This window comes from Zingiber officinale, chromosome 2B (genome assembly GCF_018446385.1).
Source record: "Zingiber officinale cultivar Zhangliang chromosome 2B, Zo_v1.1, whole genome shotgun sequence".
In the NCBI taxonomy this organism is placed as follows: domain Eukaryota; kingdom Viridiplantae; phylum Streptophyta; class Magnoliopsida; order Zingiberales; family Zingiberaceae; genus Zingiber; species Zingiber officinale.
This window is the reverse complement of record NC_055989.1, coordinates 150925477-150996044: the sequence shown is the minus strand read 5'-3', so window position 1 is coordinate 150996044 and position 70568 is coordinate 150925477. Positions and strand designations below refer to the sequence as shown.

General features: G+C 38.4%; 7 protein-coding genes across 8 annotated transcripts; 4 read left to right on the top strand and 3 right to left on the bottom strand.

The window, feature by feature from the left end:
• Positions 1-706: 706 nt before the first annotated feature.
• On the bottom strand, positions 707-2609 carry LOC122049671. The gene is made up of 5 exons (XM_042611031.1): positions 2410-2609; positions 2033-2190; positions 1441-1723; positions 1184-1344; positions 707-1095 (listed from the first exon to the last, which is right to left on the bottom strand). Exons 1-5 carry the CDS (start codon positions 2571-2573, stop codon positions 941-943), a joined length of 921 nt encoding a protein of 306 aa, XP_042466965.1. The 5' UTR covers positions 2574-2609; the 3' UTR covers positions 707-940.
• Positions 2610-14889: 12280 nt separating this feature from the next.
• Positions 14890-15267, top strand: LOC122048869 (elongation factor 2-like). Its single transcript, XM_042610385.1, has one exon. It carries the CDS (start codon positions 14890-14892, stop codon positions 15265-15267), a length of 378 nt encoding a protein of 125 aa, XP_042466319.1.
• Positions 15268-22297: 7030 nt separating this feature from the next.
• Positions 22298-26035, top strand: LOC122047855 (ras-related protein Rab2BV). Its single transcript, XM_042609364.1, has 3 exons — positions 22298-22415; positions 22599-22782; positions 25281-26035. The coding sequence occupies exons 2-3, from the start codon at positions 22618-22620 to the stop codon at positions 25770-25772; spliced, it is 657 nt and encodes a 218-aa protein (XP_042465298.1). The 5' UTR covers positions 22298-22415; positions 22599-22617; the 3' UTR covers positions 25773-26035.
• Positions 26036-26297: 262 nt separating this feature from the next.
• Positions 26298-26609, top strand: LOC122048868 (basic salivary proline-rich protein 4-like). Its single transcript, XM_042610384.1, has one exon. It carries the CDS (start codon positions 26298-26300, stop codon positions 26607-26609), a length of 312 nt encoding a protein of 103 aa, XP_042466318.1.
• Positions 26610-31986: 5377 nt separating this feature from the next.
• Positions 31987-32582, bottom strand: LOC122049670 (small polypeptide DEVIL 11-like). The gene has a single exon (XM_042611030.1). It carries the CDS (start codon positions 32447-32449, stop codon positions 32192-32194), a length of 258 nt encoding a protein of 85 aa, XP_042466964.1. The 5' UTR covers positions 32450-32582; the 3' UTR covers positions 31987-32191.
• Positions 32583-40444: 7862 nt separating this feature from the next.
• Positions 40445-47771, top strand: LOC122047854 (ATP-dependent zinc metalloprotease FTSH 8, mitochondrial-like). The gene is made up of 8 exons (XM_042609363.1): positions 40445-40622; positions 40694-40925; positions 41021-41095; positions 42231-42364; positions 43182-43670; positions 43878-44645; positions 46401-46628; positions 47076-47771. Exons 1-8 carry the CDS (start codon positions 40563-40565, stop codon positions 47550-47552), a joined length of 2463 nt encoding a protein of 820 aa, XP_042465297.1. The 5' UTR covers positions 40445-40562; the 3' UTR covers positions 47553-47771.
• A 3427-nt stretch (positions 47772-51198) lies between these two features.
• Positions 51199-55542, bottom strand: LOC122047853 (factor of DNA methylation 1-like). Of its 2 annotated transcripts, XM_042609362.1 has the most exons (7): positions 54455-55542; positions 53717-53898; positions 52684-52752; positions 52487-52591; positions 52325-52441; positions 51980-52192; positions 51199-51753 (listed from the first exon to the last, which is right to left on the bottom strand). In XM_042609362.1, exons 1-7 carry the CDS (start codon positions 55431-55433, stop codon positions 51526-51528), a joined length of 1893 nt encoding a protein of 630 aa, XP_042465296.1. In that variant the 5' UTR covers positions 55434-55542; the 3' UTR covers positions 51199-51525. The 2 variants fall into 2 exon arrangements, with proteins under 2 accessions (XP_042465296.1, XP_042465295.1); XM_042609361.1 differs by having other exon boundaries at positions 52325-52591.
• Positions 55543-70568: the final 15026 nt, after the last annotated feature.

The window sequence follows — 70568 nt, the reverse complement described above, 5'->3', positions numbered from 1 at the left end:
CATTCGTTGATGGATTGCGTTTCTCTTCCTTCTAAAAATTTTAATGAAGTAAATGACGAAAATTTTTCTATTGCGGAAACTTTTCCTTAGTTTTAGTTTCCGCTCTCCCAAGTAAACTGACCATGAACCCCGGACTCCTCTAGCGAGTCACTCTTATGTAAACCTAGATTTATTCCAAGATTCTCCCAAGTCTTCATTCTAAAACTAATCTCTCCGATGGATTCTTTTTTAATTTTTAAATATTGTTTAAGTTGATGATTACATAGTGCTTTATAATCCGGTAAACGATGATATCATTTATTCCAAGTGATCCAATATTATCGACTCCACGGTAATATACAGATAAGTAAATTATGGTACACAATAGTCTCCTAAATGGGAGGGCAATGAAATCCTCGAGAATCAATCTGTACCTAATCCTACAAGTCTACCGTTTGAGTATCAACTCTGCTACGCTCGTGGAGACTCACATAGTGCTTTATAAGCATTGAGGATGGATTGTGCAAAAGTGAGGATCACAACTTAAAAAATATTGTGGGTGCAAGATCCAAAGTGTCATTGTGAGATAATGTGGTGCATGTATTATATTATATGCTAATTAATACTATATTTGACACCAAGATGTTATCAAAAGTTTGAATAATTGGAAATGTTAACAGTAATCTAAAAAAAAAAGTGTTTGTGTTCATTCCAGACGTCTCTTATAGTATATCTCTAGATCATATAAAGAAAGGTAAAAAATGAGGTCAACTTATATATATATGATAATATATATATATATATTTTATGACACCTTTTGTATTTTGAATCATGTGACGTTCCCATCCATTTATCAACTTGTGGGTGTTTGTTTTTTCAGACATGCTTGATAGATGCACATGCAAAGAACGAACAGACAAATATCTTAGGATAAGTCGCACTGAACTCTTTTGGTTCCTGTTCAAGCAAGGGTGACTACTCCCAGAACCACAACGGATGCTTCAATGATTAATGTCTCGTTGAGAAGAAATCCTCTAGATGGATCTTGTATTTTTCTCCACCTAAACAACGCGCCCCATGCCCAATTGGAAGACTCCGATGAGAACAAATATTTCCCTACAAAATAAATAAGAAAACGCAATCAGATGATTGCTTGATCAAGTTGTAGTGTAGCCAGGGAGCGCAATCAAATTAATGTCAAAACCTGAACGCTTCCAGTGCTTGGCATTGTGTTGATCCAACAAGCAAAAGCTGCAGTTCACATAAACACTAGTCTTGGGAGCAAGATTAGCAGCATTGTCCATCCACAGGAAAACAGCAAGGAAGCCTTTGTATCTGGCTAAGTTTGGATAGAGCAAGATACTCCTAGACATATCAAAATCAAAATCAAAATAATTATATCTTAAATCTTATATACTCAAAGCTTACTTAAACAACCATCCAATTAATTAAGAAGAATACCAGTCGTAGCCGCCTGCAGCAAAAGTTTCAGAGTTTAGTAACACTTTCGATTTGGAAACATCCTTGATCACCCAAGTATATATTCGAGGAGTTATGTCTTTGTTTAGGGACAAGGTTTCACTGACACCTTCTTTGTCTAATTTGCATGCAAAAGCCTCCAAGACGTCAGCTCCAAAGATGCAACAATCGTTGACAAGTAGACCAGATTTGGGACTGTTGAACTTGTTCAATGCAACCTTACAACAAAATCCATCATGGGATGTGCTATGGAAATAGTCTTGGCCTGCATAAAAAAACTGAAGATGAACAAGTTCAGGTAAAAGCAACTTCCTGTAGTAGCATGATCACCTTCCTTTTGGCCCCCACGGGCGGGATCAACCGGTTATGACATGGTATTCTTGCAACATGGGTCGGGAGGTCGAAGGTCTGCGGCAGCAATTGCGATAACATCAATATCTGTCCGTGCTAAACACCTTCGACCGCCATGTCATCGCCGGGCCCGTATTCACCGTGATTTACTCCCTCTCATACTCGTGGGGCAGGGGTGAGGGGGCCGCTGGGCGGCGGGACCCGCCTTTTGCAACATGATCACCTTCCTTTTGTATGTGCTCTTCGTGTAGTTGATCATATATGAAGAGCTTGTAGATTGCTTTGATCACTGAGCTTTTTGAAGCTGCATCATCATGTGAGAGGTAAAGACCCACATATTTCTCACCATCTTCTTCTAAAACTGACTCCAGTCGCAACTTCCTGCAATTAATAGTTCTTCTCTTAACTATCTTTCACAAAGAATATTCTTATGCCAAGTATTTTAAAGATCTTAAATCTTAGAAATTTCAATTGTATTGAATAAAAGCTTGGAGTAGTGTTGTCAAAAACTTATGTAATACTACAAAAGCTTGATTTTCTCTTGTTGAAGAACATGTGATTTGTTTTCGAAGAAGAACATGTCCACACACACAGAATTACCAGTTAAAACTACAGGCTGTGAAACTCCCCGAGTAATACGTATCGGCACCTCGATTTGCAATGGTTGAGAAACCATCAATCATCCACCTAAATGGATCTGTTCTCTCGCCTGCCTTCTTCTCTCCACCTTCCTTTGGGTCGATAACATATTTGGGTGAGACCATAACTTTCAGTTCTTGTAAATCTTTCACTGTATTTTTGTTTATGAATTGGATACCAAAAGCCTTTCTTCTTATATATATTCAGCAAAATTCTATCCTTCTTAATTATACCATGAATTTGCTTGTTCAACAATCAATGTTAGGTATATTTACTTCAGCGGAAAAACTCATTCTTATGACTCAGGTTAACTAACTCCTTGTCCATGTCCCAAAGCATCAATAATCTTCATTCACCTCCCCAATTAATCAATTAATGATACCTTACCTCCATAATTCATGACTGGAAAGTTATGTCTTATTCAGTCAATCTCAAGCACTCGATATGCAGAAAGGTGCTTAAGATCACTGTTGATAGAAGTACTCCCTTTCTCTACTGGAAGTTACTTTGTGAAAAGCTCCATGAATGGAGGGCTCTAAAAGTCTCAAGAAAAGGTGTCCCTTAATGATCGGAAAAACCTCCCTTTTTATGGGAGTCAGCACCCTCTAATGTCCTTTTCCATGGGTTTTTGCTTGGTATCCTCACTCTAATACATTAGTTTGAATTAACACGGAAATTATTTGAGCCTTATGTTGGACAAATAATTTATTACCAAAGATATTGAGAAATTAGTTGAATTTAAATATATTAAATTAAATTCAACTTATTTATCGAGATGATCTGAATAGATAATTTCAAGCTATTAGCAAGAGTTGATTTTTCTACCAAGTGCTGAAGGTAGACTACACAGTGTCGAGCGGGCAGAGCAACCAAGCGAGCAAATTGGCCAAATGTCCGACTGGGCAGAGGGTCGAGTGGTCGATCGGACCGAGCGAGCGACTAAGCGAGTGAGCAGCTGAGCAGACTAAGCGCGTGGCTGGGCGAGTGACCAACCAAGCTAGCAACCGGGCGAGTGAGCGTTCAGCCGAGCGGACTAAGAGGCCGAGCGATCGAACGGCAGAGCGAATGGGTGTTTAGCCGAGCGAACTGAGCGAGCGGCCGGATGAATTGGGTGAGCGATAGAACAAGCGTGCAGCCGACAGGATGAAAAAGGATGATCGAGTTAGCAGCCGAGCGAACGCAGAGGCTGACCGAGTTAGCGGTCGAGCGAACGCAAAATTCAAACGGGCGAATGGACCGAAGCCTGCGAGGGTCGCAGTTTCCTTGAAACATATTCGCCCCACCTCCGGCTGTGCTTTGAGGTTTCCTCGGGTCGTCTATTTCCCAGGATACAACGGTGAACCGTGATTCCTACCAAACACTGATTGTCACGGTGAACTGAGAGGTACCCGACTGTTATCACGGGCACTCCGCCGAGCAAGAGATGCACGACAGAAGAGAAGGGGAATGTAGGTGGAGAACTTCAACTTTTTGAATATGTAATATTTTGCCTATGGTCGCAACCTCCTTATATAGGAGCTCAGACCAATGGGCAATGTTAATGATCGTTTAATGATCATTATTCGCTAGCTGTGAAACATCAATGTTTCACTTGGCTGCATTAACCTTTAATTTAATGCATCCGTTACACCATTAAATAAACAAGAAAAAATTTATATAGCAAAATGTTGGTTATTCCACTTGGGCAAATTTTGTCCCGATCAGTCCGACATTTGGCGCACGTAGGTCGTGCTCGCATACAAGTCAACTTGGTTCAGTGCAATCCGGGCTCTAGATTTGCACCCCCCTCTTGCGCACCCACGCTTGAGAGAGAGTCTCTCTCTATGCATTTGTTCACATCATCAATACATGTGAATTAATATAAACAACCAATATGCCTTGAAACTCCCAATATGGACTAAAGTTTCATTCACAATGGAGCTTCGTGCCTCTTCCACATCTTCTCCATTCACATATATCCAACAATCTCTCACATGAATAGAGATAAAGTATGTGATAGCATTCAGTAGTTGAGTCTAGTATAGGTTAGGTAGGTTTTACCCTTTGAACCTTCTCTTGTGAAGATCTATTTGCTTACTGGATGACAGTAGATGTGATGTTCTTGAACTATTTTGTCGTCTGTGTAAACATTGACATATCTCACCTAAAACTCTTCTTGATACAACTCAATTCTCATAAGTGTGTTCGTTCTTGGCAATGAACACGTCTGTTTCTATGAGAAGTTCTAAGAATTGTGTCTCCAATTCTCTTTGAAGCGGCCTCATTTCTTTCTCACATAGGTGATCTCTTAAGAGTATTCCACGTTACTCTTCTTAGATCATTAAAAGTCGTGTGTTTAACCTTCATCCTTCACTGATTCATTGGGTCGTTCCCCATAGTGAGTAACTTTGTCGATACAATTAGGTTATCCCTTTGAACCTAGTTCTTGGGATTTCTAGTCTTCATAGGTTGGGTTTCCTTTACACCAATATTTCTCATCGGCATCAAACTCATCCCTCGGGATGAGTTTGCAACTAATTCTCTGTTTAACCCCTGTTAACGGATCTGCTAGGTTATCCTTTGACTTCACATAGTTAACAGCGATAACTCCCGTTGAGAGTAGTTGTCTAATGGTATTATGTCTACGTCATATATGTCTAGACTTACTATTATACAGATAGCTCTGTGTTTGACCAATTGCTGAGGACTATCGCAATGTATGCAAATTGTCGGTACAAGTTTTGGTCATCTCGGAATATCTTCTAAGAATTGTCATAGTCATTCAGCCTCTTCACTATATTTGTCAAGAGCTACAAACTCAGATTCCATCGTGGATCTGGTTATTACCGTTTGCTTAGAAGATTTCCAAGATATGACTATACCTCCAAGAGTAAATACATATCCACTCGTAGACTTAAAGTCTTTTATGTCAGATTTCCAACTCGCATCGTTGTATCTGTTGGAATCCCAAGGTGTTTTGATGTGATCAAACAAGCTAAGTTAGGCCCTGCGTTTGTTTAACCCTTGTGTCTAAGTGTGCAGGAGCTTAGGAACACAGGAAGTCGAGCGGAAGACGCGGCTAGCGAGAAGGACGGCACGAGGAGAGAGCCGACGGGCTCGGTGCGTCCGAGGGACGGGGTGACCGCGGAAGAGTACACCGGTGGACGAGAAGAACGTGCACGGCGTTCGAGGGACGAGAAACCGGGAATGAAGGCTGCTCGAGGAGAAGGCCGGAACTTGGGTTCGAGTGAGCCCTATTCCGGATGGCCGAGATCACCCAAGCTAGCGGAGCCGGAGCGAACAAGACCCGGACCGAGACGAGCTGAACCGGAGGTGAAAAAGTCAACGTTGTTGACTTTGGGCTCCGGGGCGCCCGAGCCCTCCGGGGCGCCCAGAACCCTTCCGGGCGCCCGGACCTGGATTTTGACCAGGATCGCGTCAAACGCGATCTGATCGTTGGGGGATAAAATTTTATCCCCCCTAGGCGCCCGGAACCCATTCGGGGCGCCCCGACCAGTGCTATAAATATAGCACTGATCTGCACAGTCAGAACAACTCACTTGTAATCAGTTTTCTCTATGCTTTCAATTCTGTTTCTTTTATTTGTGCTGTCAACGCTGTAAAGAGGCTACTCCGCCCGAAGGAGATAAACAAATAGTGCGCTTACTTTCCTTGGATTAGCAATCCCCTGATTGCAAATCAAGTAAATCTCTTGTGTCTACTCTTTTCTTTTAGTCTCTTAGTTTTATTATTACAAGTGTCTTTTAAATTAGTTGAATATCCGAGAAAGGTATTTCGTTTATTCTTGTAGGGCAATTCACCCCTCCCCTTTTACCGACCTCCAAAGGGACCTACAAGTGGTATCAGAGCGAGGTTCTTCAGGAGGACTAATCGCCGATCGAAGCAACAAGATGGTCGGACCAAGCATCGTTCCACCAAAATTCGAAGGGGACTTCGCAGACTGGAAGCGACGTATGGAGGTATTCCTAAGAACTGATTTCGAAATTCGGTTTATTATGAAATATGGTTTTGTAGCTCCAATGAATCAAGATGGAGAAGAAAAAGAAGAGAGCCACTGGACAAAGAAGGAGCAGAATGAGTCTGTAGCAAACAGCCGTGCGGAATATCACCTGCTGAGCGTGTTGCCGCCTCAAGAGGTCAACCGCATTGGAAGCTATTCATCTGCCAAAGAACTCTGGGAGAAGTTCCTGGAACTCCACGAAGGCACGTCCGAAGCGAAGCTCGCTAAAAGAGACATCCTCCGGAACAAGCTAATGAACATCCGACTGGAGAAAGGTGAGAAGGTAGCTAGTCTACACGCAAAGGTAAAAGAACTGATTACTGGTCTCGAGAACCTCGGAGAAACGGTAACAAATCGGGAAACAATACGCTACGCACTCAATGCGTTTCCCAGAACATCAGATTGGACATCAATCGTCGACGTCTACTACATTTCGAAAGACCTGGAGGTAAGTACTTTAGAAGAACTGTTCTCCACTCTTGAATTGCATGAAACCAGGTGTGCAGGAACAAAGGAATCAAGCCAGATGATTGCGCTAAACGCAACCAAAAGGGATGAACCTGAGTCAGACTCAGAGGATGATCAGGAAGCATACATGGTAAGAAACTTTAAAAAGTTTTTTAAAGCTAATAAATTTAAAGAAATGCAGAATAAAAAGAATCCAAGAAATAGAAGAAAAGTGCGCTGCTACCAGTGTCAAAAGAAAAGACACTTAAGAGAGGATTGCCCAGAACTAAAGAAGGACAAAATGAAGACACTCAAGAAACACAAGAACCTAAAAGCCACTTGGGACGACACTTCCTCATGTGAGTCCGAGATTCAAGAATATGCGGGGATTGCACTGATGGCAAGTTACGAAGGACAAAGTACATCAGAACCCAGCATCGATGAAAGGGGAGCGACCTCAGATGCGAAGCAGGGAGAGATTCAGGCTTTAAGTCTGATATGGTAAGTGAGGTATGCCTCTTACCCCCTGATGAACTTTACTTTGGTATTAAGGTAATAGCTAAATCCATGTATAAATTAGAAAATAAAAATACCAAATTAGAAAATGAAATTCTAGAAACAAAAAGAATTTTGGCAAGATGATGTCTTATAGAGGATTTTGAAAAATTGAAAATTGAAAATTGAAAATGAAAAACTAAAAGAAGAAATAAAAATATTGAAAAAATCTAATGGTTCAAATATTTCTACTTTTAGAAATTATAGAGGTTTAAATTGGTATTATAGATTTCATCAAAGTCAAATTAGAAATATATCAAAAATCTATGTACCTAGGAAATACTTGGTTAATCCTGTAGGTAGGAACCTCTACTGGGTTCCAAAAACCTGTTTAATTTAAAATTAAAATCAAACTTAGCATTTTCAGCAAGGAAATTAAACAACTAATTTCATTATGAGGCTTTGTCTAAGGAAGTAGTTGTTGCTCCAATAACCAAGAAGGCCTAGTGTCTCGCCACGACCTGGAAGCCAAGTATCAAAATGAAAAGTTTAATTAACTAACTGAAAAAGCATTAATTTAAATTACTTAATGCTTTAAAAGAGTTATTCAATTTATGCTAGAAAATATTTAATTTTTTTAACTTCACTTAGAATTTTTTTAAATTCTTTATGAAAGTTAACTTGGAATATTTTTTTTTCCTTAAGATTTTTTTAAAAATATATATATATATATATTTTGACTAAAATTTTTTTTATGATAATATTGCCTTATAATTTTTCTTAAAATTGACTTAAAATTATTTCTTATGAATATTAACTTAGAATTTTTTTAATTAGAAATTTTTTTTTTTGGGAATGTTGAAATAATTTCAAACTTAAAATTTTGTTTTTTGAACACTTATGACTGTTTTTATCTGAAAAATGTTTTACTTAAATTTTTCTCGAAAGAAAATTTCTGAAGAGTGTCTTCACTTAGACATTTTTAATATTTTACACTTAAAGTTTTTTTTAATTTACCTTAGACTTGTTTATAACCCCAATTTTTATGTGATCAAAGGGGGAGAATTATGTTAAGTCTAGGGGGAGGTAATATAATTTTTCAATTGAAAAATATTTGGACTTATTTGAATATAAATTATTTTTATTGCATATGTTTACCCTAACTTAACTTGGGTTGCTCACATCAAAAAGGGGGAGATTGTTGGAACCCCAAGGTGTTTTGATGTGATCAAACAAGCTAAGTTAGGTCCTGCACTTGTTTAACCCTTGTGTCTAAGTGTGCAGGAGCTTAGGAACACAGGAAGTCGAGCGGAAGACGCGGCTAGCGAGAAGGACGGCACGGGGAGAGAGCCGACGGACTCGGTGCATCCGAGGGACGAGGTGACCGCGGAAGAGTACCCCGGTGGACGAGAAGAACGTGCGCGGCGTTCGAGGGATGAGAAATCGGGAAGGAAGGCTGCTCGAGGAGAAGGCCGGAACTTGGGTTCGGGTGAGCCATATTCCGGATGGCCAAGATCACCCAAGCTAGCGGAGCCGGAGCGAACAAGACCTGGACCGAGACGAGCTAAACTGGAGGCGAAAAAGTCATCGTTGTTGACTTTGGGCTCCGGGGCGCCCGGAGCCCTCCGCGGCGCCCGGAACCCTTCCGGGCGCCCGGACCTGGATTTTGACCAGGATCGCGTCAAACGCGATCTGATCGTTGGGGGATAAAATTTTATCCCCCCCTGGGCACCCGGAACCCATTCGGAGCGCCCCGACCAGTGCTATAAATATAGCACTGATCTGCACAGTCAGAACAACTCACTTGTAATCAGTTTTCTCTGTGCTTTCAATTCTGTTTCTTTTATTTGTGCTGTCAACGCTGTAAAGAGGCTACTCCGCCCGAAGGAGATAAACAAATAGTGCGCTTACTTTCCTTGGATTAGCAATCCCCTGATTGCAAACCAAGTAAATCTCTTGTGTCTACTCTTTTCTTTTAGTCTCCTAGTTTTATTATTACAAGTGTCTTTTAAATTAGTTGAATATCCGAGAAAGGTATTTTCGTTTATTCTTGTAGGGCAATTCACCCCTCCCCTCTTGTCGGCCTCCAAAGGGACCTACAGTATCCTTCGATCACAGCAAGATATCTCGTATAATGCTATCCATATTCACGAGTATACCTCAAGTACCTCAGTATTCTTATTATCCTTTTCCAGTGCTCATACTACAACAAATATCACTTTTCGCAACGCACAATTATGCTATTCGCAGCGCGCATCGCATGTTGCACAACTGCAAGCTATTGAAAGTCATAAGGCATCGACAGCACACGTCACGCGCTGCGATTAAGGGCATTCACAGCGCGCGTGCGTTACTCTATGTGGTTAAGAGCGATCCCAGCGTGCCACGCGCTGCAGTTAAGAGCAATTGCAGCGTGCACCGCGCACTACAATTAAGAGCGTTTGCAGTGCACAGTACGTGCTGTGGTTAGGAGTATTCACAGCAGCACCGCACGCTGCAATTAGGATGTGATGTTAACCACTTTATTATCAGCATCAAATATAAAATCTAAATTCAAATAATTTCAACATCATATAATTATAATACCACACACAAATATCGCACACAATTATAATACCACATATAAATACCACACAAAAAATTTGATTTCACATAGTAATAATTCAAACTAATAACAAAAAAATACATTTATTAACGTGTTTTCTTTCCTACAAAAATATACATTTAGTAGAATATATATCAGTCACACAAAATTATAAACTTAGATAAAGAGAATGCGAATGTTATTCCTATTACATCCCCAAAAAGAAATATTTTTTCATTTGGTCGAATTAGGTCCATCTTCTCTACAAACTCTATCAATCCAAACTTTTAACAAGATCCACCAATAGAAATATGATGCCTCTTAGCCATAATTTCCTGCAAAATAGCATCAAAAAAATAAAATGTATAAATATATTTTATTAAAATAAACTAAGATTTAAAAAAATACAATATCATTTGAATTTCATTTGTAGATACGTTGCTATATTTTTTTTAAAATTTTTCTCATCTTTCGAACACATACTAATTTGTTCATTATAAGTTCAAGAAAATAGAACAATCAATTATTTTTCATTTCTTTTGTGTGGTCGGTTGAATAAACAGAAAAACATAAATGATGTATTGAAAAGACAAATGATTAAAAAATAATAAAAGTAGTTGTTTATTGTGTATCTACTCTATCAGAACAATGTGATACCTAAAATTGCAATAAATGTGATATATAAAAATAAATAAATTATACAACCATATGCAAATAAGCACAAAAAGTGCTCAACATCTTAAATAAATGTGGGAAAAATCAATGCATATGATCTAAGGGGGCGTTTCATTCTTTCCTAGGAATAGAAATTAGAATGGGAATCATTGTAGTGTGGAATGGGAATAAGTATGAGCATAGATATCACTCTTAAAAGTAATGTTTGATTAGTTGCATATTTTCTATCGGAATAAATCAAAATTTTCTTTTTTACCCTTAAAGGAAAATAAGAGAAAAAATTAGATGAGAGAGAAAGATGAATGAGAGAGAAAAATATGATGAGAGAGAATGATGAGAGAGAAAGTATGATGAGAGAGAAAGTGTAATGAGAAAGAATAAAGAGAGAAAGTGTGATAAGAGAGAATGAGAAAAGAGAGTGTGATAGAAGAGAGCATGATGAGAGAAGATGAGAGAGAAAATATAATGTGAGAGAAAGTATGATGAGAGAGGATGAAGAGAGAGAAAATGTAATAAGAAAAAATGATGAGAGAGAGCGTGATGAGAGAGATTGAGGAGAGAGAAAGTGTGATGAGAAAAAAAAAGAACAATGAGTGTGATGGGAGAAATTGAGGAGAGAGAAAGTATGATGAGAGAGAAAGTGTGTTGAGGAAAAAAAATGAGGGAGTGTGACAAGAGAGATTGAGGAGAGAGAAAGTGTGATGAGAGCGAAAGTGTGATGAGAAAAAAAGAGAAAAGAGAGTGTGATGGTAGAGATTGAGGAGAGAGAAAGTATGATGAGAAAGAAAGTATAATGTGAAAAAAAAGAGGAAAGAAAGTGTGATAGGAAAGATTAAGGAGAGAGAAAGTGTGTGATAAAATGATGAGAGAGAAAATATGATGAGAGAGAACAAGGAGAGAGAAGTGATATGAAAGAAAAAATAAATAAATATATTTTGATATTTGATATTTGATATTAAGGGAGAAAATTTAAGTTTTAGGTCAAGGGTATTTTTGGAATAAGGGAATATTTTGATTGATGAAAATAGGATAATGACTCATTGAAGGGGAGGTACATGGAAATGAGTTATTACCTAATTTCAAGGATTCATTCCCTTATTTATATTCCTATTCATATAATCCAAACATTAACAATGACAATCAATAATTCTCATTTCCATTCCCTATTCTTATTCATCTAAATCAAACGTCTCATAACAAATATACAATACCAGATAATCAACTAACCTGTCAGAAAATAAAATTAGAATGAAATAGTTTCTGCATGCGACAGCTTCGTTTGCCCATGTATATCACTATCATGGTTGAGATTTAACATGAAATATTTAAAAACTTATCATTTTATAAAGGCAAAATCAAAGAATAATAGTTCAAGTCCATATTTATCGTTGCACCAAGACTCCTCTTCAAATTCAAGTCCATCTACACGAGCTAAATTCTTCATGAGATTGTAGATTGACTAGCAACCACTTGCCACGACACGAAGAGATGCCTCAACCTTTGCCTACACAAATGAATGAGCACAATAACACATGAGCAAAATCACCAAATTTCCAAAAATCAATATTTTCAACGTAAGATAGTAAAATTCTTTTAGTTCTATGTCACTTAGAAAAAACACTTGAGCAAGAAAAAAAAATATATAGCATGTCCCAGAATGTAACGAGACTTTTACAAAGGTGCACAAAATAACACATCAGAACCTTCCTGATATTTTTCAAAATTTCTAATCAGATCTTATGACCAGTGATTATTTTGGTATTTATAAAACGAAACTGAAGTTTAGATATCAAACCTTAGAGAGGCATCAGGACCTTTCATATGAGGTTATTAAGTAAAGGAAAAAATAAGACGCTTTGTTAACATAAATTGATACGAGAACAAAATATATATATATACCCTTCCACGTTAATGCAAAACATAAAGGCTGCGGCTGCTCAGTAGCCTCCAAATCCAAACAACATGGTCACCTCCGGCTGATAAATGCCAACAGCCTTCACCAGATCTTACATTTACTCCCATACCATAAACATTTATAACCTCATCAAGCTATAACCTATAGCCTGTAAAATACATCCACAATTAAGTACTTACTGTTGCAGTATCGCATAAGAACCCTAAAACTCGGAATCAGCCCTGCTCAAACAGCAATCCATGGTGATCCTGTCCGAAAGTCAATGAGATGAAAAGCTGGGATGTAACACTCCTGTTGATCGCTTGTGGACTCCACTTGGACCTGCAACACAGATTACATTAGTGCTGAGCCAGGGAAGGCGGGTCTCCGGCGTTAGTTCTCTGACGCTCAAGTCAGTCACGGACAATGAAATAGAAGGTGGAGCAAAATGAACAGTAGCAAGAAGTGTCTATCGCCTATTGCGTACCTCCGCCGAATTTATACCTCCTTTATATAGAGTTCCTGTAGCACGCATGCACGCTTTCTAAAGTTGTTCCTGAAAAGATTTGTTAGTAAAGTGTCACTGATATAGTACCTTAACGGACCGAGCATATCTCTGAAGTGACAGTGGAAGCTTCCGCCGAACGATCTTCTGGCTGTCCATACCCGGTGTCGGCGGCACCAACTCCCAAAAGGATGTCGATGGATATCAGAGTGTACTACTAGGCCGAGCGGCCAACCTGCTCGGCCGGAATTTTGCAACTCCGGTGTTCCGTCCGGTCGGCCAGAACCTCATTACTCCTGTGCGTGTGTCAGCTCAACCGAAGTTCCACTCTGCCACTGTCGAGACCTGTTGCCAGGTCGAGCGGAGTAGCCGCTCGGTCGAAATTGAAATTCTGCCAATGTTGAAACTTGTTACCTGGCCGAGCGGGGTAGCCGCTCGGTCGAAGTTCCGGTCTATCAATCTCGAACTCTGCTGCCTGGCCAAACGGAGCGGCCGAAGTTCCGCTCTGCCAATGTCGAGCTCTGCTGTCTGGCCGAGCGAGGTAGCCGCTCGACCCGACTTTTGCACATCGTCTCTTCCTTCGTCCGGCGTCTAATACTCCATTAAGCGTCGGTCATTTGACCTCCCCGTGTCGAAGGCTGGATCAAACCGGGACCTTTTGCCCCCCGGTAGGGCTGTAAACAAGTCAAGCCAAGTCGAATTTTGGGGTGTTCAAGCTTGTTTGATAAGATAACCGAGTCAAGCCAAGCCGAGTTTAAAATGAACCAAGCTTTTGAAATGAATGTTCAAGCTTCGCTTGGTTTATCTTTTATGAGCTTGAGGTTATTTGAAGCTTGTCTTGAGCTTGGTTCGTTTAAATGTTATCAAGCTCTCAATTTAAGTTTGGCTTGAGCTTGGTTCGAGTTTGATTTGAGCTTGGTTAGTTTATATGTTATCAAGCTCTCAATTGTAGCTTTTTGATTGTTTGAAATGTTTAATTGTTTGATTGGTTATTAAGATTAATAATTAAAATTTATTTTATTTTATTATTTATTTAGCATATTGCAAAGAGTTTTATTAATAAATATGGCTCGTGAACATTGTTCACGAACATTAACGAACTGAACACATATGTGTTCAAGATTGTTTGTTTAACTTAACAAGCTGTTCAAGATTATTTGTTTAATTGATCTTATATATATTGAACGAAGATAAACAAGCTCTTACCAAGCCGAACACCAAATTTGTTCACGAACGCTTGGTTTATTTACAGCCCTAGCCCCCGGTCGGGGCATTCTTGCCCGACCAGCCGATGTTATCTGCGTGTTGACCACCTTGATTTTGACCTCCACTGTGGTCGCTATCCTCCGCGGGATGAGGCCCCTCATCATCACTGCATCACGTGGCAATTGTAGTTAAATGTAATTAAATTCAACTTATTTGTCGAGATGATCTGAACAGATAATCTCAGGCTGCCAGCAAGGACTGATTTTCTGCTCAGTGCTGAAGGCAGACTGTACAGTGCCAAGCAGGCTGAGCAACCAAGCGAGCAAATCCACCAAATGTCCGACCGGGCAGAGGGCTGAGTGGTCGAGCGGACCGAGCGAGCGATTGAGCGAGTAATCGGTCGAGCAGACTGAGCGCGTGGCTTGGCGAGTGACCGACCGAGCAGACCGAGCTAGCAGCCTGGCGAGTGAGCGTTCAGCCGAGCGGACTAAGAGGCCAAGCGATCGAACAGCCGAGCGAATGGGTGTTCAGTCGAGCAAACTAGGCGAGCGGCCGGGCGAACTGGGTGAGCGACCGAGCGAACTGATTTTCCAAAACTCATAGAAAGCTTAAAACATTTAGCGAAATCAAATCCCATGGTGGGTGCTAGTGAGCTACATATTGAGATATGCTTGAAAGATTTGCAAGAAGATTTCATGGGAGGAGAGATCATTGTTTCAGATCCTGTGGTTTCTTTCCATGAAACTGTGTTGGAGAAATCAAGCAGGAGTGTTATGAGCAAATATCCAAACAATCCCAACAGGCTTTATATGGAAGCCCAACCAATGGAAGAAGCCCTCGTTGAGGCCATTGATGGAGGGCGTATTGACCCAAAAAATGATCCTAAAGTGAGATCAAAGATCCTATCTGAGGAGTTTGGCTGGGATAAGGATCTCGCTAAGAAGATTTGGTGCTTTGGGCCTAAGGCTACTGGTTTGAACATAGTGGTTGATATATGCAAGGGAGTTCATTAACTTAATGAGAACAAGGATTCTATTGTGTCTGGTTTTTAGTGGGCTTCAAAGGAAGGAGCGTTAGCAGAGGAAAAATATTGTAATTACAGAAGTTGAGGAATTTGTACTTAGGCTTCAACTTACACAAGGAGCCTAGAAACCCGAATCAGAAGATGTTTTTATGGATGATGACAGATTTTTCGAAGATGAAATTAATAAAAAAAAATGGTAGTCCGGTGCACGAAGCTCCTGTCATGCGGGGTCCCGGGGAAGAATTCATTGCACGCAATCTTACCCTGCTTTTTACAAGAGATTGTTTCCAGGATTCGAACCCGTGACCTTTTGGTCACATGATAATAACTTTACCATTGCGTCAAAGCTCCAATATATGCAAAATTAATTTTTAGCTTCTCAAGTTTGAAAATAAAGTTACATTTAGATCGTTGAGGATTTTTAAAATTCAGCAACGGCTAATAGATTCTGACAATTTGATATTATAGGATCTTTCTCTTGGACAACCACCTAATATTATTCTAAATTTAAGGTTGAATTTTCTCCATTATGAGGAGAATGTTTAATGATGCAGATAGAAGAGTAAATCGAGAAAATAATTTTAATATTTTTATTATTTTTATGAGTTTGATATTTAGGATATTTTTATTAATTTCTAAGTTTGGTATTTAGGATATTTTTATTAATTTTTGTTTTTATATTTTTAATATGTTTAGAAATTTTTACTATCCGCATTTCTTTCCTTTGCATATTTAGGGCTAAATATATATAAGCATCTTGTTTAATTGTAAAAGACAATTTTGATTCATACTAATTGGTCACGCCATTCTTTTCCCTAAAATTTTGAGTAATTTTTGGATGTCTATTTCCTAATATTTGTGTGTGACTCATAATGTTTAGAAGATCACTTTCGGTATTGTAAAATGTAAATCAACAAATTCAATAGTTATCGGCTCCATCAAGTATCAACACAACCTTGGAGCCAATAGAATATATGCAGTGAGTAATCAATTCAAAGTCCTCAACCTAGGGTAGAAGAGACCTTATCGTGTGAAGAACTATGATTGAATCTTTCCAACTACGAAATATGCTAGTCCAGAGGAAGACTTCAATTTTGTATGCAAGGTTCCTTTCACAATGTTTCATGCATCCCCAAGTACTCAGCTGCACATCGAGTGACAACTGCATTGTGAGCATGAGTGTCACAGTCATTCAATAGCAAAATTTTGCACAAGTTTTAAAAGTTGTAACTTCACCAGAGATATCAGTAATGCAAATCTCATCGACCTTGTTATCATTGGAAGCCATAAGCAACTTCTGCAGGAGAAGGGGGATGCTGTATCAGGAGGGCTCCAACCATCGGGGTTGAAGTCCATTGTTGATCTATTGCATAACGCTAGGGTTTCGGAAGGGAACGAGGTGGCAATAAACTTCTCTGTATGTATGGCATGCACTTTCAAGATGAACCTATGCCTTCCACAGGCTCGACAACAAGGATCATGAATATTCTCGGCACATGACATCCTATGAATGAAGGAGCGATTATGAGGTTGTCAGATTGATCTCCTAGATGCCCTCTACTGACACATAACTTTAGGTAAGTGGAGAGGCAACCAATAGCCGCCAGATTTGATTTCCTTACTAGCTCCTACAATAATGATATTTCAGGTGACGTCGAGGTACTATTCAGACAACTAAATAGCCCCTCATAAAAGTAATGAGAGAGCTTTCGAATTCTCTTCCATTCCACCAAATTCTACCCTTTCTCCTCCATCTTCACTCTTCAACCTATCGCACCTCCAGAAAATCCAAAATCTGTTCCTTGGCCAGTCTAATCCTCTATTTGAGTGCATCTCTAGTATCTTCATTCCCTTCATCGACAGTTTCCAGAGTCTGCACACATCAGTAAATATATTGACTAATGGATTGACCGTCTACTGTATCTATCTAGAACATGAGTAATCGACCTAGGATTTAATGGATGAATCCTTCGACTATGGAATGAATTCCTTAGTCATATTTGTCGACCCATTCAAGTCTTAAATCTTTACATAGACTTACAATAGTTTGTAAACTAATTGAAGAGGAATTACATAGACTTACAAGCAATTGACTATCTTATTGACCGCTCAAAAGAGAATAAATCCAATGATCATTTGATTTAACTTAATGATTACCTAATGATTTATATATAAGGGTAGGGTCAAAGAGACAAATAAGGTATCATGCAACTTTAAAAATATAGTAAATTTTGTTGGCTAGTTAGAAATGAATTGTAATATATGTATGTACATGTAATTAATATATAAATATGATATTATTAAAATGTCCTTGATAATAACTTACAAAATATATTTTTGGCTAGATTTTGATAATTTAGCACTGTCCTTAAAAATATTATGGGTGCAAAAGATTAATGTGGCATCCAAAGTGTCATTGCGAGATAATGCGATGTCTGTATTACAGTATTTGCTAACACAACATTTAAGATGTAGCGAGCATATGATGATAAAATCTACCTAGCCAGAGCAAAAAGCCTGAAGTCATAATTGGAACAAAAAAATTTGACGGACGCACTTGTTCCATTGGGATAGAAGAATAATTTTTTATAGACATGTCTCGTGAAAAAAAAATCTCTTTCATCTTCTAGTTAATTTGATTATCCATAATAAATTGATCTCATGATTTACTTCCTTTATATAATTTGGAAATAGACTGTGATAGATATATAAGATAAGCGTAATTATCTTTATATATATGATGGATGTTTCGTCAGAGAAGTGGCGTCTCCCGTTGAGATTTTTTTTTAAAAAAAAGTTAATATTATATATAAGATATATATATATATATATATTTTAAAAATTAGTACTAATTAAAATTAAAATATATCTAATTCATGTTTACTTCGTCGATTCGTCGAAAAATTTAAATTGATCATATAGTTGAAAAACTCTCGACATAATTTATTTATTAATACCATTTTGACGAGAAAATGTATTGAGTCTGGACGGTTAACCATTGAATTTAAAAAATAAAATATATAATAATAAATTTATGCACGCAACAATCTCATCGTATCTTATGCCGAGCTGAGTTTTTTTTTTTTAAACCTATTCTTCAAACGGATTAATTAATTCTAGATCGAGATAATCAATCCGATCCATGAATATCTTTTTAACTGCATAAGCATCTTACCGTTATACTGTAGCCGGACAACTTCTTATCTTCTTTGTATCTTAATAGAGATGAATCAGAATATCTTTAACAATTTGTCGTCAATATCTCAAAACTTCAATATTTATTATATTAGAAGTTTTACTGCTCAAGCTTAAATTCATTGAACGAATATTAAACAACTAGATGTTCTTTATTACTCAACATAGTTAACTCCTAATGTCCCTGGGCTATGATATCACGGTAGCAGCAAATGATGTCTTATCACGATAGAAGTCAAAATAGGACAGACTTGATCCTAGGTGGAAAATTTTTTTTTTTATATTGTTTAAAAATAAATTTCTTTACCTTTTTTCATTCAAATTTGGAATAAAAATATGGATTAATTTTTTTAACAAATTAAAATATTATTTTTTAAAAAATACTTTTTACAAAATTTAATTTTCTCATTGAGATGCAAAATTATTAATTAAATTGTCATAATCATATTTTGATAACCTAATTCAAAAAAAATATAAGTTTTACTATATTAAATAGAGTATTATTATTAGATATAATAATACACCTCAAGTTGATAATATTGGGGCAATTTCCCTTAGTCAAAGTTGACCAATTTGACTAAGCTTGAGTCGAGTCAAGCTTGAGTCGGGATTTGAGTTTTGATGTTTGACAATATATGGAGATTGCTAGGGCAATTGTCCAGTTGTGGAGATGGTCAAAGGGTTGACCAGGTTGATAAGAAGATAAGTTAAGTAGGTCAGGGATGACAGAAGACTTGACTGGGGAAGTTCTAACTGGAGGTTAGACAGTGGTGAAGTCCTAATGGGAGTTTAGGCAGTGGTGGAAGTCCTAACTGGAGGTTAGGCGTATGGAAGTCCTAACTGGAGGTAAGGTAAATTGGAAAGTCCAAGTGTGATCTTGGCAAAGGAGAAAGTCCTGGTGAGGAGCTAGGCATTTGGGAAGTCCTGGTGAGGAGCCAGGCAACTGAAAGTCGAAGTGTGATCTTGGCAAAGGAAAAAGTCTTGGTGAGGAGCCAGACAATTGGGAAGTCCTGGTGAGAAACCAGGTAAATGGAAAGTCCTCGTGAGTGAAGCCAGGCAGTCGGGAAAGTCCTAGTGAGTGAAGCTAGGCAGAAGTTAAAGTCCTGGTGAGTGAAACCAGGCACGAAAAATCCAGATGGTTCAAGGATGACAGGACATCTGGTGAAAGTCCAAGTGGGTCATGGAGGATTGGACACTTGGCATGAGACGGTAAATCTAAGTGGGTCACGGAGTACCATACTTGGTGATTAGAAGTCCAACGAAAAGTTAGCAAAGAGAAAGTCCAGATGGGTCAAAAGTTGACCGAACTCTTAGCGGTCGTAAGTCCAATAGGGAGTTGGCATGGAATTAGGAAGTTCGGATGTAGTAAACTTCCGAAGGCCATAACTTTTGACTCGGATATCAGAATGAGGTGATCTCAGATGCGACACAAAGCTAATTTCAAGCTCTACACAGTTTTTTGGGTTTCAATCGATTGGGGGGGGGGGGTCCAATTGATTGGTCAATCGATTGGTTGACGCGAGTTTGTGTAGAAAAGCTCTGGATCGATTGGGTAATCGATCAAAACTTCCCTAATCGATTGGGAGAGTTTCTGAGCGAACAGTAAGCTTCTGAATCGATCAGTTGATCGATTGAAACCTCCAATCGATCGGCTGATCGATTGGAGCGCTGGGATCGCTCGAGAAGCCTTGAATCGATCGGGCAATCGATTCAGGGCGATTCCAGAGAGCACAAAAGCGCTCTAGATCGAACGGTCGATCGATCCAAAGCCTCCCCAATCGATTGGGAGCAATCCAATCGATTGGGATTCGACCGTTAGCACAGATAAAAACGTTGGCGAGCGTTTTTCTCAGCAGTTCTTCGATCCTCTTCGACACACGACTGCAGCTACAGCTTAGGGCGATTTTCTCCACTCTCACCACCAGATTTTGAAGGTTCTTGGAGGCACGTCCAAGTCAAGAGGCGAGTTACAACAACAAGAAGAAGAAGTTATGGTTTTATTGTAATCTTGTAAGATTCACTTGTATTTTGCTTCTTTCTTTCTTATTGTTGTATTGTGAGCTTGTAAGGCTTCTCCACCTTTGGTAGTTACCATAAAGGAGGGTTTTCATAGTGGAGGGTGTGTGAGTGTGTGGATCCTTAGACTAGTCACCTCTTTTTGAGGTGGATACCAAGTAAATCTACGTGTTAGCGTCGTAGTGTGTTGTTTCTTGTATTTTCCGCTGCACATCATCACAAGAAACAAGCAACGACAAGCACGAGATCGCGACGAGCTATTCACCCCCCTCCTCCTCTGGCTACATTTCAGTCCTAACAGATAATAAATTTACAATTTATTTAGCTAAAAAAATAAATATATTCAAAATTATTTAAAAATAAAGAAATATAAAAATATGTCTAATTACTTAGTCTTAAATGAAAGAGGAGAGAAAAATCCATACAAAAGGAATAAAATTAAGGAAATAAGAACGATGAAATATAATAACAATAGAAAAAAAAAATCATGCTCCCATTCTTAACTCATTGTCATCGACGAAGCATAAAAAATAAATAAATAAAAAATATATGTATAAAATGATAAGACTCAATACAATCCTTAGAAAACAAAGATCGTAATGAGGCCAAACCAGTCATTATCATTTATCAAGAACTAAATGAGAGCCTTTTTAGCTAGGCACAGAGCAAAAGAAAAAATAAATCGTATTTTTCATCACCTAAATCAGAATAGTTGTAAATGATAGAATGGAAATAGAGAGAAAATCAAAAAAATTATGACTATAAATATATCTAAATTAAAGTTAAATTTAATATCTATCAAATAAGTGAAATGAAAGAACTCGTTATTGCTATAAAAATAATAAAATCTTCCATTTTGATTAGACACAATATGTGCGAATGCATCACATTTGAATTTAATTAAGCAAATAGCATAGAACACCAACCGGATCAACATGTTAATGTCAGTACAGTTTCTCTTCTCCAATCTCAATGAAGCATAAAGAGAGGAGTTGAAAATGGGGAAGAGGTGGAACTCAAAGAAAAAATTAACTTTTTTATTTTACATGGTATGGATAAGATAAAAAAATTTCTAATTCATGTTTTTATTGATTAAAGAAGAAAACATCTCCAACGAGTGAGAAACTTAACGAAAGTAGGCTAGGATGAGAGATATTGAAAAAGGATAGATTATATTTTATAAAATAACATCCATAATTAAAAATAAAATTAATTTGTTAAAAAAAAGAGCTCCTTTATAACTCTATTCATTGGAATCATAATGAGATCTTTGCGAAATCTGAAGCTTTAATCAAGATTGAGATCATGTAAATATTTATTCACTTGGGCCTTATTTTTTTCCTATTCTCTTAAAAAAATATTTATAAAAATATATTTAATATATTAAAAATAATGATTCCAATTTTTAGAAAATAAGATTGTGCAATCTTTTGTCATATGAGCCTATTTTTTCCATCCTCTTTTAATATATATATATATATATATATATATAATACATGATTGTCCTAATAAAAATTAGGGATAGATATTAATGGTCTATGCCTAAAGCAAACCCTGGGTCAAAATATTAGTGGATCCATTATCAAAAGTTTACTAAATAAATTTATTATTTTATATTTCAACTTGTATCTAATTTTAAACACATTTTCTAACTTATAAAAAATCATTAATTAATGACCATTATTTGGTAAAATATTTATTGTTTAATAATTAATTTTCTGGTTTAATAATTGAGTGAATAATTAGTGAATCGAAATAATTTTAAAATTTTAGAAATCAATTCAAAGTAAACTTCCTTATTTATTACAATCGTGGTCGCCTCGTTTCCGTTCTCCTCGTCGTTGACGTCCTCACGCTTTCCTTCTCCTCTAATCGCTCAAGTCTCGCCCTCTTCCTTCTCTCCCTTCGATCCGATCTCCGCACCAGGTAACGCTCTGATCTCCCAATCCCTTCTCGTTGCTTCCTTCTCCCGTTCGATTTCCGTTGCAAATGGTTGGTTTCGATGTTCGATTCCGTTTCTGATCAACTTCGATCTCGATTCTTCGAAATCGGGGGATGGATCCTCCTTTCGTTGTGTTTTTGGTGGATCTGATGCGGATCGGGGAGCAGGGAGGAGGCGGCGGCGGAAATGGCTCACCGAGTCGACCACGAGTACGATTACCTCTTCAAGATCGTCCTCATCGGGGACTCCGGCGTCGGGAAGTCCAACATCCTCTCCAGATTCACCCGCAACGAGTTCTCCTTGGATTCAAAGTCCACCATTGGCGTCGAGTTCGCAACCAAGACCCTTCAGGTCAGATGCCTCCTGTCCCTTGCCCTTTCCTGAATGTCTGTTTGTGCTATCCGAGTTAGATACGACCGTAATGAACTTTTGATCCTGTCGTTCTTGATGCTGATCTACTATACGTCCAATCTATTTCGTGCCCGTGAGATTTCTATTCGCGCCTCCCATCTATCTATGATCTATGCTCGCCTTCTATCTATCTATGATCTATCTTTATCATGCATGATTTTTAGATATATAATTGTAGCGATGTTAACTGAATATGTAGATTTACATCGCTTTCTTTTTAGTTATGCTATTTCCATGGCTTGAGACTGCAACAACCAAATGTTAAAATGGATCCCATCGGAGGCAATGATACATACGATCGGACACGTGAAATGCATAGCTTAATCCCAAACTTAAGCTGTCTTTCAATTATTCATCAAATGCTGGCGGATTGTATTGACCATATATAATTGTAGCACTGTTAATGTGAATATGTAGATTTACATTGTTCTATTTTTAGTTATGCTATTGCCATGGCTTGAGACTGCAACTACCAAATGTTAAAATGGATCCCATCGGAGGTAATGATACATAGAATTACGATCAGTGGTCCTTTAGCTACACATGAAATGCATAGCTTAATTCCAAACTTAAGCTGCCTTTCGATTACTCATCAAATGCTGGCTGATTGGACAGTATTGACCATATATACTTGTAGCAATGTTAATGTGAATATGTAGAATTACATCACTCTGTTTTTAGTTATGCTATTACCATGGCTTGAGACTGCAATTACCAAATGTTAAAATGGATCACATCAGAGGCAATGGTACATAGAATTACGATAAGCGGTCCTTTAGCTACCTGTGAAATACATTGCTTAATCCCAAACTTAAGCTGTCTTTCAATTATTCATCAAATGCTGGTGGAATGGGCAGTATTGATCATACCCAACATATGGAACAACTTGGCACAGATTACTCTTAGATGTTATCTTTTTTCCCTTCTGCTCAGTCACTTAGCTTGGTTTTTGATGGCTTGGACAGTTGGTAACAGAAAGTGCTTTACATGATAGCATTCCGAGATCAACTTTCAGTTGGTCAGAATTTTCTTTGTACATGCTTATGTTTTTATTGAATGCAACCATCTGCTGAAGTCTTCAGCAGATGTAGAGTTGTTGATTGTGGAGGTGCAAGTTTATGTATCCGTGTATCATAACTGGAGAATTAAGCTTCAGGGTCAAATATCCTAGTAGGTGTAGTTTCAGGTATACATTAATTATGACAGCTTATTGTTTTGCATTTTCCATTACTGCTTATCTAGTCTTCTACTTTTCCTGCCTTTCAATCGCTTCAAATTGATTGATGCATGATTCTGGACACTCGGTGGGCAATCTATTGACCTGCTAAATAGTCTTAAGTTGCTTGTGTTTTTGATGGATCTAAGTTCATGATCATTGCACCATCAAACAAACTACAAAGGCTTGTTCCGAAACTCGTGTGTGTGTGTGTGTGTGTGTGTGTTTACCAAATCACATTCTAGTATCTATTTTATATCAAATCAAGCCCCAGCTATACTTTTTTCCTAGATTTCCTTTGATTTTCAAGTTCCCTCCAAAATGCAAATGCATGCTGATTGCAATCAGTTCTGCAGTCATTACATCAGGATTTTGAATAGAATTTTGATATTTGAGTTCCTTCCAAGTTCCAACCTTAGTTGGTCATGAAGGTCCCTCAGTTTAATTTTTCATGAGCTTTGAGTTCTCATTCCACAAGCTGATTTGATCAACTTTCATAGTGGAAAATGATCGATCAACTTTTGTAATGAGAAATGGTGATATTTAGTATCAATTTGCTGGGTCAAAATAAATGTGTGGGAGACCCTATCATGACTATTTTAGGGCAGGTGAGGGTCAAATATTGATTTATTGTTGTTAGAAATCTTATTGCATGATGATTTGCAACTGAGTTTGCAGGCCATTTTATATTGTTTTCCATCATGCAAGTTTATTTGCAAATCATTTGGCAAGGTCAAAATCCCAAGCTTATGCAAATTAAAGCAAGAGAGAATTACCATTGACCTAATTTTTGAAAGAAGTTAAATATCTGTTTCTTTTATACATTAATAGTGACTTAGGTTGATTTGTAAATCAACTTGCAAACTTTTAGTGCTATTTTGCTATGTAAATTGATTTGAAAATTAACTTTGGATTTAAATCTAAAGTTTATCTAAAATTAAGTTGTGAGAGAGCTCTTGTTAACTACCTCAAGTTGGAAAGAACTTAAATATATAGTTTTTACTACATTGTTTTTTTTTCCATCAGGTCAAAACCCCAGGCTTATGCAAAATTAAGTTGTGATTGAACTCTTGTGAACATCTTAGGTTGGAAGGAATTTAGATCTCTAGTTTTTGTTTATAAATTATGTTGCAAACAGCTTCTGTTTTGATTAGGGGAAACTCAAAAACAGCTTTTAAATTTGTTTGACTGACTTCTGAATGCCAATTAACGGAATTAACAGATAGAAGCGAAGACAGTTAAGGCACAGATTTGGGACACTGCCGGCCAAGAAAGGTACCGTGCCATAACCAGCGCATACTACCGGGGTGCTGTAGGAGCGCTTCTTGTCTACGACATAACAAAGAAGCAAACCTTTGACAACGTGCAAAGGTGGCTGCGGGAACTCAGAGATCATGCAGACTCCAACATCGTCATCATGATGGCCGGCAACAAGTCCGACTTGACACACCTGAGAGCTGTTTCTGAAAATGATGGCCAGGAATTCGCCGAAAAGGAGGGGCTCTCTTTCCTGGAGACTTCGGCCCTGGAATCACACAATGTTGAGAAGGCATTCCAAACGGTTCTGACTGAGATCTACCACATTATCAACAAGAAGGCCCTCGCAGCACAAGAGGCGGCGAGGAATTCAGGCCCCCCTGGGCAGGGCACAACCATCCATGTCGTTGATTCTTCAGATGCTGGGAGCTCAAAGAGTTCCTGTTGTTCTAGCTAGATCATGATGATCCCCTGGCGAGCACAATTTAGTCACACTCTCAAGGTTCGGAAAAAAATGAGAAATATTTGTAGATTATTGTTGCTAATTTTTTTGCAGTGTGTTTTAGAGCTTTAAATCTAGTTTTCCTCGGTGAGGGGAAATTTCTCATCGAACAACCAGTGACACCCTAGTGTGCAAAATTGCTGAAATTTGATTGTTAATTTTTTTTTTTCTTTCTTGTCTTAAATCCGACTTAATGCTCCAATTTGTGTTTCCTTTTAGTGCTTCTTCTTTCACTTGGAAGTAAATGAAGCTTCCCTTGACTGTTTTATAATCTTAAAATACCGCAAGAGCTTTATTTTAACATTATAACACAGCGAGGACGCTCTGCATGACTGCAACCGCACTTTGTACGTGAACAGACGGGTGCCCATGCATCACTCCCTCCCCTTCCTAAACCCTTCCAGCCGGCTAGCTCCTTGCTTGCTATATAACTGCGGGAAGCGAGGAAGAAGAAAGCAGAGTGCGAGGAGACCGGAAGCCATGGCTCTGTCTGTGGCGCTGTTACTGCTAATGCTGTTGAACTTGAGCACTTCGACCGCCGGCGTCGCTTCTAGCGATCAAGCACGAGAAGAGCAGCACGACGCTGCTTTGGGTCATTACCCTTCTTATTCTTCTCGGGCCTACGGCCGCCCGCCGCCGAAACATAGCTGGTCACCGGCGCCGGCTCCTGCCCCTGGGCGGCCGGCGCAACCGCCTTCCCATGACATGGCGCCGTCGCCGCAGCATGGAGAGCGGCCGGCGCTTCCGCCGTTTGGTGGCCATCCGCCTCCGTTTCCGACGGGCTACTATTGAACCTGCAGGCTGCAGTCTGATCGCGCAGAGTGAATTATGAATAATTATGCTTTAAATTATGAATTATGAATAATAAATAATAAATTAGCTTGAATAAGATAAAGACATTTGTAAATTGTCGAGATATTTGGAAATTCGATAGTAAAGGGGGGTAAAATGAAATTTCGCCTCGCCGACTCGTCGTAAAGCACTCGAACGTTGATTGTTTTGCAGCGGAAGCATGCGAGCTCGGCTACACTTTCCCTCAATCCCTCCCCCTCCGGCGACGGATCCCTCAGGCGATCGGCGCGTCATATCTCTCCGATGTCCCGCTTCCGCTCAAATCGGAATCAGCCTCGGTCCGCCTTAGCCTTGGATTTCGGGATCGTCGACGAAGATGAAGGTACAAAATCTGACCTACAGAGATGGAAACAGATTCAAGTGTCCTGGCGGTGATACCCAATTTATTCATCGAGCAAATCGATATCAGGGTCAGTTGTTTTCTTTATTATCCACTGCTAATTCTTAGTTTCTTTCATTTCATATCTGGCGGTTCCAAATATTGCTTTTGGTTATCATAGAAGAGTTGTCCTAGATGTTGGTGCAATGTAGCTAGCTATGATGCATTTCTTCTCTCACACAACGTGATCGCAGTGGCCATAGCTCCAAAAGATGTTAATAAAAACAGATTCAGTTTGCCTTAATTTAAATGTTCAAGGAGAGTAAACTGGATATGTGATGGTAGATATTTCCAGAATTCGTTTAAACATTCTACTAGTTCTTATTTGTCTTTCATATAGAACTGGCGAAGAGATAACAACAAATATATCCCTGAAAGTCTTCTGACACCTAATGTCAACTACTCTTGGTATTTTACAAATGTTTCGTTTAATTATCATTGATGTTATCTTAGGGTGTTCATGCTATCCTACTAGCCGTAACATGATCTTTAACTTCATCCAAACTGTTCTGATTTTACCATTCTTAGTTGCACTTGAAGTGATTGTCTTGCAAAATAGTAAACAGATAAGAATTCTCACAAGATTGAGAAGCAAACAAAATTTTAGAGTGAACAAAAGCTAAGAGAACACTTTGAAGTGCAAAGCCGTTATCCCGCTAAATTATCAGATATAACTGAGTTCCACCCCAAGACACCACTGAGATCATCATCTCTGATGTGCATGTCCATTGGAAATTTTTTTACTTTAGTTAGCATTAAATAGTTTTGGTTGCTTAGTTCTTAATGATGCCACATGTTCCACTTTTTCACTATTCATTCTTTTGCTTATCAGAAGACCTCTTGCTCAGCTTCCTCCATTAACAATTTATAAGATCATTGGATTCTGACAATGTTCAAAAGTTCGTTCGATGAAAGAGGAAGCGATCAGTGCTCTTCCTGTACAAAGGTAGTGTCGAAGACAACTGTGGGTCTTCTGAGGATCAACAAGGGTGAGAACCAGTTTTTACCTGACCATAGGTAACTGTAGTGAATTGTTCATGACCTCGCATTTCAAGTTTATGTTACTTTTCAAAATAACCTTTCAAATTTTATGTTCTTAGAGAAGAAATAGAGAAATACTTCTAATTTGTATGTGAGACTTATAGAGAGTAAGAGACACCTGTAAATCCTGGGATTTATACCTGAAAAAGTCAAGTGTAATGAACTTCAATTGCCATGCATGAAATTCTCTTTTACAATTTCTATTGACCCTCACGGATGCTGGAAGGTTCATGTCTATAGTTCAATTTTCTTTAAAAAGAATTATTCTGGCAGTTCAATTGGGTATCAGATAGCTTCTGAGTGAATAAACTAGGAATTTTCAATGACTCAAGGATGCGTATCATCCTTAAGTGACCTAATTGTTAGGTAATTGGCCTTTTCATGCCTGCACTACACCTCTTCCTGCAAGGTAGTGCTTATTTAGTTCATAACTCCATTTGTAAGTTTAGTTTCTGCTTTCACTTGGCGATGTCAGATTTTTTTAGTGTTCTTGGAAATCATAATGTTAGTTGGGTGGTTGTCTCCTGAGTTTCAAAATTTATATGATCTAGGTCCTAAACTACTAAATATTTTTTTCTATTAGTATCATGAAGTTTGAAGGTACAACATATTTTGTCAGTTATTGCCTCATTGACACAATCCATTTCCTTTTCTATAAATGAAGCCTGAGTACATCCTATCACTAACTAGACCTCAAAGAAGGGTGATCTAATCATTTCAATCATTGATAATGAAATAAATTTTGTTTGGATGTATGGACAAAACTTAATTCTCAATCAACAATTTGTTTGGTTAACTACATCTTTTCACTGGAACACAGCTTTCAGGGCATTCTTTTTTTTTTTTGTCATCCATTCCGCAATTTACCTTCATGGAAATGGCAGGAGGAGGTCATCAGTGTTTCTATGGAAGGCTCTTCTTCAAAATTGCCCCTTGGAAAGCTTGATGGTGCTTGACTAAAGGAAATGCAACTCGTATTGTACACGGTGAGCTCGATAAGGCCAGTTTGTACTTTTTACACTATCCATCTCCTTTCCTTCTGCTCAGGTAAACAAGCCTCCCCTCCTTCCTCTTTTCTAGTTTATGAGTAGCAACTGATAAGCATTAGGCAGCATAACTTAGTGTTTACTTTGAGGAATTAAGATATTAAACTTCCAATCAATGGATTCCCATTGTTCGTGTACTTGGAATGATTGAACATCTCATGTTGTATTAGGTGGCATAGGTGACATGAGCGGAATTTATCGTTTCGCCCGTTGATCGGCATGGTACCGATATCGACATAACCTCATGAGGCTTCGTGACCACACGAAGGCCTCCATAGCCTTACAGAGACCTCGCGCGAGACCCACTGAGGCCATTGAGTTTTTTTTTCTTCTTCAATTTTTTTAACTATTATTTTTTAATAGTTAATTATTTCTCTTTCTTTCTCATATTTTAATTTTTTGTAATTTCTTTCATTTTAAACACATGTGAAAAAAAAATCTCTCATTAAAATGATTAAAAAAAATTAATTTAAAAATATTTATCCTAATCATCATGTCTAAATTTTAGTTAATTTTAAATTTTCAAATATTAATTTAACCTAATAGTAATTAAATATAATAATAATAATAATATTTTTTAATTAATATATTTTATATTTAAAGTATACTATACTGGGATTTTGATTTCTTAATTTTTTTTAACTTTTAAAGTAATATTATCCTGAAAGAGAGTCTGTAAAATCCTTGTCTAATGATATCACTGGGTCTTTGACAAAATTTAACATAAGACTGTGAACAATAAATTCAATATTATCTGTGTGAGATTTTCACATCTAATTTTTGTCTGATTGAAATCATTAGTTTGAGTTGCAGAAATAGTGCAAAATTTAACATAAGAATGTGAACCTACACGGCTAGAGAGAGTTTCATCCACCACACTGTTTTTTTTAAAAGCAATCTTTACTGTTCAGTTGTGTTGACATAACCCTTTTGTGTACCATCCGTCCTCCATCGGCTCATGCTTCCCCTCCTAACTCTTTGCTAGTTTACGAGTAGCAACTGATAAGCATTTGGTAGCATAACTCGGTGTCTTAATCTTCCAAACAATAGATTCCCATTGTTCTTCGTTCCTTGTTTCTCGATCATTATTATTTTTAAACTTTTGAAAGCAATCCTTACTGTCCAGTTGTGTTGACACAACCCTTCTGTGTACCATCCGTCCTCGTGGGTTCCATCGTCTCATGCTTCTTCTGTTCACCCTCGAATCGTTTTAATCTCCAGATTCAATATTGTGTTCACTGTTCATCGAATTGGTGCTGCTGCAATGGCCACTTTCTCGGTGTACCTGATGAATTATTGTACTTATTGCAGCTCCCATTGCGAACTGTATCAACCCACGGCCGCGGCAGCAGGGCACATGCCCTGCTTGCAAACTTGGGGTTATTTCTGGATGCTGCTCAGCTGGTGATGCCCGATCGAACATGCACGAGCTATTCAACCTCTGCTCTGCATCGTTGGCATTGCTTATCGCTTCGGTTACATCTTATTTACAGCTTCTTGTTACCTCCAACGTTCATTTGTTTTTTTTTTTTTTTTTTGGTGATCAATCTCTGAGTAGTTTGATCAAAGTTGAACTAATCAGACCTTGTGAACTACAATGTGAGGTTGAAAAGACATTCTAGGGCAAAAGGTTTGTGGATGATGATGGAGGGCTTGTCAATAGATAAGGAAGTACTTATTAATACAGGGTTTAGATAAGAGTCATCTTCAAGTTATGTCAAGTTCTCCTTCACATATTGATCTATACTAAACAAATTAAAATGTTTTTGAATAGTTACTCTTAATTAATATCAATCCGCCGCCTGATTGAAGTAAACAGGGCATTGTTGTGGGATCTAACCCGAAGCAAAACGGTCAACGGTCAAGATTTCCCGAGACAAATATATCGGAAGAGGTGAAGAGAGGTACCATGGAGCTTCGTAAAGCTAATTTAATATAATATATTAGTGTTTATTATAGCTTACAATATTCATTTAAAATGATAATTATTAAAAAAATATTTTATTTTATTTTATCTTATCGCCCACATGGCCACGTGCATCCCTCGTGCCGGCTTAATTGCCGAACCGTACTCCCCCACCCCCATATGATAATCACGTGACAATTTCTTTGCAGATAAACTGTTCGACAAAATCTCGCAACGGCGTCCGCATTGGCCAAGAACTCGCACCCTCCAACTCGCCATGGTCCTGTTCCCCACCAAACAACTTCGTCCGCTTAATCCCAATTTTTCGTCGATCGTAATCAGCGATTTCGTCGAGTTCAATCTCTAAAAAGCACCTGCGAGTGAGCGCGCCGGAAGAATCCAAGGCGGAACAGCGGATGCATCGCAGTGGAAGACAGCGCCATCGTTTGTCGAGCCGGCCAAAGCTCCGATTTTCGATCTCGGTTAGTGGATTAATCACCGTGTCTTTTTTCTTTTTTTAAATTTTTGACTAATCGATGAAATGGCTTGTCAGATTGGCGAAGAACAGGCGGAGAGGACGACGCTGATGCAGCGTCACGTTGTTTGATTCCATCGCAGAATTCCCGACACGCAATTTATAATTCCAGCGGCAGCCCGTCCGTTGCCATCCATACGTTCCACTGACGTAACCCATTCAATGCGAGAAATAAACAAATGATTCGTCACGGAAACCAACAATTCACCATGTCAGTCGACGCCATCACCGCACCACCGCCGCCGTCGCCGCCGCTTGCGAATCCATCAGTGGAATATGTTAGTAGGAGAAGGAGAAGGAGGAAGAGCGCGAGCTCAAAAAAAAACGACGTTTTGGAGCAGAAATCGAATCATTCAGCCAGCAGGAACAATGAAAAAAAGCGAGCTCGGAGAAGAAGAAGAAGAAGAGCCGAAGAAAAAAGGTGCCTTTTTTTCGGGAACAAAGTCGCTTTCTCTTTCCGTTCGTTGCCCCATTTGAGCTCAACAGATCGCAGCGTTCCTAAAGCGGGAAGAAAAAGGGGACAAAAACGAAGGTATACACAGAAAAAAAAGAACAGATCTAATATACCACCCATCTACCCTATCGCCTCGCTCCTACGGGCCATCGATCGATCGATCAAGAGTAGTCTCGCCAGCAGATGAGCATTGTGACGCACCGGCGCATGATGTAGAACCTCGCGCGCTGCTCCTTCACCAGCCCCGCGCAGCGGCTGGAGAACGACCTCGGCGTCGTCGCCGGCGCCTGCTTCCTCGCTGCCGCCGCCGCCTCCTCCTTCGGTTTCAGGTACGCTCCTTCACCCGTCCCAACACCTCTGCTCCCGCTCCGACACTCCTTCTTCGAGACCCTCCACTTCTCCTCCGCGCACAGCTCCATGCCGCTCACCTGTTCGACGAAATGCTCCACCGGGTAAACAAACACCAAACAGCACCGAGGAGCTTGCCCAATGATGAGCTTTTAAAAGAGGAGAAAGAGAGCATCGCCACCTCTGTTGGCTGCCTCTTAAATTAGTACAAAATTTCAATGTTTTTTTTTAATTAAAATTTAACAACAATATTAAATTAGTTTATTTCCCTCATGTTTTACAAAAACACTTTCTTCCATTATTTTTGCTTTTAAAATCGAAAAACAAGGGGAGGAGGAAGGGTATTAAGGATATTGTTGAGACAAAAACATGAGAACAAAAGGGAGAGAGGAAGGAAAACGACTTGAGAGCTCAAAATAGCTGCTCCTGCTGTTGCTCACCAGTTGCCTTGTTGCGTGATTGCTGCAGATTTCTGCAGCATATCTACAAATATATAACCTGCAACAATCAATATAATTAATAATTATTTATTTATTTAAATAAATAAAATCAGAGAATTTCGACTATGAAATACGTCGAATGAATTGAAACTGAAGGTGGTAGTGAGTTATGAGAAGCGAAGATGAGCATGTTCAGAGTGATCCGTCCAAGGAAACACACCTTTGTGCATGTCACTTCTTTATTAAAAATATAATTATGACAAATAAATAAAGTATTATGAAAATATAACTTAATAACAAGGGTAAAAATTAATATATTTTACTTTTAAATTCTTTTTTTACACCCTAAAGAGGTATAAATAACGGGGACAATTTATAGTTGATCATTAAGTGGCTATATAATAGGAGTTTTTTTTCTCAAGAGTATATATGTTAAAAATTGATCTATGTCTCATTATAGTAAATATGTCATTCTCTTCTAGCTAATTAGGTATATGTATGAGGATAAATAGTAACTGAAGCACGAGGAGATAAATGATGGAATAAATTTCAAGTCGTTAGTTCCTGAGAATCGACCCCTGATCATTATACAAAAATTATGGTAAACATAATAATAAATAGTTATATACACACTCTTGGTGGCAAAAAAAAAAAAGACAAATACGCTCACCCCTAGCACCCTCGTCAACCCGTCCCAGGTTGAGGTAAATCGTGCCCCCGCCAACCTGTCCCAGGTTGAGGTAAATCACGGGCGGCTACTAGCTTTTGGAATAGTGACTAGCACATAAGGGAGGCATTTACCTCAGTTTTGCCGAGATTCGAACCCCAAACCTTATGATGATAATACCTCATGCGCTAGCCACTATACCCATCCGAGGGGACAGTTATATACACACTCTTGTACATAGTTGTTGTTGTGTAATTATTTTACTATTTAATTAAGAATTTGGATCATTTAATAACTAACTCCCAATTGATTTGGTAAAATTCAAAATTAAGTTATCATTCTCAAATCATAGACGCATAATCTAATTTCTACTATCTGTATCGCTTCTTCTCGTCACCTTAATTCTCATCAATTTTTCATTGTTCTCTCCTCTCTTCTCCCTCTCTCATGTTTGCTACAACTTTCTCCTTCTTATCCTTTTTATATCAACATATATATATATATATATCCATCTCTGTATCTCATCGATTATCTCATCAATTTTTCAGATGATATAAGATATTCTTACTATATAACTTGAGGTTTGATTAATAACTTAATTTCTATTTTATTTTATGATTAAGATTTTTATATAATAAATCATATTAGCATTGAATAATATTGTTCAATTAATTGACGTAAATATTTATTTTATATAATTTATGTGTATTTATGAAATATATTATATACACAATAAGTATGTCCAATAGCTAATAATAATTATGATTTTACAAATTGATATACAATTGTAATAGTTGCTATTTGTATAATGGTTACAATTGTACTAGATTATGTGATAGTGACTTCTAATAGAATGTAGATGGGTGTTGATAAAAAAAAATTAAAGTATTTATGATTTTTAACTATTACATTATAATGTTGTCTAAAGTTAATTAATGTTGACTAGAGATAAAAGTATTTATATTATGATAGTTATATAGTTAGTGTATCACAATGTTATTAATATTGGAGTAAAATGTGATGTTACTATCTTAGCTGTCCCTTCAAATTGCCTTATACTTCTAATATTTTACGCTTGTAAAAAAAAATATCGACACAGATAAAGTAGTATTTTGATAATAAATAAAAGATAGGAGTCATCATGATTTCCTAATAACAACCCCTAATTAATATATATTATTTTATTTATTTATGATATTAATAATAACATTATCCATATATATCTTAATCCTTCTACTCCATTAAATAAATGCTTTAGATCTGCCCATCATGCATCATTTCTGATGTGATATCATGCATGCTCGTGAAACCACAGTGAAGATAATAATAATAATAACAATCTACTTTTATTGTTTTGTTTTTAAAAAATAAGAAAATCAAGTAAATGTAATGGGGGTGTTAATTATTGTTCATTCTCCTAGTAAACAGCCAAAAGAAAACTAAGGCATGCAGTACAGAGGAACTAGTGCTGTCTCCTCAGACTTCCTTAATGAATAGCCTTCAATGAACTGCCTTGCCACTTCAATGCTCATCTCGATCCATTTGTTTCATTTTCAACATTTATTCATCCAATTAGTTCAGTCCGACCGGAGCGGTTCCATTGCTGGATGCATAATGCGGTTTGCCCGGTCGCATTTAGGTTCGGCTCGCTCATGGCCTTGGTATGACTTGTGTCACAAAGGGATAGGGCTATAAACAAGTCAAGATGAACTAAGCTGTGTGGTGTTTAAGTTTGTTTGATAAGTTAATCAAGTCAAGCTGAATTTAAAATGAACTAAACTTTTAAAATGATTGTTCAAGTTTGACTTAGTTATGAGTTTGAGTTTGGTTTGAACTTAACTTAAACTTGGTTTGTTTAGATGTTATCAAACTCTTAATTAATGCTTATTTGAAATTTTTATATTTTAAGTTTGTTTGATTGGTTATTAAATTTAATAATATAAATTTATTTGTTCATTTTAATTTTTTTATTTAGTAGGTTGATAAAAGTTTTATTAAAAAATATGATTCACAAATATTGTTCACGCACGTTGTTCATGAACAATATTTACGAATATTATTTACGAACATTATTCTTGAACGTTATTCACGTTAACGAGTTGAACACATATGTATTTAAGATTGTTTATTTAGTTTAATAAGTTGTTAAACCTTGTTCATTTAATTAATTTTGTGTGTATCGAACGAACATAAATAAATTTTTACCAAGTTGAATACCAAACTTGTTCATGAGCCTACAAAGGGGATGTTTGCATGAATATGTGTGTTCTATTTCTTAAGCAAATTGCTCCCCAAATTACACTTTTACCATTTTTGTTTTCATTTTTATTTAATTTTTAAGTAATTTTATTTATTATTTTTTATCAATATTTATATTTTTTTAAAATTTATTTAATTTTTAATTAGTTTCATTTTTAACCGATTTTATTTATTATTTTTTCATCATATTTTTCAAATTTTATTTAATTTTTATTTAGTTTTATTTTATTTATTTTTTTCAATTTTATTTAATTTTTATTTAAATTTTTTTATTATTATTTTATCAATTTTTTATTTTATATAATTTTTAACATATGTCAGAATCTCTCTATTCCTTTAAATTACCTTCTTAATTCGATACTTAAATTACCCCTATCCAAATTTGACACATGCCAGAATCTTCTCTCTCTTTAAATTATCTCTCCCTCCAACCCTTGACACATAACACATGACAAGACCTCTCACTTTCTTTAAATTACTCATCCTCCAACCATTGACACATGTCAAAACACCCCGCTCTCTTTAAATTACTCCTCTTCAGCACTTGACATATGTCAAAACCTCTTCTCCATTTAAATTACTCACCCTCCAACCCTTGACGCATGTCAAAACACCACTCTCCCTTTAAACTACCCTCTTCAACCCTTGACACATGTCAGAACCTCTCCTCCCTTTAAATTGCCCCATTATAACACTTGACACATATCAAAATCTCTCATCCCTTTAAATTACCCACTTTCAACCCTTGACACATGTCAAAATCTCTCATATATTTAAATTACCTCCCTTCCAACCCTTGACACATGTCAAAATCTCTCATACCTTTAAATTACCCCCCTTCCAACTCTTGACACATGTCAGAACTTCTCACTCTCTTTAAATTACCCACCCTCCAATCCTTGACACATGTTAAAACATCCCTCTCCCTTTAAATTACCCCTCCAACCCTTGACACATGTAAGAACCTTTCCTCCCCTTAAATTACCCACCCTTTAACTCTTGACACATGTCAAAACCTCTCCCTTTAAATCCTTCTCTCACACTTCATTTTTAGTTACTCTTCAGTCACACCTCCCTCCATTGCTATCTTCCTCTCAGCCTCTCCTTCTCTCTTCCTGAACACATAGTTATCTTCTTAGTTATTACTATTGAGAATGATATTCCTACTGAAGAGAGTATCTCCAACAACAGTCGTGATTATACACTAAAATTTGCTACAGATCAGGTTAGTTATTATCATTATTTTATGCATATTCGTTATTTATTTTATAAGTAGAGAAATTATATTAAGAATGGATAATATCATACTTATACATCTTTGTTATATTTTTTATATAGATATTTAAAAGTAGAGAAGATATGGTAAATTGGATAAAGACAGTTGGTCTGAAGAATGATATTGTAGTAGTTATTAAAATTTTTGTTAATTTAAAATGTGGCAAGCTACCAAAGTGTCATCTTATATGTGAAAGAGGTGAAAAGTATAAGCCACCACAATATCTAGTTAATGGGCAATCCTTAAAAAGAAATATCGGGATTAAAAAATGTGAATGTCCATTTGAGCTGCGAGGTATACCAATATCTCTAGATGGTGTGATGTGGGGTTTAAGGGTTGTCTGTGGTTTTCATAATCATCAATTAGCAGAATATATTGATGGTCATGAGTACCCGAGTAGGTTAAAACCAATAGAAAAAGAATTTGTTCTTGACATGACCAACAACACTACACCTCGTGAAATTCTTAGTATTTTGAAGGAAAGAGACCTGTCAAATACTATGGGGATCAAAAGCATTTACAATGTCATTTTCACAAATAAATATGCTAAACGGGGCAACCTAAATTCTATTCAGCATGTCTTGGACCAATTAATCAAGAAAGAATATCTTCATAATTAGCGTACCAATCCAGACACCAACGAAATCACAGATATTCTTTAGGTTCAACCAAAAAGTCTAGAGTCGTCTGTCAACTTTTCATCTATGTTGATTATTAATGCCACATACAAGACCAATAAGTATCAGATACTACTATTGGACGTTGTGGGTATCACATCCACAATGCCAACTTACTCACTTATGTTCGCATATCTTAGTAATGAGAAGATAGAGCAACTGACATGAGTATTAAGTACCTTAAAGAAGTGGATGGTTGAAAAGAAGACATTGTTGCCATTGGTGTTTGTTTCAGACCGAGATTTAGTGCTTATTAATGCCATTGAAACATGTTTTCTCAATGGACATCACATCCTTTGTATTTGGCACATAAACCAGTGTGTAATGAATAAATGCGCCCCTATATATGCTTGGTCTGGAGTGACAACATTTTTATACACCATGACACTCACTCATTAATTCATCCACACAATGGTCTTATCAACAGAAGTGGAATGTCATGCGTGAGGAGTATCAACGATTCGAGAGTGTTTTAAATTACCTTTGGGATATATGGTTACACCCTTACAAAGAGTGGTTTGTTTCAGTCTGGGTTGATCATGTATGCACCTCGGGAGCAATTCAAATCAAAGGTATAATCACTTTATAGCTTTATTATTTCAATTTTGTTGATTATTATACTATTTCAATTCTTTTCAGTATTAAAACACAATGCATTTTTTTATTACAAGACAGAGTCTGCACATGCGAGACTGAAGTTATATTTGGGAGATATCATGTCATTCTTACAAGCATCTTTTAAAAAAATACATAAGATTTAGATATTGAGAATTTAGTTCGAGGATATTAAGAAATCGTTCGAGAGATCTCTCAACATTTCATGTTATCAACATTTACATAATGACATTTTTAGTCAAATAAGATGTCGGATTTCATTAGAGGCAATGTAGTTGATTTCTAGTTAGCTAAAATGCGTTGAGGAAATATCCCACCAGCTAGCCAACAGATGCAACTATTTTATCAAAATTGTATATGGATTGCCATGTGAGCACGATCTTGAACATTAATGTTACTTTTCCATTTCAATTCCGCTACAGAATATCAACACTCATTGGAGGAGATTGTCTATGCACGTACATCAGTTTAATGACTAGGGAGCACGACCCAATAGGACATCCCACGTTATTGAGATATTAGATGGGATAAATCCACATATGCGAGAGCATATGATACACAAGTTTTTCGATATGATAGATCCATCTCAAAGTATTGTTCGAGCCCCTTCGTACAACATGGAACATAGAGGTTGACCTGCGGGTAGAGATGAGCAAAGTGGATGTCGTATACTTTTTTTGCAGATGCATCCACTTCAGGATCTAGGGTCTCTCAACCAGCTGCAACATCTCGAGGGAGAGGAAGACCTAGAAGGGGGTCGAAGGTTCGCAATACTTAAACGACTCATGATTACTCTCCAATTCCACCCATCCATGATACTTATATTGAGAAATTACCTATGCCTCTGCAACGTTATATTTCTCACACTATTGACGTTCAATCTGATAGTCATTGTGGATTTAGGACAATAGCTACACTAATTGGGTATGGTGAAGAAGGTTGGTTTCAAGTACGATTTTAGCTTATAGAAGATATTCAACAAAATAAGGATCTATATGATCAACTTTATCCAGATTAAATGTGGTAGCCAATCTATTATTCTCATTGAATTGGTTCAAGTCGTGGGTAGCATAAATGTATTGAATGAATTATATGCCTTTGGGAATTATCATCACATTAAGGTACAATCTTGTACTGCATACATTTGGTGAGAATGATGGGAGTTGTTTTATTGACTTACCATTAAGAACTCCTCTAGTTCCAAACCAAGAGTGTCGAGAAATAGTTGTTGTCCATGTTGGCAATTACTTCGTGCAAGTTTTCTTACACTCTCATTACCCTGTATCACCCATTCCAACATGGTGGTGGCAACATTCATCGAACTAAGCTAAATGATGGGTCACTCGTTATATGTGTTCATTTGTGGTACGAAATAATAGGTACACTGCCACTAAATACGTCAGGAGCAGAATTTAGAGGCAATATTGATTAAAATTCCTATTTTTATATATTTTCATATTTTTTTTGTATTATTATGTGTATTTTTCATTTGAAAAAAATATTTGTTCTTAAGTTATGAATGTGTTCACTATTAATTACTAGTGTTTTTATTAGTTTCAAATATATAATTTTTATTTTGTTAAATTTTTTACAAATAATAACTCCTAAAATTTATCACTAAAAAATAAACAAAATATTACAAACATATAAAAAAATATTTAAAAAATGATAAAAAACTGATTAAAAAAAATAAAACCAATAGATAAAAGAAACCAAAAAAAAACATGGACAATTATTCGAAGGGTATAAGGGTAAAAAAATTGATGGGCTGGGAGGTGAGGGTGTGTGACAGGAGGGAAAAGCCGCTCTCATTTCTTAATGGGTTTCTTAGGTGGATACTTGGAGGCTCATTAAGGTCCGAAATTGTGTAAATATTTACACGGGCCTGTATGTTCTATTTCTTAATGGGCTTATGAGTGGATTCTTGGAGCCCATTAAGATCCAAAATTGTGTAAGATTTTATTTTAATGTTTACTTACGGAGTTATGGTCTTTTCCGCCTTGCTTCCCAAGGAACAATCTCGATGGCTGTTTCACTCGCCCCTCGAAACATCCGATCTGGTCGGTTCCTGGATTGCCACGTAGGATATCTCAGTGCGGTTACTTGGGCGAATCTAAAATCCGCTTTAACCCCGTCTGCTGTCTAGTCTCCTCCCCAGAAGAGCTTCCGGAGGGAATTAATCCAGGAACCCTAGATCGCCGCTAAGGTTCTTCCATCTCCGCTGTCCCGAAGCCTCTCGGTTAACGTAGGATGATCTTCTCCAAGCTCGCGCGCTCGATCTCTCGGCCTTCGCGTCAAAAAACCGGACTTGTAAGTTCCTTGCGCTTTCCTGATCGTGGCTGGTTGTGTAATCTGTTCATTTATCGGTTTTATTTCTCTAGGGAGGAATTTTTGGCGTTTCCGAGGCGAGGTTTGGATGCTCGAGAGAAGCCCTTTTGCAAAAGCCGATCTTGCACGGGGATAACGGAGGGTTGAAGTCCCTGAGGGGCTACGTCACCTCAGCAATAGTCGGTAGAAATATCGGAAAAGGGGATCGATTGGGAGATTTTAGATTCCTCTTGGCAGGCTCAACTTTTAGGCGATTCTTTTCGAGTGAATCACCCGAAGGGAAGAGTAAGAAAAAAATTATATTTTTATGTTGAGGCGATTTGGGAATAAATGCATGAATTTTGTTAGCATTTATCTTATGCTTTGATTTGTTATTCTAGAATACGAGAACTACTATCCCAAGGACAAGAAGGAAATTCCGAAAGGCGATGAGAACAAACAATCAGAAGGAAAAGGTATTATTCTATGTTTCTTAACCCGGTAATTTATCAGTAACTGCAAGGATTAGATCTACTTTTCAACTAAACCTGAGAAGCATGGGGTTATCAATGTATTTCTTGCCGATCAGTGTAGTTTATCAAGTGTATTAAACCATGTCTTGCTAAACTTGCCTTAGGACTAAACAGATAAATGTCTTTTGAAAATATTCTTGAAAGTCTGCTGTTACTAAGTAACTTGAATCCACTTTCCATCCCTTAACTGTGGTTGTCATGAAATGTCATCTAAAGCTCTAGGCCTAAAATTTCCTGTGTTCAAAAAATTGAAAGAAAGCTCAATTTTGTTGTCACTAAATTACATTGGTGTTTGGGTCAGATTGAATTGAGCTCTATTAGTGAATACTGAGCACTGTTTTCTCTGTTTTTTCAATTTCTCTTTTTCTAGGTCAATCAACTCTATCTTAGAAAAGTGGCATAGTGAATAGGTCATGCAGGGTCCTACTATGTTACCAAATATATTTGTAGATCAGGTCTTAATATAGGAAGTTGTGGTTAGAGTTGGCAAATTTGATGTCTTCACAAATTGCAAATCACATGCAAGCATCACTGATGACGCAGGTTTATGTTAAGGTTGGTCATCCACCTTTAGTGATTGTGAAGTAAATCTTGATGCTCATATAGCATGCTGAATCTCATTTATTTATTTATTGAAGTTATAATGGCATTGCTGAATCAACACTTCCTTTTTTAGATGAACTAAAGCCATTTCATCCAGTAGTTTTGGTTCACAAGTCCGAGGCCAATATAGGGTTTCCAACCTTATTTCCTAATGTAATTTTTCTATTGTTAGTTTAGGAGTTTGTTCACAACCTCTTTGGAAGATAGTTTATCATTTCTATAGGTAGGGTTCAAATTCAGATTTTAACTGCTACATGTTTCGCCTTCTGGATATTTCAGTAACTAATGTCATTCAGCTAATTGCTACTGCTGAAAACCTTGATTTGAGTTAGTTTTATTGTGTTCAAAGTAAACTTGAGTTGAGAATGTGCTTGTTGTGAATTGTGATATTTCAGTTCAAATTACAGAATATCAAATATTTAGTTCAAGTTTTCTTTTTTGATTTTTTTATATCCTAATTTTTGTTCATTTATAGAGGAGTCGAGCACAGAAGATTTTGGAGGATTTCAAGAGAACATAACCAAGAATTTGCAGAGTGTCCTTGGTCCATTACTTTTACTGGGATTGATGTTTTTTTCAAATTCTCTTGGTTCCTCTGACCAAAAGGAGGTTTGTATGTCTATTAGCACATATTTTGTCGTTTTGTTCTTGTACCGTCTACCCAAGATCTTTTCATGTATTCAATATCATTAACCCCGTAAACTTATAAATGCAAATAAATAAATAAATTGTAATACAGCTTTTCAAGATTATTAAGCTTGTATCACTTTTTATTGCTCTATTCATTGACAACTTCTCTTTTTATATATTTGATTCCCCTTTGATTTCTGTTCTGAAAGGCAATCATGTTCTACCTTGAGATTGCTGTTTTTTCTTTGACTCTAGAATAGGTATAAGTTGAGATGGTACTAGACTTATCATGTACCTATAGTTGATTATGTAACTATTTTCGAAGTTAATTTATCTCAACATTCTTTTTAGCAATTTCAAGAGTTGCTATAGCAAATAATTTATATATTTGATACTAGAGCTAAAAAGAAGATGACTTGCTTGGATTGACCATTTTTTTCCTCTGGTGTGGACAATTTAATATTTGAGTTTATCAAAGCATATAGAATCTTATATTTTCAGTAGGAGCACTCCAAATTAGACCCATGGTTGTGAAATGTGATATCATAATTTTTACTTTTTAAGATATTAGAAATTACACAAGTCTGATAGTTCACTCTGCTTAAAGTTGTATTCTTTAAAATGTCAAACATATATTGTGACACACATACATAAACATTATTGTTTTTATCATAACTAACCGTGGACTCAATAAACTCACATTTCTGGGTATGTACTGACTTTTTTAATAATCCACTTATATCTTATTTTATTTTCAAGTTTTCTGATATCACACTTTGAATGTTTTTATTTGCAGATTAGTTTTCAAGAGTTCAAGAACAAGCTTTTGGAACCTGGTTTAGTAGATCACATTACTGTATCGAATAAATCAGTAGCAAAAGTTTATGTCAGGAGTTCTGGATATGGTAACAATCAAGCCAAAGACAATGAAATCCAGGAAACTGGAACACCTGTCCCTATTCATACTACTAGCCAATACAAATATTACTTCAATATTGGAAGTGTTGAGTCATTTGAGGAGAAGCTGGAAGAAGCTCAGGAAGCATTGGGGATAGATCCTCATAATTATGTTCCTGTTCGGTACATTTCTGAAGTAAATTGGTTCCAAGAAATACTCAGATTTGCCCCCACTGCATTTCTTGTGGGGTTTGTCTACCTCATGGGACGAAGAATACAGAGTGGATTTAGCATAGGTGGTGGCGGTGCTGGTGGAAAGGGGGGTCGTGGCATATTTAACATTGGAAAAGCTCAAGTGATGCGAATGGATAAGAATTCCAAGAACAAGGCAAGCAATCACTTGAACTTTTTCTAAAAAGCAATTTTATGTTTGATGATTGCATGGGATAATATTCATTCAGTGTGAGATTACTTCATTCCCTTCAACGTAGAAATAACATCTTTTATAACCATTCTCTTTTATTAGAAAGTTTCTGCTATTGTTTGATCATGTAATTGGATATTCAATTATTCTAGTTCATTATTGTTGGTTCAGGTATTTTTCAAAGATGTAGCCGGTTGTGATGAAGCCAAACAAGAGATTATGGAATTTGTTCACTTCCTAAAAAATCCTACAAAGTATGAGGAACTTGGAGCAAAGATTCCCAAAGGTGCTCTTCTCGTAGGTCCTCCGGGCACAGGAAAAACTCTTTTAGCAAAAGCAGCAGCTGGTGAGTCTGGTGTCCCCTTCCTGTCGTTATCAGGTTCAGATTTCATGGAAATGTTTGTAGGAGTTGGACCTTCCAGGGTGAGGAACTTATTTGTTGAAGCCAGACAATGTGCTCCAAGCATAATTTTCATTGATGAAATTGATGCGATTGGCCGAGCAAGAGGTCGTGGAGGATTCTCAGGCTCCAATGATGAACGTGAAAGCACACTAAATCAGTTGCTTGTTGAGATGGATGGATTTGGGACAACATCTGGTGTTGTTGTACTAGCTGGCACTAATCGCCCAGATATTTTGGATAAGGCTCTCTTGAGGCCTGGAAGGTTTGATCGTCAAATTTCTCTTGATAAGCCTGACATAAAAGGACGTGACCAGATATTTCGTATCTATCTGAAGAAGATTAAGCTTGATAAAGAGCCCGAGTATTACTCTCAGAGACTAGCGGCACTTACACCTGGTTTTGCTGGAGCTGACATTGCTAATGTCTGTAATGAGGCTGCACTAATTGCTGCTAGAAATGAGGGTACAGAAGTAACAATGCAGCATTTTGACGCAGCTATTGACAGGATTATTGGTGGCTTGGAGAAGAAAAACAAGGTAATTTCTTACTTTAATGTAATTGCGAGAGTTTTATTCATCTTCCCGGAAATGCACTCCATTACTTGTTTTGCCATATCATTGTAACCTTTATTGTCTAATTCTTGTTGATTGCTACGAGGATAATATTTCCTCTTTTTTTTCATGTTTATTTTGATATTTTTTGGTCCTTGCTTCTTTTATGCTATCATCTTACAGTGACAATGACATTTCAAATCATAAATTTGTGATCCCTAAGTTTTATATTTCGGTTATAATACTAAGTGCTCGTCAAACTTCAATCTACATTATTTTGTTTATAAGTTTGTGCTAGCTAAAGTGTTTCTCTAGTTTATGTGTTTTTGAGCCATTTTAAGTGATTGAAACATATCTCTTAATTGCTTTTTATAATCACTAAGATTCTATGATGTGCCTTTTTGAATGCAAATAAATGCAGGCATCATGTTATTGAATTGCAAGTGGTAACCTTAGATCGATATCTTTATTCACATAGTTTGAGTGTGCTTGCCGCCAATTTGGATGAGCTTAAAAGTTGTTTTTTTTTTTTTTTTTGCTGTTGAGAATCAATCTTACTACTATTTACTGACTTCGTACAATGTTTCTTTTTTTATTTTCTCATCTGATAAAATTTCCTCGCTTTGTGGCTTTGGTTGGAACATTGTGCTTGGGTAGCATTTATAGGATAAACCCCTCCAACCAGTGAACAAATTCTCCAATACATGATACAAGAACACATGTCGGTATAAATATACAAAAGCAACGCAGTTGGTATTCCATCGTCTTGCCAATTGTGTATTTAAGATAAGTGTCATTTGCCCAATTATTTGCTACAACTGTGGAAAACTAGATGATTTGTTTTTTGATTAGTGCAACACATCAATACCATCTATAGTTAATTTGCCCAATTAATCGATTTATTTTTTGATTAGTGTAATAGGAATTCCATCAATGCCTTTTAGATGCTTTAAACTCAATGTTAATGCTGACTTATGGTATTTAGTGTTTTAGTGCTAAAAAGGGGTAATTACCAATCTCATGACTTGTTATTCAACAATCGATTTGGAGACGGAGCTTTCAGTACCTAAATCTTAATTTTTTTAAAAAATATATTTCAACCCAAAATTTCATCTTGCTAACGAAAAAGGTTTTGTTGATAACAAATATTGTGGAAAAAGCAACACAATTTGGCAAGATGAAATCTTATTTTATTTACTTCTGCTATTCCATTGCACAATGTTCATAAAATTATTCAACAGATTTTATTTGTTACAGTTAATTTTACCCTTGTACTATTTTTTTTTTGTTACAATTTAAATCTTTGTTATTTATCAGGTAGAATCCAACTTATTTCATGTACTAGAAATATGTTGATTCTAACATTTTATTAAAGTCGTACGGTGCAACACACAGTTTAATGATTCTTCGTATATAAGCACCTACTATGGAAGAGTCGAACTGTCTCTAGTGCACTTGCTCATAGGTTTAATCCTTTTAGGCCAATATTGGCATTTCAAATGCTTTCGGTATGCTTAAGCTCGTTCCTAATTGTTGAACGAAGCATATTAGCTCTGTATTCTCATGCTAGCTTAGGAGCCTTGAACTATTAATTCTCGAGAATGACAAAATGGTAAGTAGACTTAAATTGTTTTAGAATCTAAACTTATCAGTGGTAGTTTGAAAGATCTTTCTTGACATGATATATTGTTCTTGTTATTTCTTTGGTTTTGATCTGACTCATCCACTTAAACTTGTCAGGTAATTAGCAAACTGGAACGGCGAACTGTTGCTTATCACGAATCAGGACATGCTGTTGCAGGATGGTTCTTAGAGCACGCAGAACCTTTACTCAAAGTTACAATAGTTCCTCGCGGAACCGCAGCGCTAGGCTTTGCTCAATATGTGCCGAGTGAAAACCTCTTGTTAACCAAGGAGCAGCTCTTCGACATGACTTGCATGACGTTAGGGGGACGGGCATCCGAAGAGGTAGAATTTCACCATTTTTGGCTTTCATTTTTGCACTCAAAATCACAAAAAAAATTGTATCGATAATTAGATGCTCTTATGGTGATGAACTATTGGATTACTGGTAATGCTCGATACTAAACTAAAAGTTTATCCCTATTCCTAGTTTTGAGCTTGGTTTTAGTGACAAAAGAAGATAAGGCTTTCGATTCCTGACATATGGGTTTGTTCTCATCAGAGGTGGTTATTTGATCTTAGTCGGAAGAATTTGAGTTGGCGGTTCAATGAAGGATAATTGTTTTGTCTTCCGAATATCATTTATACTGACTCAGATTTGTTTCTAGCAATATCGAATCTATATTTAGATCCATTTCACCATAGAGTCAGCTTAAAGACACTGATCGATCTGTTCAATGCCGATCAGAACTGCGTCGATATGAATAATCTTTGTAATTTGTTTGCTCTCAGGTTCTCTTGGGCAAGATCTCGACTGGAGCTCAGAATGATCTTGAAAAAGTCACCAAGATGACTTACGCCCAAGTTGCGGTTTACGGCTTCAGTGACAAGGTCGGCCTCCTCTCCTTTCCCCAGAAGGAAGATTCGTTCGAAATGAACAAGCCTTACAGCAGCAAGACGGAAGCCATCATTGACGAAGAGGTCAGAGAGTGGGTATCGAAAGCATACACGAAGACACTGGAATTGATCAAGGAGCACAAGGATCAGGTCGCCCAGATCGCGGAGCTGCTGCTGGAGAAGGAGGTGCTGCACCAAGAGGACTTGATCAGTGTACTCGGAGAACGCCCGTTCAAGTCTGACGAACCGACGAACTACGACAAGTTCGTACGAGGCTTTCAAGACGAGAACAGCACGAGCATCGACACCCCCAAGGACGAAACAGTGTTGGAGGATGATGGGTCAGTGAATGGGGAGGTCCTGCCGGCATAACTGAGCTTGGTCGATGAGAGAATCGGAAGGTGTATATGGTCACAACTTGCTTGCCCATGTAGAGGAAGGAATTGTACAAAACTCAAATAACAAACTGCATCAGGCAAAACCACAATGGAGTGGTGGATTTAATTATTGTAAACTAATCTTGAAAGCAGATTATTTTTGATACATTCAATAATGTTGCTCAAATGATAAACTAAATGTATTCTTTTTTTATTTTTTTTTTGGTTGGTAGTAAAAAGTAAATGATAAACTAAATGCATGCGCGTGAATGAATATTTTGACTAAACTTTTTTTTGAATATTACTTGTATGGCGGTAAACAAGCCGAGCGGGGTGTTTGAAACTTTGATACGGTAAAATTAAGCTATTAATGATTATTCATGATTTAATTTATTTTTTTTTACAAGTATTTGATTTAAATTTAATTTGAGTATAGTAAACCAACGAATTTTTAATTTAAATTTAAATTTATTTAGGTTAACGAGTTATTTAAATTTATTTATTTAATTGATTCTGTGTATTGAACATACGTAAATATGTTTTTATTAGATCAAATATTAAATTTATTCACGAACATTAGTTCATTTATCACTCTAGTTACTTTGATAGTTTTTATTTTTATTTTAGTTTTTTACTATAATTATTTCTTTTAGTTGGTATGCCGATTAATTCTGGGATGACAGGTATGGCTTCACGAAAATTTCTCACTGACTATCAAGATAAATCGGAAAAGCGCTCGTAACAGACGACCATCAATCCAGCGTTCTTAGGTCAATCGCTCATTAAAAGAAATTCATCCATTAGTTCATCGAAGTTGGAATTCAATCTTTATATGATTGGAAAACTAAAAAGATGCTCTACCACTCCACTATTGTCGGGGGCATTATAATTATTTTTTTTTATAGCCAAAAATGAAATTATCATCTTGACAATCCTACTAGGTAACCCACACTGATCTTTTTGATATGTGAGGCAATGATTTTTTGGTTTTTTGTTAAGTATCCAAATCTTCAGCTCGACTAATCCTTAGGATAACTTGTCCGGTTAGACTAAAATTTCTCATTGATCATTTGAATAAATAAAAGCATATATATATATAGAGATCTATTTTAACCGCTAATATTTTCAAATCCTGTCTATTAAAAAAATTCCCTTAAATTTCCAATTTCGAATGTCTGATTAGAAGTGCCTAATCAGGCACCTGCCCCAAGGGGCTTGAGGCAATGGACTTTGCTTTCGGGGCAAGGTTGAGTGGGTTAATGTGGGGTAGATTTATTATAATAGGATAAGAGTTTAAATTTTGATAAAGTTGAGGAAAAAATTCTTCTCGTACTAGCTAACTATAACTTCCCGATTTAACTCCTCATATATGGTCATGAGACTGATCGTGTGGAATTGTTGGATGACGAATTCTATCTTTTACTATAATTGAGGCAATGGACTTTTGATTCTACTATTTCGTGCATATAAATTATCTGGATTTGGTTAGGGGTGATCACGGATCGGGTTGGTTCGGTTATTGGGGTAAAAAATTATCCGACCCTACTAGATCAGATAATGCAAAATCGGGACCTACATCCGGCCCTATATCCGGCGGTTCTTATGTTTCAGATATCCGACGATTTGTCAGTTATTTGGATATCCGATCCTATATCCAATGAAATATAAAATATAAATATAACAAAAAATAAAATTTTTTAAAATGATAATAGACATTACTCATTATACGTATAACAGCTAATCAGAAATAACTATTACAACGTGTAGCAGTTTATCGGCAGTAGTTACAACGTGTAACAACTTATCAACATTAGTTGCTATAAGTAGAGGTGATCGGATCGGGTTGGTTCGATTATTGGGATAAAAAACTATCCGACCCTACTAGATCAGATAATGCAATATTAGGACCCTACATCCGGCCCTATATCTGGCGGATTATTTTTTTTCGGTTCGGTTCGGATTGATATAAGCGGGTTGGTCGATTTGGCGGATTGACTGCTCACCCCTAAATTTGGTAAAAGATTATTTTTTCTTTAATATTATTATAATAAAATTATTTCAATTTCACAATTATTATAAATATTTTTATAATATATCAATTTAATATTTTTCTAAATTCAATTATGGTGGATAAAATATTATTATATTAAAACATATTTTTATTAAAATTATTTATTTATATCAAATTTACTGAAACTGCTGTAACAAAACTAAAAGGGTAAATTAGAGAAAAACAAGAGTACTATCGAAATAAAAAATATATTGAGATATTATTTTATATTTTAAAAATATTTCCCTTTTAATTTTTGTTGACTAAAAATATTTAACAACTGCTATTGAAGTGCAAAATAAGCATAATTATATTACAGCAATTAACTTCGAATCATATGGTACTGTTTATAAAAACTAAGGGTACATTTGGTTTACACCGTTTTCATTTTCATTTTCTAAAAAATACGTATTTTTTTAGAAAACAGAAAACGACTTTTTGTCATTATCTATTTTTCTAGAAAAAGATAGCCAATTTTTTAAAAAATGTGCGTGAAAAACGCAGACCAAACATCGTTTTTCAGAAAACACGTATTATCTAGAAAATGAAAATGGAAAATACGCATACCAAACACCCCCTCAATCATTCACAATTAAGTATAATAAAATTTTAAGCACTTAAACTCCTAATTTAAGAGTATTAGATATTGTAAATCTTAGAGACCAAAAACCGATTAAAATAAATAATAAAGTGTATGATTTAATAAGTTTTGTTATTTTTTTATATATATTTGATGATCGGTTAAATTAATCATCAATTAATCTTCTCCATTATTAAATTTATCATCAATTAATCTTCTCCCCTATATAATCTTCAATAATTAGACATATTCTTGCCCCATGTTAATACAATTGGTACTTACCCATAATATTATTGTAATAAATCCAACATTATTAATCGTCCATTATATTAATTCACCGAAATTAAAATTTAATCCTTATACTTAAAAAAAAAAAATCATAAGAAGACGCTCTCTCACCGCCACAGAGCAAAAATAAAAGGATACACATCAATTAATTAAATAAATAAATAATTAGAGTAATTAAATAAAATAAATAAACTTGAAAAATAAAAATTATAAAAATGTTTATGAGTAAAATCATATTCATTAATAAAACACTTAAATAAACAAAAATAAAAAACCTTCCCAAACAAAAAACAAGCAAACTTGTAATATTAAATCCACTAACCAATCTAATTATGAACCCAATAATATCTAAATGATTTTTATTTTTTTGAACACCCATGGCTCAGTTTAAACTCGACTTAGTTCGGTCACCCTATCAACAAATACAAATACCATAAAACTTGGTTCTTAACTTAACTCAGCTTGACCTGTAAAGGCTCCAATGAAAAGAAGAGCCTACTGATGATAACCTTCTCAAAATTTTGAATTCTTAAGATTGACCAGTCAACAGGGGAGGGCAGTGCTGCTGAGAAGACGACAGCTTTCGCTTCCTCCAAAGCTTTGCACCTGCCTCGATGAGGGCTCTGGGTGCTGCCAAATCATCTTAACAATTCATTAGCAAATAGTACAGAACTGTCATCATAGGCTGGTTACTGATATCAAGAAACTAAAAACAGAAAGAAGTGAAAAGAAACGCATCACAAAGTATCTGGTACATCTAATAGGATTGAAGATTTACAACTTGCAGTGTCAAAAATAAATTACCTTGGCCTGGAACACACAAAAGAGGGCCTGCTAAGTGAGAGATGATACAATAAGTTTTATGGTTCATGAGAAATCATTTTCTAGGGGGCTCCAGAAAATACAAACATCTCTTATTAGAAGCATCACACAAACAGAGGACCAGAGATGATTTCTGAAGAGTCTGACTAGGCTAATTGATGCAAACTTGCCAGCTAATTCATCTGACTTATGTTAGGAATAGATAACCTTAGTCAACGCTTGGTCTCCTCATTTTTTACGCTTAGAAGACTTCCAGTGTTTTATAATGTACTGCACTATCTCCTTCATCGATGCCTTTCGTCCATCCTTGAAGTTCCAGAGCTCTGGTACCACATATCTTCCGCTGGGGTTATATTCATTCAGTTCTTTTAGAGCTGTTTTCACTGCATTGCATACATCGTCTCCATACTCGATCCATAGTTTTTTTAGCTTTGGGTCATCCTCGACGAGCAATTCCTGTAGGACGCAAAATCTATGTATTAGTAATCAATTGTCCCAATTCAGAGGCAAGAGGATAACATGAAGGCAGACAAGTAAAACAAGCCATAACACAATGTTAATATTTTTGAGATTTATAAAACCAAAAACATGGCAAACTGGTGCGCCAGTTTCAGAGTTAAAGATATCTACAATTTCAAAATGATAGGCAGACAAAGAAGAGTCGGTAGCAAAGTATACATACTTCCTCCTTCCCATTCGTGACAACTATCTTAAACGGATGCCATGATGGATTCTTCAGTTCTTCTTGCCAGCTAGAACATAATTCAGCAGCTTTGATGTCAGCCTCATCAGACTTGAATTTTTTCTTGGCAGCATTCTGAAAGGCCTTCTCATCAAGTTCACCCATTCTTTTGATCCCAATCAATGTACGGCCAGTAAGTAAATCCTCCAAACCCTAACCAGCCACTCAAACAGTTAGAGCAATTCAAAGACGAATACTTTGTAGCTATATATAATGATGCTAAAACATGCAACAAGAAGATTAAAAACATGAGGTGTGAGTGCATCTTAATTTAGGAAGGCAGACCGTAAGCAACTCTTTCCGAGCAGCCTGCAACTCATCATTGCTTTCTCGTTCTTTCTTTATGAGAGTATTATTCAAGGACTCCAATTCTTCTCTTTCTCTTTCCAACTTTTGTTCCATTTCCTGTATATCTGCAGCATCTTCCCCTTCCATTTGCTTCATAATTTTTAAGTTCCATTGCAAGTTTTCTATTTCTAACTCCAGTTGTTGTTTATGGTCAATTTCCTTCTCTAATTGAAGAACTCTTGCAAGAGCAGCTTCTTTTTCCTTCTGAATGATTCCCAATGATGGAAATTGACCACATGTAAGATTATGGTAGAAGAACAAACACGAAAGTTATATAAACACACTATAACTATCACCTTCTGCTCTTCTATGAGTCTCAAGACTTCTTCCTCTGTTTCTTTTTGAAGCATTGATGCTTCTTCAACCTGCCATTATAATAGTAATCAACAATTAAAGCATAATCAATAAGATAATATTGTGGGATTTCATCCAACTGAAGCAATTAAATTTGTAAGCAAAAATACAATACATTCTAAGGTTGAAAAATCTGCAGCAACACAAACGTAGAAGTACAATACACATCCATATGGGAGCAAGTGGCAGAAAAGATTTCAGCCAAATAAACAGTTAGAAGAATTCAATCTATTTGAGTGGAAGATGGGGGGATAGAGGGAGACTAAAGAAAAAATCAGTCAATATAATTAAGAAAAATAATTTGAATATTGTTAGTGATATAGATTTGTATAGGGATCAATGGAAGGATTTCATCTAGCCAATTTCAAATAGTTGGACATACATAAACTTAATGTTGATGGTGAACATTAAAATATGATGGTACAACAAGTCCAAATATTATTCTTCCCAGAACCAAATAACATTTAAATTATAGCCCGAACAAAAGGATCCTAAGGTTCTTCTCATGAAAATATAATTATCAGCAAATATAAATACATCATGAATATTAGCTGCTAAAAAGGGGCATTACTAAGATCAATATTTGAGCTTGCGCAGCCTATCCATTAAACCAAAAACACTTGTCTAATATTATAACTCTTTCAAAATGACTAAGCTTATGAAATGTATGACAAAATTTTGAAACCTTACTAGCAGATAACGGACACTAATGTGGAAGACACTATGCAATAATTTAAGAACCATGCAGGTGCAAACACAACTTTGGACAATATATATATATATATATATATATATATATATATATATATATACATCTTACAATGGAGAAGAATATTTGAACAGCTTAAAAGTGATTATCCTAATTACTCAATGATCTAGAACTCCATTAACATATTATTAGTAAGAAAATTGGAAAAATAGTCCTATATAATGCAGAAAATGAGGATATAATACACTAAACAGCAAGTATTGTACCTTTTGCTTCTCATCATCAAGTTTCTTTCTTTCATCCTCATTTTGTGCTTCCTTATTATCCAGTTCTTTGGACCGCGATTCAACTTCCTTTCTCTTCAAGTCCAACTCTGCCTTCAGCTTTTCATTCTCCTCAAAAATCTTGAGGGTAGTATCTCTTGCAGTGCGCTGTAAGTTTCTCATTTCTGAAAAAAAAAGAAGAATCAAGTGACTTCCAATCAGAAGAAGGCAAAATATAATCATCAGAGAGAAATTTGAGAATGCTTTAAGGATTGAATGAAGAATGACACAAATATTAACAATAAAGTATTCACAACCAACACCAAGTGAGTTTATTACCACAGTTTAATTTCTAAGCTGCCAAATATTATGTACTAACAAATGACACATTACATTGAAAATATATCTAAATTGACTGATACTAACATCTCATGAAGAGAAGCAACCTGCACAAATAAATTCTGGTATTATGATTTATAATATTTGTAAATGGCCATTAGTATTTCCAAGGTTTCAAGTTTATGATATATTAAATGCACATCTGCCTTAAAGAAAGCAACAAGACAATAAAGTTAATCTAGCCCTACCATGTTTTTTCAAGAGCAACTATAACTTGTATATTTCAAAGCAACACCAAGTATCACATTTGTATCTATGACGAAGTTATGATCGCTGGGACAATATTTCGAACTAAAATGACTTGATAAAAGTAATAGTTTTAGCAAGGTAAGATGAACATACCATCATTATAAGCTTGATGAAGCTTGTCTTTCTCATAAATCAGTTGGTGGATGACGAGATTAGTTTTGTTGTTCCTCACCTCCCAGTCATGCAAGTGCTGATTTTTAACATCGATTTGGTATGCTAGATTGGCGACAAGCTTACCTTTCTCCTTGTTCTCCTCTTCAGTGACTTGCTTTATGGTCTTTAATTCGCCATGTTTCCTCAGGTACCGACCAATGCCGCTGTCTTCGTTGTAGTCATCAGAGCGGGCGATCCATCCATACAATGTGCTGGAGACGTCACCCTGCAGCTCAATCCATTGTTCCCTACCACATCGGCTTGCCTTAAAGCGTTTCTCAAAATACATGGCATTTTCAAACCCGCCCCAGCTGTGTTGAAACTTAACAATCACAGTCGTGCCGGTAGATCTTCCCCCTTTCTCCAAATGCAAGAAGACGGTGTCGGTGGGGTGGAATTCCGCGAGCTGATCAGCAAGTGAGTTAGTTTCCCCCTCTGCGTCGGATGGATCGGCATTGACAAGGACAGCCATCCAAGGCCAGACGAACACCTCCTCTTCGGGGGGAGGCTCCGAGTCGGCGGCAGCGGCGGTGGTAAGGGAGGACAAAGGAGAGGGAGAGGGAGAGCGAGGGGCGGAGGGGACAGCGGCGGCGGTGACCGCGGCTTTGAGATCCGCCGGGGGGAGGGAAATGGAGGGGGCGAGGTCGCGCTGGAGGAAGCGGGCGAAGGCGCGGTGGTTGGCCTTGAGGGAGCCCTTGCGGGAGCTGGAGGCCCCGATGCCAGTGGCGTGCTGGAGGAGATCCTTGAACTGGTAGTCCCGCTTCTTCTTGCCGGCGCAGAAGGGGCAGCGGAAGGTTCCGTCGGGGTTGCAGATCCGGTGGTTCCCGGTCCTCAGCGCCGTGTAGCTCTCCTCCTCGTAGTCCTCCACCTCCGAGTCGCTCACATCGGTGTCCTCGTCTGACGAAAAGCCGTTCTCCATTCCAATTCCGGCGGATCGGGATCCAAATCACGCAGGAGAAGTGATGAGGAAGAAGAGGTTTAAGGAAGGGTTCAGATGTGAAAAGAGGATATCGGTCGATGAGGCGGAGAAGACGAGAGTTTTTTATACTCGTTTTTTTTTCCTTCTGGATTTCATTTCATTTTTATTTTATGTTTAAAAAAATGAGCGTTGTTTTCCTTGAAGCGGAGGGAGGCTGAGTGGAATTCGATAGTTTTTCGTTGCAAGTACACTGGCAGACGATCCGCGTGAGGTGGATGACTCCCCAAGACAATGGGGGTGGGTCCCACAAAAGGAGTATTATAACACGAGCCCAATATAAATACTCGGCGTGGATTGATTGGACGTTGCATCAAAACATCCCTAATATATTATCATTAAAACATTCATCATTTTATAAAAATATAATTGATTAGCACGTATTCATTATAATAATATATATCTTTTATTCATATTCATTTTAACATTAATATTTATTATTTATGATTCACTCACTTATCTTAAAATTATATTATACTAAATAAATATATTTTAAATATTTTTTTTAAAATATTTAAATTATTATTATTTTTTTAATAATAATCTTACTTGTAAAAAAAATAATTTTACCATTTTTTAAATAATATTAAAAAATTTATAATTAAAAAAATAAAAAAATTGAGAGAAAGAGTGTTTAAAGGTTTGAACACCTTTGAAGACTCTCTCTCCTCTTTCTTGTGAGTGAGCATTATAATGTCCACTCACAATGGAGAGGGGGTATTAATACCCCTATGGGGATGTTCTCATCGAGAGTGCCCCTCTCTCTTTCTCTCTCCTTTCCATCTACCCCCTTTCTCTATCATCCACTTAGAAGAAATATAATGAGATGAGGGCATTCTCGGTATCGATAGCATCGAATCAACTCTCGGTGTGTAGGGTTGTAAATGAACCAAGCGTTCGTAAACAAGTTTAGTATTCGATTTGGTAAGAGCATATTTATGTTCGTTTAATATACATAAGATTAGTTAAACAAACAAGCTTGAACAACTCGTTAAGCTAAACAAACAAACTTGAACACATATGTGTTCAGCTCGTTAACGTTCGTGAACAATGTTCACGAACCATATTCATTAATAAAATTCTTTTTAATATACTAAATAAATAATAAAATAAAATAAAATAATAAATTTAAATTATCAAGCTCAATTGCCAATCAAACAAACTTGAATTGAGAACTTGATAACATCTAAACGAATCAAGCTCGAACCAAGCTCAAGCCAAGCTTGAATTGAGAGCTTAATAACATCTAAAAGAACTAAGCTCAAGCCAAATTTCAAACAAGTTCAAGCTCATAAAAAATAAACCAAGTTAAGTTTGAACACTCATTTCAAAAGCTTGGTTCATTTTAAGCTTGGTTCGGCTCGGCTTGGTTACCTTATCAAACAAGCTTGAACACCCAAAAGTTCAGCTCGGCTTGGCTTGTTTACAGTCCTATTGGCGTGTTTATCCTTGAAAAGAAAATGCTCTGTCCTCGGGATGAACAACTGGCTAGTATACAACAGTATTATCATCATGAACTTTGAGAGTTAAATCATGACTAATAATTCGATGATTATTCTCTCTATGTGCTATTCAACTGCTTAAGGTGAGTAGTCACCCATAATTTCTCTCTTCCGTATTAGCTTGAGAACAAATTAAAGAGGTGCTAGGGCGAGCGAATCGTCTTTTACCACCATCAAAAAGAAAAAACTTAGGAAAATTTTTAAAATATCTAAATCACATACTCTAATATTAAAATTATTGTCACATACTCAATTTCATTTTTACCTCGATTATTATTCAGTCGAAATCAGTTGATTGATTTAGAGAGCTCGGAATGACATGAAATCAGTTCTTATAAATTTATTTAGTTCTCTTGATTATATAAATGTCATCAAACATAAATTTGACCCATAATATTAAGAGTAGTGAATTTTTTAACACGATTCTTTCTGATGAGTTAATAATTGGTCAAAAGTTACATCATCAGTAAAACTTATTGGAAGAGGCTCTTTAAGGACATACACAATCTTATCAATCTTGAGAACAATTCTCAGGTTTCGAAGCTAGTCTAAAAAATTTGGTCTAGTCAATTTATTCGTATCCAAAACTAAGTGTAAATTAAAAGGAGATATTCTTATTCTCTTAATTTAGACATACAAAATTGAACATATAAGAGAGATTAATTAATTATATAATGCAAACAAATCACATACATAAAAGGGATCTCACTTGCTTATTGATCTTGTCTGAGAGTCGAGGTGATGAATGTTGGGAACGGGGCGCTCCCGTTGATCGTTGGACTTCTCGTCAGTGAAACATGCAACCACAGCAACATCAGTGTCGAGCCAAGGAGGGGTTCCTCGGCGATGACCCTCCGACGCTCAAGTCAACCACCAACGATGTAGAAGGAACGAGGAAGCAAAATGACAGGGTAACTATAGCTACAGTAGAGATTATGCATACCTTCATCGAACCTTGGAGCCCTTTATATAGGGCTCCGGGGAAGCGCGTGCACGCTCCTCGAGATGGACACGCTTCTCAAACCTTCCGATGAAAAGATATGTCAGGAAAGCATCCCGGACACCATACCTGAATGACCTGGGCATATCCCTGACATGATAGTGGAAGCTTCCGCCGTACGATCCTCTGTCTGTCCATGCCGCCAACCATGTCGTCTGTCAGTGGCACGAGTCCCCACGAGGATATCGGTTGATCCTCCTTTTGTCTATTAGTGGGCCGAGCGGGATGGCCGCTCGGCCAGCCCTTGGCCGTTCGGCGGGTCCGGCCCTTTGGCAGCTCGGTCAACGCTCCCCTATCCCGAGCTATGTCTGAGAGTGAATGCTGGTTCTAAGGCTCAATGCGAGTCCGAGCGAGCTGGCCACTCAGCGTGTATCTTGTTCTGAGCGTCGGAAGCTCGGTATGCTACCGAGCTATGGTAATCATTGGGTTGATATCAACTCAGTTGTCCTTCAAGCTTGTCGGGCGAGTGGGTCGTCTGATCGGCCAACGATACGGGGTGTTGACCGCCTGAACTTTGACATCCACCGTGTCATCGACCTCTCCGTTGAGCGGGCCCCTCCTCATAACCGGATCACATGCCTCCCCCTCAAGTGTAGTCGAAGGAGGCTATAAGTCCGACTGACTAGACAAGCTAGTCTGGAGATCGGTTGGTTGATCGACCGTGATGCTGGTTGGACCTCGACCGATCCGCCCAAGGGTATCGAACAGTCCTGAGATTGCTCATTAAGGGCGATCGGTACTTTGCATACTCGCACTTGGAGAAATTTACAGTTTCTCTCCTCGGTTGAGAGCGGTCAACGCTGACACCATCCGAATCCATTTGGAATTCGTGCAAATCATCTCCCTTAAATCAGAGCACGCACCCACGCCTGTTAATGGCTTTCATTAAATGCTGCCCTGTAGGCGGGTGCCACATGTCACTGCTGCCGTCACCGCATGCCCGAAGTGACAGACGTTGATGTGACGTTTACCAGTTTGAATTCAACGGCTGGATTCGCGCTCTGGCTTCTGTGACCTAGATCGAACGATCCCGGTCTGTCGAGCTCAAGCTTTATAAAGTTGCGGCGGTGGCTTCATCTTCTTACTCTGCATCCTTTGCGATAGCTGCCGGCATTCCTCTGCGTGATTAGTGCTCCGGCGACCGTTTGCTCTCCCTAGCATCGGCTACTCTTCTGTAAGCCCCTCTGAATCCTTTCTGCCTCCTATCTTCGATCTGTTATGACCCTCGTAGCTTTCTGTATTTCTCCCGTGCTCACAGTGTTTTCTGTTTGACTTTCTCTCCGTCGAACTCTTTGTTTTCTTATTTTACGATAATGGTCAGTTCTTCACAGTCATCGGACCCCTCGCCTGGGCTCTAGTATTCTACCATGGAGACCAGGTTTGATGTGGGTGATGCTAAAAGTCTTAGAAACGCCTTTGGAATCCCTTATATGAGGTCATTTTGGTTTCTTCGTCCGATCGACCAAATTACCCGCCGACCGACATCATCTACTTGTTCCAAGACTAGTTTGTGACCGACCTGCAATTTCCTATCCACCCCTTTGTCATCGAAGTTTGTAATTACTTCCGTGTTCCTCTCCCCAAACTAATGTCAAATTCTTTTCGTCTTCTGTTCGACGTTGTTGTCCTGTTCTGGCTGCACGACATCCCTTTGACTCCTCAAGTCTTTCATTATTTCTACTACCCCAAGCAGTCTGAGTTGGGGACCTATCTCTTTCAGTGTTGGGGCGGGCTAGTATTTTTTTGATAAGATGCCCTCTTCCAATAAGCATTGGAAAGAGTATTTTTTCTTCATGCGGCTTCCCGAACGGCCTAGCTTCCGTACCCAATGGCAGGTCGGACTACCACCTCAGCCTGACCTGAAGAAGTACAAGAGCCGACTGGATTACCTTCATGCTGCGAATATGCTGGTAGGTCAGAAATACGATATCCGTAAGCTGCTGCTAGAGGGCGTTATGTATATCTTCAGGCTGAGTCCGATTCACTGGAGGAGAGTGACCAAGCGAGGACGCATCTCGGTTGAAGGGATAGTAGGAGTCAGTCCAGTTTAGGTCCATTTGGGATCCCTAAGTTGAGACCCTGAGTAGTTCCTGGTCCTGGGAGAACAGGAACTAATTACTACTCTGTATTCTTATTGTCCTAATACTTGTCTTGTAGGATATTTTGGACTAACATTGTTTTACAGAGATAAGAGAAGAAAATTACCTTCGGATGAACAGTGTCCGAAGGCACCTTCAAGCTTGATAGAAGACGCCTTCGTACTGTTTATAGAAGGCGCCTTCCATGACTATGGAAGACGCCTTCCATAGGATAAAGTTGGCCGAAGTCATGGATAAGCACCAAATTATTCGAGATCAAGCTTGCCTCATTGGAGGCGCCTTCCATGGCCAGGGAAGGCGCCTTCCATGCCTTTTATAAGGTTGTCTCGAGAATGCATTGAACAACAACGACTATTCGAGTTACTACGTGTCCCTTTGAGGTTATAACTACTCCGGGCTCATGCTATGACTCTATTTCAAATCTACTGCGCCCGACAACTGCTCTGAGGAGTTCCGATCGTAACTAGCAGACCAACATCGACACGAGCACTTCAACATCGATCTCTAAGTGTCGGTAGCATTTATTTTGTGTATTTAATTATTGCAAAAGGACAAGTGCAGAGTGTTGCACTTGTTCTAAATTTCTTTGTATTCTATTCTCTCTTCTAGAGGTACCAGAAGAGGTTTTTAGAGAATTATCCGTCGATAGGTTCGAGGGACTTGGGTTGGACTAGAAGTCGCCGAAGGCTCCAAACTAAGTAAAATCGCTTGTGTTTTCTTGTATAGTTTTCTTTTTAATTTCCACCGCACATACTCATGATTTTAAAACAAAAAAAAAATGAGTTTTTGAAAACCACGTAATTCACACTCTCTCTCACATGCGACACGATCCAACACCTTCTGCAAAGTAGTTGGGGAGGATGAATGAGGCGACAAGCCAGGCGCCAAGTGTCTGCTTGGCTTGTAATTCATTTGGGTCGAAGGCTGATTTTGCTAATCGATAGCTCGATGGAGCTCTTGAGCATATTATCTACACTCCTGAGTGGAATGAGACTTGGACTTATGGTAGGACAAGAAGGTGGGGATTCATCGAGGAGGTTCGGTGAATGACGTTCGATCATCCTCCATCGTTTGCACCGCTCTTTCTCTATGCAACGGGTGATAACGATGTTGTTTCTCTCTGCTTTGTGCGGGAGGTGGGGGAGCTATGTGTTCCACTTAAAATGCATAGGTCGGAGAGGTAATCTCCTTCCTTTGGGTGAATTGAGCTTCCTCTATGTTGACGTATTTGAAAATTTGGACTAAGAGATTATCAAAATTAGCAAGGGTATTCTTCACTGAAGAATGGAAGAAGCCTTCGTCTGTAAGGCCCTGAGAGAATGCACCCATCAATATGTCAAAAGTTGTTGATGTCACATCCATGGTCACTTCGTTGAATTGTTCAATATATTCTTTTAGTGTTTCCTTCGATCTCTGTAGGAGGGCAAAGAGGTTGATCAGGGTCTTATGGTACCTCTGACTATTGGCGAAATGCTGGGAAAAAAACTCTTTTGAAGTCTCCAAAGCATAGGATGGATGATGGAGGTAGTCGATTAAACCACATTTGTGTCGAACTTGAAAGTGTTGTTAGCACTCAACACTACATCGTCAGTATATTGTTCCAGCACAACTACATTTTCAAACTTCAAAAGGTAATACTTCCGATTAGTAGTCCCAATGTACTCTTCAATCTGCAAGGACCTTAATCGGCAAGGTAGTTCATCTTTCAAAATCGCCCAAGAGAAGGGAGAGTTCAGAAAGTGTTCTGAGTATTCAATAGTGGAGTCTTTCTTCAAACCCTTTGAACATTCTATAGCGGGACCTTTGACCTTCAGAGGATCTCGAGAGGACATGTTTCCTGAAGAGGCTTCTTGTGACCACTCGGATCTCTAGGACTCCTCTGCTGACGTCCGGATCAGGATTCGAGGAAATCCAATGGAGTGTAATAGCCTGGACCTCCGATCATTTGTGTGGATTCCCTTGCCTGACGTTGTAGGTACTTTAAAAGGAGAGAGGTTTATTGTTGGCTGCTTCTACAATGCTACTCGCACTTTGGTTGCCACCAACAAATCAAGGTCTTCTTGGGTCATGGAAACGACATTATTATGTTTTCTAGTATTACCCATCTTCATATCTCAGAATAGGTTTATATTCCTACAGACGACATCAAGTTTGATCATATTTAAAATCGATGAAGGTTGGATCACCAGTGAACTGATAGTTAAGTTGACTGGAAGAAGACTCTTGGACCAGCTAAACCTACGGACAAATGGAGAAAGGAGAGAGGAAATAGAGTGTCGGAGTGGATGAGCCGAGACACCCCTAACCATCCATCTAATGCTCCATTTCCTTATCTCCTTTCTCCAATTGTTCGTAGGTCTAGCTGGTCTAGTGTTGGACCCCGTGGTAGTTTTGATGTGATCAACCAAGTTGGTTAGGTCCTGTTGTGTTTGATCCCTTTGTCTGAGTGTGCAGGAGCTTAGGAGCACAGGAAGTCGAGCGAAAGAAGCAGCTAGCGAGAAGGACGGCACGGGAAGGGAGCCGACGGGCTCGGTGCGTCCGAAGGACGAGAGAGCTGCGGAAGAGTACTCCGGTGGGCGTGAAGAGCGTGCGCGGCGTTCGAGGAACGTTAAGCCGGGAAGGAAGGCTGCTCGAGGAAGACCGGAAATTGGGTTCGGGTGAGCCCTATTTCGGTTGACCGAAATCACCCAAACAAACGGAGCTTCGAAAGACAAAGTGAAGAAGAAAATGAGTCAAAAGAGGCTGGAAGTTACTGTAGCAGAAATTACTGTAGCAGAAACATTGAAGGCGCCTTAAACACATTGAAGGCGCCTTGAATGGATTGTTTAAGGCGCCTTGAGCAGGCCAGTTTGACCGTTTGCGCTGCGGATAAAGTTTTATCCGCAGATCGAGTTGGAGGCGCCTTGAACCCTGTTGGAGGCGCCTTGGACTCTCGGGATAAGATTTCCAGGGCCTATATAAAGGCCCCTGGAGCTAGGAATTCAACAACAACTCAAGCAATCAATCTGTAAGCAATTCCTAAGCAACTAGTGAGCTTCAAAAGTGTAAAAGGCTTCTCCGCCTTCAGAGAAGGAGACTTTTCTTACTGCGCTCTTTTCTACTGTCCTGGATTAACAACCTCCTTGGTTATAACCAGGTTAAATCCCTGAGTCTTTTCTGTTCCTATTTCTTTTTCTGTTTCATTAATTTAGTTGCTGTTATTTTATTGCTGTTTTAAATTCTGAGTTGAAATCCGAGGAGGGTATAGTTTGTTTTTTGTTTTCAGCAATTCACCCCCCTCTTGCCGGTCTCCGCTGCACCAACAAGTGGTATCAGAGCCTGATCGCCTCAGAAGGACTAACCGCCAATTGAAGCACTACGATCAAGACGATGGCCGGAGCGAACATCCATCCCCCGAAGTTCGACGGAGACTTCGCCACTTGGAAGCGCAAAATAGAGGTGTTTTTTAAAACGGATTTTGATATTCTTATTACAATGAAATATGGTTTTGTAGCGCCGAAAGACAAAGAAGAAAACACATGGAGCAAGAAGGAGCAAGCCGATTTCGTCGCCAACGGAAAGGCAGAGTTCCACCTGCTCAGTGTGCTGCCGCCGTGGAGATAAATCGGATCAGAAGCTACGACTCAGCGAAAGATCTCTGGGAGAAATTCCTGGAGCTTCACGAATGTACTTCCGAAGCGAAGCTAGCGAAGTGCGACATCCTCCGGAACCAGTTAACGAACCTCCGGATGAACCAAGGTGAGAAGGTAGCGCAACTCCAAGCGAGAATCAAGGAGCTGATAATGCAACTAACGAACCTTGGAGAAGAGGTAACCAACCGGGATTCTATCCGATACGCGCTCAATGCCTTCCCGAGAACTCCAGAGTGGGCCTCCTTAGTAGATGCATACTACATCTCTAAGGACCTCGAGGTAAGTACCTTAGAACAATTATTTTCAACTTTTGAACTTCACGAATCTCGAGTTTCAGAACCCAACGGAGCAGAGAAGACAAGTCAGAACATTGCCTTAAAGGCAAAGATGAACAATTCTGACTCCGAATCCTCAGTCAACGAATCCGAAGCGGCACTACTGGTAAGACGCTTCAATAAGTTTTTCAGTTCTAATAAATTTAAATCGCAGAGGCATCATCGAAAGAAGAGGATGGTTCGTTGCTACAACTGCAACGAAGAGGGGCACATCAAAGATGACTGCCCAAAGCTAAAGAGAAAGGAGAAAGAAAGGGTAAAGTACAAGAAGCCAGAACCCTCCAAACACAAAAACCTAAAGGCCACGTGGGATGATTCGTCATCCTCCGAATCGGAAGTCGAAGAATTCTCGGGACTAGCACTGATGGCCAACCATCAGCTAGAAGAAACGTACAACTCAGAGATGAGCATCGACGAAGGGGGAGGAACGTCAGAAGAAAGCTGTAGTGAAGGGGGAGCGTCACCATATCAGGTAAGTAAGATACGCAATCTAACCCCGAATCAATCTTTTAGATTTATTAAAACTCTTTCTAGAGAATTAGATAAATTAGAAAAAGAAAATGAAAATTTGAAATCAGAAAATGAAATTTTAAAATTAGAAATTGAAAAATTGAAAAATGATGCATGCTTAAATCAATTTCCAAATTCAAAATTAAGAATTTATGGTAAATTAAATTGGTATATAAGGAAGCATCAAGGTCAACTTAGGAAAATACCAAGAAACTATGTACCCCCTAGATTTTTGAATAATCCTGTAGAAAGGAACCTCTATTGGGTTCCAAAATCTGTGCTCAATTAATTTTTTAAAAATTAAAAGCTTACAGTGAGAAAATTAAACATTGACATTCTTTATGGAAGCTTTGTCTAAGGAAGTGGTTGTTGCTCCAATAACCAAGAAGGCCTAGTGTCTCGCCACGACCTGGAAGCTAAAATATTGAAAGAAAATGTTTAATTAACTTTCTGAAAAAGCATTAAACAAGAATTAAATAATGCTTTGAAAGTTTATCAAATATTTGTTAAAATTAACAAAAATTCCTTAGAATTTTTTTTAAAATTCTAACTTAATTTTTTTTGGGTTAGAAATTTTCTTCTGGAAAATTCTAAAAGTTCATTCACTTGACTTAGAAATTTTTTTTGGAACATTTGAACATTTACTTAGGATTTTTTTTACTTAGAAATGTTTTTGGAAAATTTTTTTTAACTTAGCAATTTTTTTTTTCAAAAATTCATTTTTAACTTAGAAAATTTTCAAAACCTTCAATCTTACTTGAAAATTCTTAAGACCCCATTTTTGCTGTGATCAAAGGGGGAGAGAAAAGTACAAGTTTAGGGGGAGTTAGAGAAAACTTAAATTAATTTTTTTTTAAAAAGTGTTGCAATTTTACTAATTGCAAAAATTATTCTTAACTTGTTAGTTTAGTAATTTGTTTTCTTTAAAATTACTGTTTATGTCTATTTTTAACCCTAACTTGAACTTGGGTTGATGCACATCAAAAAGGGGGAGATTGTTGGACCCCGTGATAGTTTTGATGTGATCAACCAAGTTGGTTAGGTCCTGTTGTGTTTGATCCCTGTGTCTGAGTGTGCAGGAGCTTAGGAGCACAGGAAGTCGAGCGGAAGATGTAGCTAGCGAGAAGGACGCCACGGGAAGGGAGCCGACGGGCTCGGTGCGTCCGAAGGACGAGAGAGCTGCGGAAGAGTACTCCGGTGGGCGTGAAGAGCGTGCGCGGCGTTCGAGGGACATTAAGCCGGGACGGAAGGCTGCTCGAGGAAGGCCGAAAATTAGGTTCGGGTGATCCCTATTTCGGTTGGCCGAAATCACCCAAACAAACGGAGCTTCGAAAGACAAAGTGAAGAAGAAAAGGAGTCAAAAGAGGCTGGAAGTTACTGTAGCAGAAATTACTGTAGCAGAAACATTGAAGGCGCCTTAAACACATTAAAGGCGCCTTGAATGGATTGTTTAAGGCGCCTTGAGCAGGCCAGTTTGACCGTTTGCGCTGCGGATAAAGTTTTATCCGCAGATCGAGTTGGAGGCGCCTTGAACCCTGTTGGAGGAGCCTTGGACTCTCGGGATAAGATTTCCAGGGCCTATATAAAGGCCCCTGGAGCTAGGAATTCAACAACAACTCAAGCAATCAATCTGTAAGCAATTCCTAAGCAACTAGTGAGCTTCAAAAGTGTAAAAGGCTTCTCCGCCTTCAGAGAAGGAGACTTTTCTTACTGCGCTCTTTTCTACTGTCCTGGATTAACAACCTCCTTGGTTATAACCAGGTTAAATCCCTGAGTCTTTTCTGTTCCTATTTCTTTTTCTGTTTCATTAATTTAGTTGCTGTTATTTTATTGCTGATTTAAATTCTGAGTTGAAATCCGAGGAGGGTATAGTTTGTTTTTTGTTTTCAGCAATTCACCCCCCTCTTGCCGGTCTCCGCTGCACCAACATCTAGGACTCTTCTTCCTATCAACTTGACTGTCAGTTGACTGATGGTCTAGCCGTCATCAATTTCAGATAGGATCAATATTCAAGTACTTACTAATTTCTTTTAAGCAAATTATGGATTTCTATATGGTGGAGTATGATTCATGTTTTGTAGCTTTAATATCTCTGTGCTTCTACTATTCAGAATTATAAAATTGTCAATATCGGTTCCTAGCCCGGATAAAAAGGGTGATGGATGCATTAGACCTAGACATCAACCTATGAACATAATTCTTAAAGCTCCTCAAATAGTTACGGCAAGTCATAACTCGATGATGATGATACAATTAGAAATCATCATTACTATCTTTCTCGAACTCCTTGTCTGTTGTAGCAGTTCCGATGAAGTCGACAGAAATATCTTTTCATATGATGACTTTTTTCAATTTCTTAATTTACTCTCTCTTAATAATGTGGGGCAATCATGGAAGGATCTGTTAGTGTGTATACTTATGTGCCAAGATACTCCTTATGTATTTTGATCCTGTATGCTCACTGAGTCAATGGAAACTGGGGACGTGGCGCTCTCTGCTGCTCCCCGGTGATCTTCGCAGCGACGTAAGCCTCTAATGAACCTGCAACAAAGTCGGGCCGGGAAGGGGTTCCCGGCGACGACCCTTTGACGCTCAAGTTAGGCGATGGCAAGAAGAAACAGAGACGGAATAGACACTGTGGCTACAGTAGATAAGGAGAAAAATCATACCTCCGCCGAAGTCCGGGGGTCTTTATATAGGGCCCCGGAGAGGTGCGCGCACGTTTCCCAAGGCGTGCACACTTCTCAAAGCATACCTTGGAATGACTGTGTCAGAAAAGCATGTCTGACGCCATACCTCAATTGTCTGAGCATATCTCTGTCACGGCAACGGAAACTTCCTCGGTACGATCCTTGGTACGGCCCGACCGCCGACCATGTTGCTTGTCGGCGGCAGACGTCTCGAGAATGATATCACTAGCTGCTCCTTTTGTCCTCTTCTAAGCCCTTTGTCTTTAACCGGACCGGTTGGGCTGATCGCTCAACCTCTAGGGCGCCCGGGTATACACACACCTCGGACCGGTTGAGACGGTCGATCGGCCACATACTCGGATGGGGCACCGACTAGTTGTCCTGCCGTTCGGCCTAGCAGCTCAGCTACTCGGCATAGCGGTTCCTCCATGAAGGAACTTGTGAGTGTCGGAAGTAGGGATGGCAATTTCACCCGAACCCGATGGAGGATCCGACATCCGACCCGAATGGAGGAGGGTATGGAGGGACTATCAATACCCGACCCGAATACCCGATTAAATAATATATATACGTATATTAAAGAAAATTTTCTTTTTCTAAAATCAATTTACTATTTTTTTGTTGATATTAGTAGGCTTATATAGATGTTTAATCTATTTTTTTTAATTATATATATATATTTTAATAGGATGTTAATTTTAATATGTTTTTGTTGAATGATAATAACTCGATATAAATAATAAAAAATTACACGTATAGAATATATCCGATCCTTTAATGGGTATGGGTATACCCATTGGATATCCTATACCCGATGGGTATGGGTACGGAGGATATATAATCCGACCCGAACCCGACCCATTGCCATCCCTAGTCGGAAGCTCAACCCGAGGTCGAGCTGTCTTTACAACAAGATTGAACATTATGAGTTACAATGGCACATCTTTCACCCAGCTCGGTACAGCTGGAGGTGATTTGCGCTCCACGGTCGCTCTAGCTTCCGTCCATCTTCATCCTCGAGGTAATAGGCGCCCGAATGGAGCTTTTCTACAATCTTGAACGGCCTGGCCCAAGGAGCTCCCAACTTGGTCATGTCACCGACCGGCTTGACTTTCTTCCAGACGAGATCGCCGACCTGAAAAGATCTGGGAATTACCCGTCTGTTGTAGTTTTGCTTCATCCTCTGCCGATACGCCATCAACCGAACGACGGCTTTGGCTTGCGTCTCGTCCACCAAGTCCAGCTCCAAATGCCTCCGCTCAGCATTGTTCTCGTCGTATACTCTGATCCGGTTGGATTCTACCCCGATTTCTACCGGGACGACGACTTCTCCGCCGTACACCAGGTGAAAGGGGGTCACTCCTGTTCCCTCCTTGGGCATCGTTTGGAGCGCCCATAATACCCCTGGCAGCTCGTCTACCCAACTGCCACCTTCATGGTCGAGCCGAGCTCGGAGAACTCGTAAGATCTCCCGATTGGTGACTTCGGCTTGCCCGTTACTTTGGGGATATGCTACAGAGGTGAAGGCTTGCTGAATGTCGTACCCTTCGCACCATTCCTTGAGCTGCTGACCCGAGAACTGCCTCCCATTATCGGAGATGAGCCGCCGCGGGATGCCGAACCGACAAATGATATGCTACCATATAAATTTCTTGACCATTTCCTCGGTTGTCTTAGCTAGTGGCTCGGCTTCAATCCACTTGGAAAAATAGTCCACTACTACTAGCAAAAACTTTCGTTGTCCGGTCGCCATTGGAAATGATCCCACAATGTCCATGCCCCATTGATCGAACGAGCAGGACACAGTGGAGGTTTTTAATTCTTCTGCGGGACGATGTGAGAAACTGTGGTACCGTTGGCAGGATAAGCATATGGCGACTGCCCGAGCGACGTCCTCCTGTAAAGTCGGCCAAAAATAGCCGGCCAAAAGAATCTTCCTTGCCAACGAACGACCGCCCGGATGCCCGCCGCATGAGCCTTGGTGTACTTCTTGTAAAATGTAGTCCACATCCTCCGGGCCGACGCATTTAAGCAGAGGCCTGGAGAACGCCTTTTTGTAGAGCTGGTCACCAATGAGGACAAACCGATCGGCTCTTTTTCTTAGCAGATGTGCTCCGACCGATCGGACGACGTTGCTCCGACCTTCAGAAACTCTGTTATAGCCGTTTGCCAGTCATTTGGAAATGTGAGTCCCTCCATCCGATCGATGTGGGCGACCAGGGACACTTGCTCGACCGGCTACTCAATGACGATTGGTGATATCAAACTGGCCAGTTTGGCCAGTTCATCTGCAGCCTGATTCACCGCGCGGGGGATCTTCTGTACCACCACCTCTCGGAAACCGACCCTTAGTTTGGCGAAGGCTTCCGCATAAAGCTTTAGCCTAACGTTGCTTATCTCAAATGCTCCCGCAAGTTACTGAGCGGCCAACTGTGAGTCTGAATGAATTAAAACGTTGCTAGCTCCCACATGCCGAGCAGCCTGCAAACCTGCTATAAGCGCCTCATACTCCGCTTCATTGTTGGTTGCCTTATAGTCCAGCCGTACAGATAGGTGCATTCGTTCTCCGTGGGGGGAGACCAGCAGCACGCCTACTCCACTTCCCTGCCGAGTGGACGATCCATCTACATACACCTTCCAGGTGGTTTCGGGCTTGAGATTTTGTACCTCAGTGATGAAGTCTGCCAACGATTGTGCCTTGATTGTCGTACAGGGCTGATACTGTATGTTAAACTCGCTAAGTTCTGTGGTTCATTTGATCAGCCGCCCGGACGCCTCAGGGTTTAGTAGAACTCAGCTTAAGGGGCTACTCGTCATGACGATGATCGTATGCCCTAGGAAATAGGGCCGGAGCCTTCGAGTGGCTAGAACAAGGGCAAAGACAAGCTTCTCAAGATCAGTGTAGCGAGACTCAGCATCCTTTAGAATGTGACTAAGGAAATACACTGGATGTTCTTCGTAGTTCTGCCGGACTAGCGCTGAACTGACTGCGTGCTCGGTTGAGGATAAATAAATGCGGAGAGGCTCGCCAACAGATGGCTTAGCTAATACAGGTAATGAGTTTAAGTAGGTCTTCAATTCTTCGAACGCTCGGTCGCACTCTTCGTCCCATTGGAATTTGGTTGCTCGACGCAGGATCTTGAAGAAGGGCATGCTCCGATCGGTCGTCCGAGAGATGAACCGGGATAGCGCTGTTATGCGGCCCGTAAGGCGCTGGACTTCCTTCAAGTTTCTGGGCGGCGGCATATCCTGTAGCGCTTTGATCTTGCTAGGGTTGGCCTCAATGCCTCGCTTAGTGACTATATAGCCT

What these genes read in the sequence shown, in the direction of transcription:
- LOC122049671 (XM_042611031.1), bottom strand. Translation starts at nt 2,573, where the DNA reads ATGGTCTCACCCAAATATGTTATCGACCCAAAGGAAGGTGGAGAGAAG. An exon ending in ACAGCCTGTAGTTTTAACTG is followed by an intron (nt 2,191 to 2,409) that starts GTAATTCTGTGT and finishes TATTAATTGCAG; the next exon opens with GAAGTTGCGACTGGAGTCAG. An exon ending in AGAGCACATACAAAAGGAAG is followed by an intron (nt 1,724 to 2,032) that starts GTGATCATGTTG and finishes TTTTTTATGCAG; the next exon opens with GCCAAGACTATTTCCATAGC.
- LOC122048869 (XM_042610385.1), top strand. Translation starts at nt 14,890, where the DNA reads ATGGTGGGTGCTAGTGAGCTACATATTGAGATATGCTTGAAAGATTTG.
- LOC122047855 (XM_042609364.1), top strand. Translation starts at nt 22,618, where the DNA reads ATGGCTCACCGAGTCGACCACGAGTACGATTACCTCTTCAAGATCGTC. An exon ending in TCGCAACCAAGACCCTTCAG is followed by an intron (nt 22,783 to 25,280) that starts GTCAGATGCCTC and finishes CGGAATTAACAG; the next exon opens with ATAGAAGCGAAGACAGTTAA.
- LOC122048868 (XM_042610384.1), top strand. Translation starts at nt 26,298, where the DNA reads ATGGCTCTGTCTGTGGCGCTGTTACTGCTAATGCTGTTGAACTTGAGC.
- LOC122049670 (XM_042611030.1), bottom strand. Translation starts at nt 32,449, where the DNA reads ATGGAGCTGTGCGCGGAGGAGAAGTGGAGGGTCTCGAAGAAGGAGTGT.
- LOC122047854 (XM_042609363.1), top strand. Translation starts at nt 40,563, where the DNA reads ATGATCTTCTCCAAGCTCGCGCGCTCGATCTCTCGGCCTTCGCGTCAA. An exon ending in CAAACAATCAGAAGGAAAAG is followed by an intron (nt 41,096 to 42,230) that starts GTATTATTCTAT and finishes GTTCATTTATAG; the next exon opens with AGGAGTCGAGCACAGAAGAT. An exon ending in GGGGACGGGCATCCGAAGAG is followed by an intron (nt 46,629 to 47,075) that starts GTAGAATTTCAC and finishes GTTTGCTCTCAG; the next exon opens with GTTCTCTTGGGCAAGATCTC.
- LOC122047853 (XM_042609361.1), bottom strand. Translation starts at nt 55,433, where the DNA reads ATGGAGAACGGCTTTTCGTCAGACGAGGACACCGATGTGAGCGACTCG. An exon ending in GACTCATAGAAGAGCAGAAG is followed by an intron (nt 52,592 to 52,683) that starts GTGATAGTTATA and finishes GGAATCATTCAG; the next exon opens with AAGGAAAAAGAAGCTGCTCT. An exon ending in TCACGAATGGGAAGGAGGAA is followed by an intron (nt 51,754 to 51,979) that starts GTATGTATACTT and finishes TGCGTCCTACAG; the next exon opens with GAATTGCTCGTCGAGGATGA.